Here is a 68,523-nt window from a genome sequence, read left to right as displayed (position 1 = left end):
TGAAGAAAGAAGGATTCTCTGTGAGAGGGATACAAGCTCTCTTGCAGGGTCATCTTCTGCACTAACTTGAAACAGCTGATGCTGGCCACTGGTGTGATGGCCCAATGGGGTATGGTAACTGTTGCCATCAATATTCATAATGAGTAATTAAGTCCTTTGAAGGGACAAGGGTCGGAAGCTGCTTTTCTCCCCCTCCTAGTGATTACACCTACATTTTAGAATATATAAGCCTTACTGTAACTCCTAGGTAGCTCTGCACCTTCATGCATATAGGGCATGATTTGACGGCTCTTCTAATTTTATTGCAAAGCAACTCAGCACATATGAAGGGCACATGCAAACACACCAAAGCCAGGTGATATCAAGATGCCTTCTTGTATGATAGTGCTTTATTAGTAAAACTATATGTTTTTCCTTGGTAACTCGTAGCATTAAACTAACATTAACATTAAATTAACTAATGCCGGGTAACTCGTGGCATTAAACTGGCGTCACTTCGAGTCTATAAGGAGGAACTGGGAAAAAGCAATCATTGATTTCAGACAGTGCATATTCTGGTCTACAAGAAATAGCAAATAAGGACTGAGAAAGTGAATAGTGTTGATTGGTGCATATGAATGTGGTCTTGAAGAACAAAAGGAAACTGGTGAAAGTCACAATGAGGCTTATGCTAATAATTAAGAGAGTACAATGGGCTAATATTCCATTAGCACTCTTATAGTCACGTTGCATAGTTGGCTCAGTTTTTGTTGAAACAAAATGTCCCAATTTCTGACTTCTGAGCTTACAAAGAATTCTAGCAAATGATAAAACCAAGTGAAAATGAAATTATGTGTAATGTAATGGAGAGATTAAGGTGAATATGGCAGGATCAGGAAGATTATATGAAAAATATAATGTATTTTTGCATTCTGTTCAGATAGTAGATTTGCATGATTCATGGAAGTTCAGCCAGCAAAAGGAAGGACTGCTTCTTAGGGGCTGCTAAGTTAAGTGGGGTGAAGAGCTCCAGGGTTTGCATATGCTTTGGAAAGTCAATGGAAGGAAGTTCAAAGAAAAAACAAACCTTTAAGTGACTGTCTTTGCTTATACTTTGCTTATCCTTTGTGAGCTGAAGTACATGAAGGTAAGTGAATGAATAAAATGTTTTTAAGGGTTCCTGATGGATCTCAATTTTTTTTTTTAAAGTCTCACATGACTAAAGATGGTCAGAACTGCAATCTGAGAAGAAAAGCAAGTAATCTTGAGACTGCTAGAGCTCTATATGAGAGAGGTAGGCGGTGATGATGACTATTATGAAACCAAACCATGTTTTTTTTTGCTTTCCTAGGTGTTTCAAATCTAAGGGAATATAACCTTGTAAGACCACCTGTGGTTTGTGCAGCTGTCATCAAAAGCTTTTACCATATTGTGGTAGACATATTGAATATATTTTCCTGTGGGGATTTCCTGGTACCAAATACACTGAGTTATTACACTTTTAAGGCAGCTTTTAGAATGATTCTGCAGAAATAACACCCTTGCCTTCTCCCTTACCATCTGCACAGTTTAATTATAATTTAACAGCTGTTAGCTGAACTGCTTTACAAAGGCAAGTAAGCCTGGCTTTTCTACCTTCTGTTTGCCATAATGCAGCTTTACTCTATTGAATGTAGTCAGTGGATTTGATAATTAAACTTCTAGTGCTTATCAAATAACTGGCAGGTTGTTCTTTTTGCTAGAAGATGTACAATACAGCAACATGTTATTTACATATTCTCTGGATTAGCCTAGAAAACACCTGCTCCACAGCCTGGGAGGACTTCCCAATACCATACAGCACATGCCTCTCTGATATAATCTGTACTAAGACATAATGCCAGTGGACTGAAAAAGCTGCATAGATCAAGGGTGTTGCCGGAATCATATAGCTCTGCACCAACCCACGCTTTGTTAAACTTCCTTCTTTATGATCTAAGAAAGCTACGGAGGAGAGAAGACAAAATTTCTCCCCAGTCTGTGTCAAATGACTGGGGAGTGGGGAGGAGTTCCTTTTCTCAGTTCAGAATCCAGTAAGTCAGTTTAACTGAATAGGATGCAGAAACCAGGCATCTGAAACTGATGGCACAAGGAACACTAGGTTTAATAGTGTTTGAGGAGCTGGGAAAATAAACCAGTTTTATATAGCTTTCTGAAAAGAGCCTTGAAATATGGGATTATTACAATGTACATATTGTACTGAAAAAGAATAAGGCCACGTCCTTTCAAACAACTGTGGAGACACCTACAAGTTCCAGTTGCAAAGGTCAATCTTTTTTATCACCAGGAACTGTCTGGATCAGTTTTGCCAACCTTCCACCTGCTTATCAGGCACCATTTGATAACCACATGTACTCATGGCCCCCGTTTGGTCCCCTAGAAAGCTCAATCTGAACTTAATTCCTGAACTGGCTATAAAACTCTTTCTAATGTCCTAGTTACTATCCAAGAAGATATCTAGCTCTTACTCTTTCGTTTGCTAATTTTCTTCATTTTGACTAACCCATATTCTCCGTAGTCATCCTGACAGTCCATCTCTGCACAATTGCCAGCTCCATCACTTATGATCAGAGCAGCAGTCAGTGCTCTGGTCCAAGTAAAAGCTCGTGAAATGCTGTATATGGTTGCACAAACATTTTGTTGTCTTTATGAAAGAAACCTGAATCATCCTCCTACAATATTAGTACTTCTCTCAGCTGATTTACCTTCCCACCCCCAAGGCACCCATCCTAATTATCCTGTGTTACACCTGTTGCTTTTTTCATATTTTAGGACCAACAAAATTATCATTGGTGAAACAATAGTAAGCAATATCCTCAAGGATTAACTTGATCCAAATTTTGCTGCCTCTTCCACCAAAACAAATCCTATTGATACATCCAGTGCTTAGCCAGATGATAGCAAGGTGGCCTGAGACATTGCCTATGGCAGGCAATCAACTAATAATTTCATTTCAGTCTTTTGTTTCACTCAAAAGTCTCAAAGTTTGAGTGACTTTCCCCCCCAACCGAGAGGTGCTAGTATACCAAAAGTAAAACCGTTGCTTGCTGCAACTACTAGCTTAATCAGTTCTTGACTACTTAGACGTCTCTGTTCCCTTTGAACTCGTATGCCAGTAAAAATGCTATTATTTTTGAGATGCCTAGGTTTGGCAGCTAGGTGGAAAAATACAGTAGCACTCTCTGAGGAGAAAAGGCATCTCTAAGCAAAAGCAGTATCCTCAAGGTCTGTCTTTAATCTAGATTAAGAGCCAGCCCACATGCTCTTCACAGCTGAGGCTAGAACTTGAAGCCCTATGAAGTGAGAAAGCCAAACTAGCTGTATAAGCAGCATTGTTGCATTTCAATGGTGCTGTGCCCATTATGAGTTTCCCTTGGCTGTACACAGACTTATTGGCTCCCGCATACGATATTGAAGTGTCTTCTGACACTATTAAGACAATGCCGTTTTACAAGTATTCCTGTGTCTAGATTTTATTAAAAAATGGTCTTTGGGAATTTAGATTATTAATACATGGTTAAGCGCAGTGTGAACTCTTCTTCAGCCTTGTATAGCTGTACAACACATCATACTTACATGATGTGTGTCTGAAAAAGAAGCAGCAAAAAGACACATAATCATTGAACGGGAGCCCGTCAGCACATAGCCTGTCTGCTCCTATTTGACTAAAACACAAGGGAGGAATCAAACTGCAACCCACCTAAACTGGCAGCTTCTATTACTGATTGTTTTCTCTTTGCAGACCATAGCAGAATCTGTGGGAGCTTCCAGTAGAGATTTGTGGAACTGCTCTCCCCCTTCTTAAAATGTGCTGACAAGAGGGCACATCTCTAAATACCTGCAATGCCAGAAAGCAGGTTGTCTTTTAAACTGTTTTTAATAAATAAATAAGTGTTTGAAAAGAAGTCTTGCTTGTAAAGCTGCCTTAATGGACAAAAAAAAAAAAAAAAAAAAAGAAAAAAAAGAAAAAAAGGAACAAAGAGGTTCAGGTTTTAGCTGGCCAAAAGTGCAGTTGCGGGCTTGCTGCAGTGCCTCAAGGGAGGTTATGCCAGGCTTGGGAGGCATCCAGCCAGCAGAGCTGTGACCAGATCACAACAGAAGCAGCCAGTGCAGGCAACATCACCCTGTGATGGCACAGGCACTGTTATTCTAGTGAATTTATTTCATGAATGGTGCCAACATAGACTAACAGTGTCAGGCTCAATCTTAAATGCAAAACAAGTTCACTCACAATTTCATAAGCATTCTCAAACTTAACAAAATTTTGCCTTTGTGGTTTTGGCATTGTCTCATTCTCCCTCTCTGCTTCATCCCACCTGTTCTCTGTTTCATGACATTGAATAAAATATTGTTCTCCCTCATGTCTACAAGTGCTATTACTCCTCAAATAATTTCATTTAACTCTTATGTTCACCACTTCCTCTATGGAAAAATTAAATTGGAAGATTTGTGTCTATCCAAAACAGTTGCACACTTCAACTAAGCCATCAAGGTCTTTGTATTCTCCTGATGCTTCTGAGGCTGCCTCCTTAAAAAACTCTTTCAATTCTTGTGTAAAAAACAAGTCTACAGTATAAATGTGCCTTTGCCTTAAAAGGAAAGGCTCTAAGTTTCTCATGCGTTTTAGGTCTTTCTTGTACTCTTGAAAGCACCAGAAAACACTGCATCAACGTGGAGAAGTACCTGTTGATCCCTTCATGAAACATCTTTTAAGTCAGGAGCCAATCTGAAGCATGTTGCCTGCAGTTGTCTGTACAAAGGCTCCCTGTGTCATGTGTTGCATGGGGGTGACATCACCAGTTGAATAGAGCTACTGAACCGGTTACAGATGTAGCCTGACAGTCATAGAACAAACATGACTCATTTAGGAACATTCCTTACCTTCCCTTTTAATGACTGTTTTCACAAAAGTCAGTAACTAGAACTGAGGGGAAAACAAAGAGTTCTTCAGTCAGCTCTACGCAGCGTTCTCAAATGCCACGTACTTCACTGCAGGAGTACATTTGACACATACTGTATGTTTCAAACAATTTTCCCTCCACAATTACATCTCCTCTGATGATGTCCAAGCTCTCATAATGTAATCATCTCTAGAAGCAGATACTAACATGCCAGTATCAACAATGCTAATGAATGAACAGATCTATGTCCTGAATTTAAAAGCAAAGAGCTTTAAAAATAGAAAAAATGTGAGTGTGTTGAGGAGAGGTCATCATCCTTGGTGATGATAATAATAATAGTGTTAAGATGAGAATAGGGTGCTGCAAATAAGGAGACTTGAGTCTATCTAGTCTGATCAAAGATGAAGGCTTGATCATGTGACTTAACACCCAAGAGTGCTCATCTTCCACACTCAGTTTTCTTAACAAGATGCTAAGAAATTAATTCCCACTAGGTCTTTGCTTCTCCACCTTGTGGTATATCAATAATCACTTTGGTAAAGCTCTTTTTGAGAAAGCAGATAATAGAAATTATGTCAGGGTAAACTTTGAAAATCTGAACTTTATTTGAGACATATTTTAGCAGTATGAAATCTCAACTCCACTAATGCCAAGAACACCACCACAAAAAAATCTTGATTATATAAGTGGAACTGAGGCTTCATCTCAGATTAAGCTATTACAGCATGCAAATAGCAGCATAGTTTTCTGAATGTGCAATACACTAGTCCACATACTAGGTCTTCTGTTGTTTTGATTTGATTGTAGTGGACTGATCCTACATAACTAACTGACAGTGGCATTCTAAGTTGGAAACAATGGAGTGCATTCACTTCACCAGTAACTGCTGTGTCTAGATGGGCACAGTGCAGTTTTCGAGTATATTTTTTAATGGTCTCCCTAAACAATTCTTTGGACTTTAATGCATCACATGGCTGGGGAAAGGGTTTGAAGAAATAAATTTGGCTGTCACTGATATTTGCCTTAACTCCGTGTGAATTACAAGGTGCACCATCTCAAGATTTGTGGCATGGTTAGTTGTAATGGCCTCATGGCATGTTGTGGACTGTCACATCTCTGGTCTCAAGCACTGATCTGTGTTTCTAAAGGACCTGAGTCCAACTCTAATGATCAAGTTTGCAGTGAGGTAATGGCTTTTAGATAGTGACACAATGCACTTTGATTGCATTTTAGAGCTTGAGAAGAGGAGGTGTTGTCTCAGTAGACAGTCAGTGTGCGACAAGAAAAGTTGATTCATTGGTTATTAGGTTGCAGTAAAGTATAAAATCTGTAATTTAAAAAACTCTCCCTTTCTTGGTTTGCTTTCTGAAGTGCCTTGAAGATTAGCACAGGCATCCTCTCTGACTATGCTGCAACACCTCAAATTTTGCTGGTGTTCAGACCTATTTTGTTACTTATGGAGGTAAAGACGGCTTAAATTGGCCTGACTGATTTAAAAATTCTTTGACTTGCAGATAAGAGCAAACTGACAACTTGGTTTTAAAGTTATTCCATTTTTAGTTTTGGTAAAGTTGCTTAAATGCCACAATAGATAACTTATTTTATATATATGCATATATATATATATAAGGAGGGGAAAAAATTCTGCTGAAACTCAAATTTGCCTGCCATGCTGCAAGAAGAGATGGTCTTGGACTAATTCAGGCTAGAAGAGCAGAGATAACAAAACTTAGCAACTCATTACAAGTCATTACATTTAGTCAAAACACATGTTGCTTTTATCGCTCTTCTTAAGATGAGATAGATCTTGCTAATAGACCCTAGAAAGGACCATATGCAGACTACCAAAGTGAAGGTATAAAGTTTTTCTGCAAAGAGAAATTATCCAATTTCTAGTAGTTGCAGGAGAACACATAAGGAAATAGTTCAGCAAACTTGTTAGGCACCAGTGCTCAGAAAGATACCAGTTGCAAGGACTGCAGCAGGGACCAGCTTGTCCCAGCCTGCTTTGTGCTATCCAGCTGGAGGAATGCTCCAGCAGAATGGGCTAAATGCCTTAGCACTGACTGAGGTCCTTGGGTGGGCTTTGCATCTACACTGAAGCTGGCTTGGATATGCCTTCATAGGCTGTCCTTACAGTGCAGATTTACTCTAAGGCTGTCCCAAGTCACTGTTTTCCCTGCACTGTATTAACTTTAAAAAGAACAAGAATGCTATTACTGCATGAGAGGAATCAGCCTTCCTAGCTAAGTGCTGCTTTCTTCAGTGTTAAATGAAGCCAGCAAAAGCTACCAGCATTATTAACAACAATAGCTGTTTGGTAATGCACTGTGAAAGAGAAGGGTTGGAAACACAAAACAATAATTCTAAATTACCCAGATCAATAAAAGGGCTGAAAGACAGCTGGATATGTTTTTCAGACCCACTGGAAAAAAAGAAAAAAAAAAAATCCTAGTGCTTACCCAGTTTGCTGCCCAGACACCAAGAAACCATGAACCCTACAGCGTTTTTGTGATTGCGTACAGGAGGTATACCTCATGTGTCTGGATTTTTGGCAAGGTAAGACTTCCTTCATTTTTTTTTTTTTTCCTCTAACTACACCTTTTTTTTCTGAAATATATTTCCTTAGCTTTCCTGTAGCACAGTGCTTTAAGATGACAGAAGCATTTCCTCTCACGAGCAACAATTAGCTGATATTACTTGGGATTACTAATTTCTGCTTCCCATTTATGACCTTTAACTTTTCTCCTTTAAGGAACATAAGGTGTGGGGGTTTTGTTGTTGGTTTGTTTTTTGTGGTTTTTTTTTTTCCTTTTGACTGAATTAAACTGCTTGTTTATTTTCTTTTATTGTTTAGTTACACAATAGAAGCATTGAATTTCAAAGTACTCCTACTGCTAATGGAGTATCACGTGTTACAAGTGGACAGAATGTGTCTTATTATGATAATGCATACTATATTTTAGTGTTTTTCCTATGTAAATAAGGCTCATGTGATCACTTTGATTCTGTTTGCTTGCTTGCCTCTCCCCATTTATCCAATAAATTTATTTTCTGGTGTCTACAAATGTCACAGATAGGAAGAAGTCCCAAAGATATTTGGGCCACATAATTTCCAAGAAATTATATACCTGGGAAACCAGGTAGATGAGGAAAGTATCCCTAGAGCTGCGCTGAGGAAAAGGGCTGTAGTTAAGCTCATACCAATTAAACACCAGATAATCCATGAAGATGGGAAATATTTCTGCTGCCTTTGTTTCTGTTACTGTCTTCTTTAGAGCAAGTTCTTGAAGCTATTTAAGTCAAAGGGATTTATAATAATAGAATTTGTATCAATCCTTCACTATGTGACTTTGTGGATCAATGACAGGGTGTAAAGTGAGCTCTCCTTTTTCTTTTAATTTATTAAAGTTAAAATAATTTCTGATTGCTTACCAGAAATTTCTGATTTATTTATGGACACAATCTGTAAAATTTTATTTACTGAAGTATCTCAAAGTGACTTTGTCTGGGAGGGGCTTCTGCAGTGCCTGAAAGGCTTATTAAAATCGCCACTTTGTTTTCCAATAGTGTGGCCAGGTATGTCAGGCTGCTTTTCAGGGCAGATGCTCTTGCTGAAGCAAACTCAGCCAGCCAGTATACACCCTCTCCTGAAAACAAAACCAAGCTTCCACTGACTTCAGTAGTTGCAATGTTCAGTTCAAAACAGCTCATGTCTGAATGAGAAGCTAGAAAACTGAGGCAAAAAAACAGTAATGGGAAACCCAATCTGAAAATGAAGTGGTTTTAATTAAGAGACAGTCTTTCAAATGATACAGAAAGAGGCTCGCTGTTATTTAAAATTTGGCTCTGCCTTCCTCACCAACTATAAATCACAGACCTCTAATTCGTATTCTTAGAAGGAATGTCTGATTGTCTGGCTTAAGTTATGCCTATGACTGGAATGAGGAGAGCTGTAGGTGTGTTGGAACAGATTCTAGCTGTTAGTTAGCTAGCTACTTAGTATCCAACTTCTTACAAATGTTTCTGTTATCTGCTAATGTTATAATCTGTTTCTTAAAATTGAGAACAACATAAGGAAGAAGTGTGGCTCTGGATTCATAGTAGCTAAAAACAGCAGCATGACTCAGTGGCTCATTTTTGGGAGTTTACCTGGGAACAGGAAAGAGTGTAGATCCAATCCTGTACCAAGACTTAGTTCAACATTTTACGTAATGATATTTAATAAAAATTGCATAAATGCTCATGGACGAGGAAGCCAGTACCCATATCTTGTCTCTCTGTCCTTATTCTATTTTTAAAGAAAGGTGTGTCTATCACTCCATTTTTGTAAGAGACTGATAATGCTTCACTCTACTTAAGTGAGACCAAAAGGTGATCATAAATGTCATGGAGGTCAGTAAACTGACTCAGGTCAGTAAATACAGAGTTTAAACCAATTCCAAGAGCGTGACAGAAATCAGTGGTTGCAGGGAGCCAAGAGTTAGGATACACTGTGTTACAGGCCTGGCAACAGGTCATAGACCCAGATGCTTAGGTTAATGTTGATGAATCCAGGTGTCTCAAGGACATCTGCTATATGTGGCCATGTTTAATCCAGAGAGAAGTGTGCCTCGGGTATCAAAAGTTGTGGAAATGTTATTCTGCTGTCTCATTGCCTTGAAAAGAGCTTTCCCATGCCCTGTCCGTGTCATGCATGGACTCGGAAATGTACTTGCTCACCAAGGGATCAGATTTAGCCGTTTAACAGGCAGAAAACTAAGAAAGCTTTCTGACAGGTCAACAAATTGAACTAGCTTGAGTACCACAGTGGGCAAAGGGAATGATCAAGACCATACCCCCATGAGTACATGGTTGGTAGTGGTGGCAGGGATGGGGTGAAGAGCAGCACTGTCCCACCTTGATGAAAGCAAAATGTTAGATCAGCTCAGAAACCTTGTGAAAGCTGTCTTTGGCATCCAAGTCTGGACGGATTTGAATGCTGAACCCCAGCCTGATGTAGTCTCTTTCAGGGCAGAAGAAGGTGTGTAAATCCAACACAGTATGCAGGAATGAGAAGACATTTTTGTTTGTTTGTTTGGCTTCTCTTACTAGTTCTCTTATGCTCGTCTAACAATATGATCATTTCATTTTAAGAGTCTAACTCTGTACTTCCATGTACAATAGGTCTTGGACCCTCTGTTCCAACCCAAAAGTGTTCTTCCATCCTGTTTTGTCTTGGCTTTTGTGCACGAGCAGCCATGATGTCATCCAACCAAAAACTTCTTCATGGGATGTTTTTGGTCAAATTAGTTTCCTAATCTGGTTGATGGTACAGCTGCATAATCTCTAACTCAGTGGAGGTAGTATGACTGACCCTTTTGATGGATGTGTCAGGTCTTTGGTCACCTTAGGTAGACTGTGAAATCACAAACTAGGTCTATGAGATCCACAGGAAACTTAAACCCCCCTTTCAACACTGTGGATTCAACTTCAGGCTCTCTTCAGCCTTCTGTGAGGCTGACTGCAAAAAATCAATTGCTCATACACACTAAACAGCAGGGTCACAGACTCGTAGTGCTCAGAGCAGTATTTTGCTTCTGAAATCACGTTAACAGACTTGGGGATCAGCACTTGTAGTTACAGTGATGAGATACATGCCTTCCATTTTGTATCCTTCTAGTAATTTTGAAACCAAACAATTCCAGGCTTCTTTACATGTCACTTTTCAAGATATTTGGAACTTCAAATTACACTGAAGTTACCAACAGAAACTGAATTTAATAACTAGAAAACAGAAGGAATGGGGACAGAATGGAAAACTGCATTCCCCAGAACTCTTTAGGAATATCTTTAGGAAGGGTTTTCTGACAGCCATACACCTTTGCAAAGGACTTCTGAGCTGCTGCACTTCTCAGGAACTTGCTGTTCAGTTGGGAGTTCTTTATCTTGGTTAAATTTCTTTAAAATTTTAATCAAAGACTTTCCAATACTGTATAGATATTGCTATCTTTCTGCTTGTTAAAGTTTTACAGTTTTCTCCTATGCTGTGTAGTGCTTTTAGAAAAACCTGTCCATATATTCACTGGCAATGAGGAAACTGGTTCTTTTCCTTCTCTCATCCTTTGTACAGACAGTAACAGTGATGCCTTTTGCTCATTAGCAAAAAAGCCTTTCCGGATCTTTGCAAGAATCAATGACTGTTAGCATCATTGTAAATGATGAGGAATTAGACTTAGGAAATGAAGAATTGAACGTGGGCTCCAGCTGCAAAATATTGATTTTTTTTTTTTTTTTTTGAACCATATACAGTTCCATCAGCGCTGTTGTACAACTTGTAACAGGTCACGTCTGCAAATGGACAAGTGGATAGCAAAACATAGTTACTTGAAAAAGATAAGCTTTATTTTTTAACAGTAAGCAAACCCAAGCAAGCAATCATCAGGCAGATTTTCAGGAAGTCTCAAATGATTTTTTTTTAAACATTGAAAGACTTTATTTCACCCCCCACCACTCATATGGATACTGTCAATATGTTGCTGCTTATCAGACCAATTAAAACACTTTATTTGAGCAAAAATTGTTTTTTTAAAGTATGCTGGGAAAAGATTCAGCATTCAGTGTGTGTGTCTGGCAGGAGAAGTTCTGCTGATTTGGAAAAGTGTGAGAGGCAGGGTGAGTTTCATTAAAAAACAAACAAACAAACAAACAAAACAAAAAACAACAAAACAACCAAAACCTTTTCTATATTACTTTTTTCAAATAAAATCCTTGCGGTAAAAAACAGACAAACAAACAAAACCACACAAAAGAGGGGGGCAAGAAAAGAAGGCCTAGCTCTACCAATCCATCTTTTGTGATTTCAGAAAAAAAGCTAGGCAGGAATGAGATTCAATAGCATGAGGAGGCTATGTATTAGCAGTGCAGTTTGAGAATACTATAATAGTTGTACAGTTCAAAGAAAACGGCAAGGCCCAAACCTGCCTGCTTATGAATGGACCCTGCTTAAGAAGACCTGCCATCTTCCATGCTCTTTCACACAGAACGGTATTTGCTTTGCAAAACCAAAGGGGAAAGCCAGGTAGAATTTAAAGCAGGACAGTGCCCCACCTCACCGACCAAAAACTCCTTTGGATGAATGTTACTGTGAGATGTGGTGTGTTACATGCTGAAACAGATGTACATCAAGAGTTTGCCTTAAACAGGAATGATCTTTTCTCACCATGTTCCAAGAGTTACAACTGAATACAAAAAAATAAACAAAGCTGGAAAAATCCAAAATAATTTTAATGTTTTTGTTATGATCTTTGTGTTCTTTAAAACTTTGTGTACACACACAAGCATATTTTACCCATGCTGTTATTAAAACTCTTATGCTATAGCTGCTTACTAGGTAGAGTGACCTTAAAATCCAAACAAACAATTTTTTCCAGTAGCATTTTGCAACCATTTTCTTTTGCTTTGTTTCTTAGCAGATGAGCCATTTTGTCAGTAGTAATATCCACTCCTCTAGAAGCCACGTGCCTGCCTTCTTGTTATCTCATACTGGTTGCCTGGAATAACTTGTACCTGTATACATGATTGTACCTCTCAGAAAATAAGCACAATAGAAAAATTTGGACTGAACTGGTTCAAGATGTTTTCCCCTGTTTTGGTAAGTGAAATGGAAAGCTACAAACACTAAAAAGTGGCAGGAATAGAACCTAAAAATTATTCCTCTAAGCTTCACCAAAGTAACTTTCAGTATCCTTTTAAAATAAGCAGAAGTCAAGTAATGCCTCTGGTAGTTACTGGGATGGTAAAGGTACTGGCTTTTTCTGGTGGTGGTGATTACTCTTTGCCTGCTAGAACTGGCATGCTCTGCTACAGTGATGAATGTGTCTCCTGTTCTGTTTGTTCTGGAAACTGATCCAGCCCTGGTGCAGAGCTACAGTTTGCCTCCAGCTCCTCATGCCTGCACTCTTATGGGGTGTGTTGGAGGGGAACCTCAAAGTTTTGCCTTGGTTGCAGTACCTTATTTAAAATCTGTGGTAAGAGAGCCCTTAGCACACAGCCAGAGATAAGTATTTTTTGGCACATGCCATGAAAACAACATCCCATGGGAGCCAACAATGTAATTCTACATCACTCCAACCCAACCAACCCTAAAGCAGAGAACTTAAACAGAAAAGAAGATGAAATTTTGCATATGGAGTCCTAACAGCAACAGTAAGTTGACTACATGGAGAATATCTAATTAGGATTAGTCTCTAAATTAGACTCCTCAGAGGACTGCAAACTAAGAATGGGATCCTGATAAGCTGACTTGAGCATCACAACAAATCCAGTTGCAGAACCTAGTCCTAATGCTTCCGCTGTCCACCCCCTCTCCTTTCCAGGAGTTATTCTACAGTACTTTACTCACAGGCTGTTTCTGTAACAGTCACAGCTTAAATATCTAGGTACCTAATGGACTTATCTGTAACACCGCAGTGAGGGAGGGAAGCAGCATTAACCTCATTTTGCAGATAAACAGTGGAAGCCCTGATGCCTCTCTACTGTGTTACATCCTATGGAGCAATTCCACGTATGCAGTGAGTGTAAACATGCTGTTGCACCAGAGTGCTGTATTCACACCAAGACTGACAGAGCTTTGGCATGTCCTCTATTTCTCCTTTGCATAGCCATGTATGACTATGAAGACGAAGCTCAGAATATGGAGACGTTATCGTTAATTTCTCAGCTACTGATTGGTCTGCACAGCCTTGGAACACACGGAGACTGGAGCAGTGCAGCTCAACATGCTGAACTATTTAAGAGGGGGTAATCTCACTGCTGAACCGTAGCAACTCAAATCTCAGGTTCTCTCTCACAGATCAGGATGGTGCAGGGGCCTGAACAATGTCACAAGCAAATTTTAAATTTTTTTTACCATATGATGAGAAATGTCAATACTCTCTGAATGTCTCACCTGAACAGAAGGGGAAAAGATATAATGTTTTGGAATAAACACGAAAAGTTGGTTCTTGTACAGGGTGTTTCAAAAAGATGTATCTAATTTCAAAGATGCATGGAATTCAAATTGGGTCCATTTTTTCAAATGCCCTGTACATTTTGAAGGGAAAATAGTCATATGGTAATTACTGTATGAGGAACTAGTTTTGCAGAGAGCAGCACTCACCTTTAATGTTTTGGAAACTCTTAGTTTAGCCATTTTTGTAGTAATTCAAACTGATGTGAACTGGATGGTGCTGGAGAAACGTGAAGCTTTATGTTCGCCTGTCCTGTGCTTTGGTTTGTAACCCAGCAACTTGTGAACACTACATGGGGTCAGTTTCGAAACTTGAGGGTGTGCACCCAGCACGGCTGGCAATACCAGGAAACGGGATACAGGCGCTTCTCCCTTATGTAAGCGCACCGGGGCCCCGGCAGGCCATTGGCTGGCCCGGCAGAGCAATCCCCGGAGGCTCCAGCTGCTGCTTCCACACCGCCAGCAGCGCGGCAACATCCCGCTGCCCGGGAGCGCGAGGCTCTGCAGCCTGGGCTGTTTTCCCTCTCCCACCAGGCCGTTAACGGCGACGGCGCTCGGGAACCTCTCCCAGAGCGGCCTTTTCCTGCCGACAGGGCGTGAGCGCTTCCTGACTGCCCTCGGATGGCACTCGGCGGGCGGCCCGGCCGCCCCTCTTCCACCTTTCCGCCGCCGAGGGGGCCGCGAGGCAGCCGGCCGCTGTGCGGGGACTGTGCGCGCCGCTCCCGGCCAACGCTTCTTCTCTCAGCGGGGCCGAGCGTGCGGCGCGACCGTTAACGGCCGGGCCGCGCGCTGCGCTCCGCCTCGGCTGCCGAGCGCGCGGCCGGCCGCCAACGGTCCCCCCCGCGCCGGCCCAGCGGGCAAGCGCGCGCTGACGTCACGGGTGGCTCTGAAGAGGCGGGGCGGAGCCACTTCCCCCGGCGTGATGTAACCTCTGCCCTCGTCGGCCCTTCGGTCCGGCAGCGGAGGAGCGGCGCAGGCGAAGGGGAGCGGCCGGGGGCTGCGGCGGGAGGCAGCGCAGCGCGGCACCGTGCCGTGCCGTGCCGGCGGTGAGTGCTCCGCTAGTCGCGCGGGGACGCGTCTGCGGCGGGGAAGGAGGTAGGGGGGAGGGGCGGGCTGGCGGGGCTAGCTCGGAGGCGATTGTGGCTGCCGGTGGAAACATGGTGCCACACGTGAGGCTTATGTAAAGTGAGCGGCGTGCGGCGCCGCCAATGGGAGAGGCGTGCGTTCCGCCCTCGCCCCTGTCCCCCGCTGGCGTCACATGCCCGCGGCCAATGGCCGTGCGGGCAGGGCGGGCTCTCCGGGCTCAGTCACGTTTCTGCCTGTATGAAGTCGGTGCCGGGCTGCGCCAGGCTGGCTGGACGCGGTGTGCGTGGTGAGTCGGGCTCCGCTGGGCGCTCTCCCACGACCGGTCGGGACTCGGGGGCCGCTGGTGGGGCGGGAGGGGGCGGTGCGCGGCAGCCGTAGGGGGCAAGAGGGGCTCCTCCGCCTTCCCCGCTCGCTGGGCCGAGGTTACGTAACCCCCGCGCCGGGGCTCTCCCGTTGCTGGGGAGACGGGATGGGGCCGCCGGTGGGGCGGGCAGCGCCCTAGGGGTCGGGCCCGTCGGGGAGGGGGCGGCTGGGGCTCCTTTCAAGCTGGGGAGGGGGCGGCCGTGACATTGCCCCTCCACCTCAGACCGTAGCGGGGGAAGAGGGCGCCGGCTTTGAATCCCTCCTCAGACCGGGCCCCGGGGTGGGTGCTCTGGAGGGGAGTGTGGCACGTCCCCCGCCCATCTCAGACCGGGACGGGGTGTCTGGGGGTGGGAGACACAGACCCCTCAACTCAAGCGGGGCAGGAGCCGAGTGCTCCGAGGGGCGGCTGTGCCACGCCAGCGCCGCCTCCCCTGCCCCTGTGGGGCTTGGCCGGGGTGCCGAGGGACGGTGGTGCCACCAACTTCAGAGCGGGAGCGGGGCGGCTGTGCCCCGCGTCCGGGACGGCGTGGTGCCGCGGCGAGGCGGCGGTCGGGCCGGTGTGGAGGAGGAGGAGTGCGGCGGGGTGGCTGTGGCTTCCCCGCCCCGCGGCCGGTGGGGGCCCGGTGGCGGCGGGGCCGGTCCCTCGGCGCTGCCGCGGGGCTCCGCTCTGGCGTCCCTGGCGGCCGCGGTTGCAGGGCGCGGGCTGCGGCCTCATCTGTGCGAAAGGTCAGCTCTGGGGTTGGGAAGGAGCGAAAATAGGCGCGGGGAGCACATGTGTCCCGGTCCGGTGAGCATGGACTGCGGCCCCGCACTCCGCCGTTCCCCCGAGGGGACAGTGCTGTACGCAGCTGTCTGAGTGGCTTTTTTCACATGAGGAACTGTGTGGCAGTGAGTAGTGGAATCTCAGTGTGCTGCTGAGATGGGTGAGCTACAGGTAGAGTAGGCAACAGGTGTGATGGATTTTTTTTTTTTTCTGTGTTGCCCGTGGTTGCAAGAACGCTTTAGTTTCTTAGATCTTGTGTTTGTGTTGCTGTTGTCATTAGTTGCATGCTATTACCTGCATGATTACAAAACAGTTTATGTAAGTACAGTTTCATGCAAATAGATGAGCAGTATGGTAACAATCAAGCTGATACTTTACAACTGACTTTTTGTAATAGGTTAGGATAGGGTGCAGCATTTCTCTGTGTAGTACAGGAGCTTAAAAAGCCCTCAGAGAGGTCAGTATGAGCTCTCTGGTACTTGGAAACTGAAGCACTTTGTAATTGTATTCTAATGAAACAGTAACTTGGCTGAGATAATGCACGTGAAGGATATTGGAGAAACATGTTGGCTTATGTTTTTAGGCTGTGAGGTGTCTTTTTCTTTTCCAGATGTAAGACTCTGAGGTTTTCTGTCTCGTACATCTGAGACTGAATACCCACTGCTTATATATTTACAAGTAAAGGGGGAAAGGTGGAAAGGTGCCTCATTCTGCGATGATTATAGTGGAAAGATTGGTCAAGTCAAAAGTAAAGAGCTGGTTTTGTATAGTGAGAAACTCTTTCAAGTTGTCAGTATCATTTTAACTATGGAGCTTGTTTACAGATCACAGTTAATCTTGGCTAGTTAAGGTTTGTCAAAACTGCAGCTGTCTTTTGGAGCTGGCTTTTGCTTATTGTCAAGGTGAAATTCCAATTAATCCCAATGATGGCAGTGAGGAATATCTATTTGAATGCAAATGATTAGTTTTAGCAATGTGGGGCTGTTGATAAAACTTGATGTCAAGCTGACGGTCTTGATGGTGTGGCCCTATTCCATAAACAGATCCCATTGTATATTAGATGATTTGAGGGGATTGCACTTGATGAAACTCAAACTTTCATACCTTCTAGAGTGCCTCAGTGTCCGTATGTGTCCTTGATCTTCTCAGCCTTGGGTACAGTGCTTTACACAGTGGCTGTTGAATACAAAATTTGTGAGCAGGGCCTAGAATTCAATTCACGTTAGAGAGAGTGCCCACATTGTTGCACTGTAACATCAAGTTCCTTCTTGCTTGTCTGTGTTTGCATGCTCTTGTGATTTTTCTTTTTGCCCTTTCTTACTGAAACTTGTATTATTTCTTCAAAGTGAGGAAGTTTCACTAGAGAACTGGACTGTGTTGTTGGTTCATCCAAGGCTTACTGTTAGCCTTCTGACTGGGGCACTGTCCTGAGGTGTGGAGCTCTTGTTCTGGACTGTGGAGGTTACTTACCTTGCTAGCAAGACATAATGGAAAAAAGAGGGCCTTTGGTCTAGAGTAGAAGAAAAAAGCTATTCCCTTCAGTTTGGGTGGGTTTTTGTCAGTTTCAGGTGTTTACTTCAAGGCAGAAAGGAGAATGCTTTAGTTGGGTAGTTGGCATAAGTGTCCAACACTGTGCAGTCCAAGAGCGTGGCCTGTCCTGCACTGCGAAGAAGTATAGTTCAGCTTGATATAGTCCAGAAGGTAAAGACATGGAAAGCAGGATTTTGGCTTTTGTGCGCTTTCTTCAGGTTCCGCAAGTTTTCTGGTTTCAGTTATGATCCAAAGACTACATGGTTTTGCTGGGCTTTTTTATTTGTCTGTTAGTGTGACTTGTTGTAGGCTTCCTATATTTATTCTAACACATCAATGCGGTCTGTGAAAATCTAAGTAATCTTCATTTTTATAGCTCACTCTTATTTCTTTTATTTTATTTTTATTCCTTATTCCATGGAGAGACATTAAAGAGATAGAATATTGTGGCAGCTTTTGGAATAATACCTTTTCCACTTTTTTCCCCACAGTCATGAGATTAAAGTATGTATCAACTCAGTTCATCAAATAAGCCTACTTGAGCCTGTCCCTGGACAATGCATTTTTATAGTAATAAATTTCCAATGTGAAGAATCACATTTTTTGAGTAAACTGAGATTTTGATGGTGTTCAGCCATAGTATGAGAATAGAATGAAATGGGGAAACTGATTGCAAGTAGAGTTCTGGATTTTTCCTCTACCTCAGGCTTTATTATGACCAGGAAGTGTTTGGTTTAGATATAGACTGATAAACCAATTTTCTTTTTCCTGGCTTCTTGCCACACCCTTATTTCTCTGACATCTTTACACTATTAAAATGTGCTTTATTGCAGATAAGCATTTTTTAACCCCTTAAAGTATAAGCACATGAATGAGTTACTGTGGGATGAGGTATACCTGGTGTGGTTTAAAAGCAAGTAGACTACAGCTAGCCAGTAGAACAAGTACGTTATCAGTAGTCTAGATCAACTGTACTGTTTTATATAGGATTGCTATAGCTGGCCTATCTTAAAAGGGAACATCATGTTCATAGCAGGGTGTTATGTAATACTTGGCGTGAATGTCCCATAGACACTGTATTATACTCATAACGTTACCACATCATAATTACTAGATAATCAGGTGTTTCAGAAAATGAATTTTTGTGTCCAGTTTTGGTTGCATGGCCTGGAATTCCTCTATGAGGATGGTAGGTTACAGAGATTTTTAACTGTCTTGCTGCATTCACACTTACCACATCCAGTTACGTCCCTATTGTGTGAGTTTTGAAATGCTTCAATATTTATTATGTTAACCCAGCTTGTCAGGCACTGAGCAGCAAATGGGTCAATTAATAGCTGTAGTATTCTTTGTGATGTGGTTTTATTACTCTGAAGGGCTTTGGATTGCTTTAGGGTACAGATGAGGTTTGATGCAGAAAATGGTGGTCTTGAACGTAATGCCACTGATGTTTTGTGTACTGTGTAAAAGGTATTTGTCACCTCTCTTGCTTTAACTGCTGCCTTAAACTTAACTACTGCTATGGTGGGGGCCAGGCTGTTAATGTTGCATGTGTCATTGGTAGTAAGACAAACCCTTTGGTTGTTAGTTGGTGGTTAGTAAATAGAACTCCACCTTCTGACACAGAGCTTTTCTGGGGATCATTTCTTTTTAGCTACACGTGGGATACTTCCTTCTCTGAAGTATGTTTAAAGAACATGGGAAAAGCGAAGGCATCTGTCAAAACCAACTTCATGGGCTAATGGTTTTTAACCCCAGCCTGTTTCTGGGATTTCGTGTGGCTTTGTGAAATAAGAGTGATAGAGAAGACCAAAATTAAGAAGGATCAGATGGTTTGGGTGTGTCTGCAAAGGCTGTGGAGGGGCTCTGAAGCTACTCTTTAGAGCTCGTTCTGTTCACACTGACAGTGAGCCAGCAACCATATGTAGTAGGAAAGCAGTCGAACACATGGGAATCCACATGCCAGAGCATACGCATGGTGATCTGGTACTCTATTAAGTGGCTTAGTAGATCACCAGGCATACTTGTGCAGCCTGCTTGTGCTCTGCCTGCCAGCAGTGCTGGAACATGGGTAGATAAGGCTTCTGTGATTCTGGTTTGTATTTCTAAGGTTTTCCTGATGAGGTCTTTATGTCTGAGTGCCTGTGCCAACTTCTGTCAGTCCAGTGCAGAGTCCTCCTGGTCTTCTCCTGTGTAGCTTCATCTAAGTGTTCCTGCTCTGGCAGGGGGATTGGACTAGATGATCTCTTGAGGTCCTTCCAATCCCTAACATTCTGTGATTCTCTCCTTCTTGAAGAGTCCCGAGGGACAGCAGCAGAATACTAAGTTTCATGCAAGTTGCACAGCCAGTGCATATTTTCCCTGCTTATCCACATAGACAAGTGTGGTTATGTGAGTTTTTGTGTGTGTGTGTGTTTGAAAGCTATTGTAAGGTCAACTAAAGTGTTTGTACAGATGTTTTCAGCTGCTGCTGACGTACTGCTGAAGTAGTGATAATTTTAGAGGAGATTTCTGATTTCTCTGACTTTTGGTGGTCTGATTTAGACAACTTTGTTTGTAGGGCACAATAAGAAGTTAGGCTAAATTTACCTTTCTCTAGATATATGATTATGGAGTATGGTTTTCCTTTTATCTTCATTTTCTCCCAGTAGAAAGCAAAACCTTATTGGGTGGTGCTGAAGGGGTAGCGACTCAGCATGCTCTTTACATGACAAGTGGACTGAAATACACAGAAGGCATGTTTCTTGGGGCAGGAGTACAAAGTTATTCTGCAGATTGTGTGAGTAGGCTGCAGAAGTTTGGTGCAAGCAGTACTGATGTACATCCTGAAAAGATGTGATGGTGGGGAAGAGAGCTCATTTGTATGTCAAAATGTCTGGAGAAGACTTTAAAATTTTGCTTCTGGCTGGTTTTGAGTGTGCCATGTTAATTCTTAATGCTTAATTTTTCATATAGATAGGAATTTCCTTGTGTAGATGGCTTTTAAAAGTAGAACTGGCTTTTTAAAAGAAGAACTAAAGCTATACTGCCTTTCAGACTTCCTGTCCTAAAACAGAAGCTGTTAATAACACCTGTAATTTTTCATAGTCAAAGCTTAGTGAGACAAGATGAAGTGGTGAGGATGTCCAGTACTTCTCTTTTTACTTCATTTTGCTTTCTATGTTCCTTATTATTTGCAGCTTTTGTATCTTTGTGTTTTTTGTGCTTGACCTTATGTCATGGTTTAACCCCAGCTGGCAACTAAGCATCACGCAGCCACTCGCTACCTCCCTCCTGGTGCAATGTGGTAAAGAATCGGAAAAGTGAGAAAACTCATGGGTTGAGGCAAGACAGTTTAACGGGTAAAGCAAAAGCCACGCAAGCAAAGCAAAACAAGGAATTCATTCACTCCTTCCATGGGCAGGCAGGTTCAGTCTCTCAGGGAAAGCCAGACTCCGTCATGTGCTTGTTGGAGATGCTGACAAATATTAAAGTTGAAATATGATGTTTTAGATACTTTAAATCTAGTTTCACCTGTGATAAGGGTGAAATATATGTCTACATGGGGGGGACATGATAATTTTTTTCTACTTTCTGTGACAAGACTGCCTCAAATGTATCCTTTTTGTTATTTTGTTTAAAAGGACAAGGATTGACACATGCAAATATCAAAGAGTTCTGACTACTCATCTGCTTATTTGCAGTTCCACTCAGGAATAGTGTTTTCTGTTTACAAAGACAACTATCTCTTTAAATTCACATCTAATACAAAGGATTTTAGTTCACCTTTAAGAAGGTATGTATGGAAGGAAGGATGTCTAGAAATTAGCAAGGGGCGGGTAAAGGAGACTGTGTTTAGCTTCTTCACAGGATGTCTTGGCACAGTCTGCAATAACCTTATCTGCCAGGGCTATATGTCTGTGCTTGCTTTTTTATTTTTTTCTCTTTATGGCAAATACCCAAGCTGTTGGCAATTAAATTTAGCTCTGGGGCATAGTTTATTATTCAAGGTGAAGGATTAGACTTGAGAAAGACAGTTTCCCTTGGCTCTTGGGGTGATCAGTCCAGATCCACTGTGGAGACTTGAGCACAGGTGGTGGGCTTAACAAAACAATAATTATCTGAAAGGGTAAAATAAGCTTTGCTTCTGGTCTGTCAGAAAAGAGAACAATTCTTGGTAGATGGTGGAGGAGTGGCTCTAACTGCTTTTTTTGGGGGGGAGTGAGGGAGGAAGTGGAGATTACTTTGGCACTTGGCTTCTTTGTTTGTTTGTTTGTTCTTGGCTGTTCACAGGAAAGCAAATGATGAATTGGGAGCTGGCCCAGGTTGGTCAGCACAGCATAGGTGAAATTGACCCGGCATGAGGTGAACTTGATAAGTTCAACAGCATACCGGTGCTGTGCTATTCACAGTAAAACTGAGTTGACTTTGTCCTGTTACCTCAGGCTAACTTTTTGCTATTAATTACTCCGTGGGGAGAATAGGCAGCTTTAAAAACAACAAAACCAATCTAAAAGTGGAAGGAAATTAAATTACAGTGGTACTGTGGGTGCTTCAGGAATAGAAGTGACTGGTGACGTTAGTTTAGGTCCTTTTAGGAATCATCACTTGAGGCCTGCAGGTTTATTTTTCCTGTTTGGCCCTCTGGGACATAGCTAGGGATGCTTCTTTTTCCCTTTTTACATTTTTTTATCTGCTAAGACTAACTGGGAATTTGTACTTCAGTGGTGAAATGTTTTAAGATTGTAATCTGTGGAAGAAGAAACATAACTTGAATTAAATATATGATCCCAAATTTTATTCTAGATAACGCTCATTTTTCTTAAACTTTCTCAGATGAGTGAATGGTTGATTTTGAGGAATGCTGTTTTGTTATCTGTATTATCTAAACAGTGTGCTAACAATAAATTAAGATAATGGAGATTGAATTTTTGGGATTTCTTACATTTAGAAAAGAAACGGAATTCAGTGAGTAGTTACTCTGTGCATTGCTCAAGGAACCAATTTAGAAGTTAGGTTACAATAATAGTAAATATATCAGTAAAACTTCTTACATTTGCTTTCATTTTGTATTTGTAGTCTTTATAGCCATTATTCATCTATGAAATATATATTTTACATGGTTGGACTTGTATTACATTATTATATGGATTTATGTTTCATAAGTAATTTTTTTAATCTTGCTTGTACAACTTCCCTGTTTTTTAATAGGAATATACTGATGACACTTTCAGATTTGGAAAGATCATGATTGGTACATTCCTCAAGGTGAGTGTCTTATGCTGTCATCAAGAAAGTGATTTATAATATCAGGTCTTGCTCAGTGAGTCCAAACTGATTTTTTTGTTGTTGTTGTTATTGCTGCTTTGGGTGTTTAGTTTGAGCTGTAATGTCTGAATGCTGAAACATAAAAAAATATTTGGGACATTTATAAATTGTGAAGTAAATGGAAACGGTGTGGCCTCTCTAAATCTTGAGGAAACTGAAATTTAGGTACCATCCAGTATCAAGTACTAAATCTGCATTGTTTGCTGGGCAGAAGTTTATTAATAAACTTTTGGTCTTCCAGTTGCTCTTGCAGGTGTTTTGAGAAATTTTAATGATGAGGAAAATTCTAGGGAACAGAAAACAAAGTTGCTAGTGCTGCTCAGATAATCAGGGTGATAGCTCAGGGGGAGAAAGGAAAATGTTATGCTTTGGTTTAGAAAGCAGGTCGTAGCTTCCAACAATATTTTTCAGTCGGTTGTGATCAGCTTTCTAACAGGTTGATACTACTCTAGTCTCTGAGAAGTTGACCAGATAGCATCATAGGTACTGACTTATATATGTTTATGTTCAATGTGTGAGAAGCCGATCACAACTCAGGTGCAATGTGTGATGGGTTAAGAAAGCAGAGTAGACAGTCAAAATTATTGTTATTGGAGCAAAAAAAGGAAGCAGCTGACACCTTCAATGAGAATGGTGGAGGCATGTCATCTGTGATGTAAAGAAATTTGTCCAGGTCGTCTTGTTACATGTGATCTGATGATGGGACAATATTGGCCCAAGACAGGAAAGGGAAGGGTAGCAGTTCTGGATAGTACTGTAATATTGCAATACAGATGAAATAGTAGCTAAGATTTTGAGGATTAATGCTGTAGTGTCTGATTTGTCTAAATGATTGAAAAAAAATACTGTTTCTATGGCTACAAAATGTAGCTGACAGTGTTCTCTTTTGTATGCTACAGGTGTGACTTCAGTTCTCCACAGCAAGTGAACTTGGTTGGGGTCTTGTAATACAGGTGTGTTCACTAAAGCAGGTTGTTCATTCTTTCCTAATATTTGAAGTCTTCTATGCTTGGAATAGATATGTCTCAGTGAAAAAGACCTTTTTGAAATTCCATACATAGATGAACTCTTTTAGTTCTTTGGGATTTGGACATGCTCAGTCACCTGCATGTTTCCTCTGATAAATAATAGAAGATCAGAAGATTTGATGGCCTCTAATTCTACTCAAACTGATAAAATTACTGTTTTGAATGACTTGTATTTAGTTTCAGATTAAAATCCTTTTGGCTTAGATTTATCTTAGCTTTCAGTTATATTGTATAAAGGCTTATCATGAGAATTTTAAGTAGTTTACAAGGACTGTTTTTTCTTAATGTCTTCCTAAATACATTAAGTAGATGAAGCAAATGTTACACCCAATTAAAATGGTGCATGCTGCTACTGTGAATACCCTCTTCAAACCTTTTTCATTTTTTTTAATCTATGAAAATGTCATGATGGAGGTCATCAAAGTAGAAAAGTGTTGTGTCACTTCATTAGTAGTCAGGCAGGATCTTATGGCCAATTTCTTGTAGATCTTGATTAGTGAAGACGCTTAACTCCATCAAGGAAATACAGATTACGGGGAGATAAATTAATGTTATTTAAGCCAGGATTTAAGTAGTGCTGAAAGAAATTCCACGTTTCTAGTGTCCAAGCTAAAATTGCAGAATCTGTAAGTAGCTCTAGATAAGGCAATTTCTAACACTTCTCATGGTCAGAGATACAGAGCTTATAATTTAAATCCTGTTTTATCAATTTATGATAGACAGCCATAAAACATTTAAAGAACCACTGTACACAGATTTGTATCATAATCTGAGACTTCTAGAACTCATATTGGCTTTGTGACACATTATGCGGAGTGGAATGTTATGAATAAGTTCTTCCTTAAGTCTGGCCAACACAAGTGTACTTTTAACAGTTGGTAGACATACAAAATCTTAAATTAAGGCATGTTAACATGGGCTGCCTTCCAAAATGGTTGGCTTGCGATCTGAACACTGTTCCAGACGTTCCTTCTGCATGTTCAAATGAAACACTTAAAGTGATGTAATTGTTTACCACACAAATGTCTATCATCTGAACTTCTAATTTTCATTCTACTGTTTTTATACTGTTTTATTGTGTTACATGGCAGTGGAATGTACCAATAGACTTAATTTCCTAGATTTAATAGTTTTCAGATTTTCTTTTTTCTGCTGAAATTCCCAGTGTCTTTTTTGGAAAACTGTTTTTCCTAGGAAGAATAATGGTGTGGATGGACTTTGTTAGTACTGAGTTCTGAATGTAAGGAAACCTTCATTTATTTATTTTTTTTCCTGTGGCGGTGAGTGGGCCCTGGAACAGATTGCCCAGAGAGGCTGTGCTATCTCCAGCCTTGGAGATATTCAGGTCATCGGGAAGTGGTTCTGGGTAGCCTGCTCTAGGTGACTGCCTGAACAGGGAGCTGGCCAAGATGACCTCCAGAGGTCCCTTTTGACCTCCACCAATTTTTGTAGCAGCCTAGTAAACTCTTTAATGCTCATACCAAGCCTATAGTGATGTAGGTAAGTTTAGATCAGGTGTTAAAGTTGTATTCTAACCAAATTCCTTAAGCACTTGAGGCTCCTGTTGACTACATCAGGCGTTTTGCTCTGGAGAGGTTGGCCATTTGTTCTTGGTGTCTGTGTCAGCCCCTGCAGACTGTGTACATACTATACACGTACACAGTATGATACAGTACCAATCGTGAACTGGAAGGGTTATTTTGTCTAGTTTAGAATAGTCTGTTATTTCAAAGCTCTATAAGACCTTACTTTAGACCGAAAGTATTTGAAATGCAAATTTTTATCTGGTTCCTCTGCTGGATGACAGTTTCATGTTTAACCAACATTTATTTGCATAGGCATGGCATATCTATGAGCATCTCTCTGCTATCTGTTTGAAGAGGACACTGTTGGGGGGCCCAGGTATTTCTTTTATATTTTATAGTTGTAGAGGTGTCCGGACTCTGTAATGGTCAAAGATTTCCAGTAGAAGAGGATGAGACAAGAATTAAATGCATGTGGGAGACTCTGGACCTAGGCACTTCATGCTTTTGATGCTAGCTGGGAGGGAGCTTGATAAACACTTATACCAACTTTTCACAGAAAAACAGGTAAGAAAAATGTGCAGTTGTTATGATTCACATTAGTAGATTCTTCTCCCCCACCCCCTGGGGTTTATGCAGAAAATATAATGTTCTGTGTTTGTTTTATCTTGGAACTGTGATTTCAGTCATATATATACTCACTCAGAACTATATTTTAGGTATAAGCTGGGAATTACCTTATTTGAAGCTAAGATGGTTTTAGTCTAAAACCATACTTATTCTTAAATTCAGGTTTTAGTTTCTTCACTGAGGAAACAATCTGGTTGGCAGCATCCTTGCCATGGCTGCAAGGACCCTGGCCTGGTGCTTATGGTGACCTCTTCCTGTATAGGTGCTGCTGTAAATTCACGATGGCACATGAATGGCTTTGGACCAAGGCTGTGTCTTGGTCAGTTCCTCTGTTGTAATCAGGATCCCCTTTGTAAAGATAATACTAACGTTTATTTAACTAACAGTCCTGTGTGCAGGATTCTCTTGAACTGAAAGATTAATCCTTATCGACAAAGTGTGAAATGAATGCTGTGCAATTCAAATTTCATGGAAGCACTTGTGATATTCTAGATGATGTCGGTTATTTCATTGGCGTAAAATTGACTTATACCTCATTCCTTGTTAAGAAAAAGAAGAAAATTTTTTTATGATGACTTGCAGTGAGATGATGAATCTATTAAAGAGTTTTAATTCAAGAAGTCTTACAGGAAATTTTTAAGCATCTTTTGTTGTTTTTTCTCATAGTGAAGTCTGAGAATACTGCCATATTTTTTTTTTTTCCTCCTTCATTCCTAGAAAGTGTCCTACTGAAGGTATTCTGTTAATTGTTCTGTGTCTTGCCACAAAAAAATGAAGCTCTTGGTATTGTTGGTGAAGTTGTACAGTCAGTCACTTCTTGAATTGTTGTTTGTTTTTCAACATTTTTTCCTAACATTTTGCTGCTATCAAGCATTTAATTACTGTCTAATTGCACAGGGAGAATGCACTCATTGTAGATGGTAATTTTCAATTTTCTCTGAAATAGCATGATGAGATTAAATCTCTGCTAGTTATCTGTCATACGCGAGACAACTTTTACCATTTTGCAGAGCAATCATCCAGAAGACATGTGGAAACTCTCCTTGTTGATAAGATCTTCGGTAAAATTGAATCGTGACTATTAGAAAGGTTTCTTATTGGTGTTAGTACAGTTAAGAGTCCCCAAATATTCACATCTGAAGGATAATCATAAACTCTGGTGGGCCTCTTGCTTCATTTGTGAATATTACTAAGTTCATATTAGTTGCAAATTTAGACTTAAGTCTTTAGTTGTTCTCCTCTAACTCAGTTATTGAATTAGATAATTTTGACTCTTGATTTTTAGCTTTTGTTCTTTAAATGTCAGTACTAGACATGATAGTTTTTGTGTGAAAAGAAATCTGGAAAAATCTGTTCTCTGAATGTAACCTGATTTCTGCTGAAGCAAGATTCAGTTTAAATGTCATAGTTTCAAAATCAATTTGCCTCCTTGATGTTCTACAGTCCTTATTAAGAAGGTTTTTCAAAAGCATCAAAGCCGTTATTTCTTCAAGGGTTTGTCCATACATATTTTGGCATGTTTTTCTGGGGACACTAAGGTCCAGCTTGTTTCCATTGTCTTACTGCAAGATAAAAGGGCTTCTGTAGCTGATGAATAACCAGAAGAGATTTTCTGTACATTTAACCTGGCATATTAATGTCTGCATTTGTCCTTAGTGCTCAGTGGAAGCATGTTGCCCTTTTCATACGCTGCATCAAGATCTTAGAGAGTTCTGGTCTTTGCCAGAGTGACTTTGGGAGGTTTGCTCTGTATAGAAGAGTGGTGAGTGAGGTGCCTTTTGTGAATGAGGTACCTTAAAATCAAGCTTAACTGGTGCCAATTTAAGATTAAAGATAAGTTTTTACTTAGAGTCAAAATAGATAACTTCCCTTAAAAGTTTAGAAAGATGTAGCAGAAAAAAATAAAAAAGCTTAATGTACTTCTCTCAAGATCAAACGTTAAAGAGCTCTTTTTCTGTATCCTTGTGACTGTCTGCACTTGCTTACCAATCTGGGTATGAGATGCACTTTCCTCCCTTTAACTGTAGTAACAGGACAGAACATGAGACTGGGAAAGCATGCTAGCTTTTACCTTTTCATTCTTGTTTGGTTATTGATTGGAAATTTATTCAAACATATAAGCAGGATGAATGTGTGCATTTATTATGGCACTTTAGCTGAGATTAGTTTCAACGTTAATTAATCTCGCTGGGATGACTGACCCTCTGTGCTCTTGAAGTGTTTGCATGGTGCTTGTGTATGCATGCAGATGTTCCACTTAAGGTCTTCCTCTGTTGGAAAGTAAAGTCTAGCCAGATGCATCAGTTCTTACATAAAATGACAGGCACGGAGCATGATGTAGGGTCCTTGCTAGTCTGTTCTTTTATTCACAGTAATTCCAATCTGTTTGTACAAAACATCTCCAAATTTATGGCATGTGTTACCATTACTGCTTTTGGGTATCTTGGTGGTTTTATTTATTACACAAGCTCTTATTTTAGAAACACTCCTCTTCTGTCTTTCCTTGGAAGCTCCTAAAAGTCTATCATAATCTTTTTCTTGTTCCTTCCTATTTGTTGTTCCTGTATTCCTTATCCTGGTATGTGCCTCTGGCACTGAGGCTTTTGAAATTTTGAAACAGAATAACTTTTGTGCAAGACTGACTTTCAGTGACATTAATCTTCCAGTCCTGCCTAAGAACAGTATTCCACCTCGAGGAGTTGAGCCAATTCTTTTTAGAGAGATACTTCTTAAAAGTTCAAACTTGTATCTTCTCCATTATTGGGATACTCTTTTGTTCCTGTCACTGTTGTCCTTGGGCTCCAAATTCTAGTCACTGTAATGTAGCTGTGTAGTAGGTTGGTGCAAAAAGAATTGCAGTTTTTGCATTGTTGAAATTTGATATTGGAATACATCCTTAAATAAATGTGGTTATGTTATAAATCATTTAAATGCACTCTTCTCACTGTATGTGGGGTTTTTTTTGCTATTGACTTATTACTTGCTGTTTATTTTATATTTATTTTAGACTATGGAAGTGATGTTAGACAAAAAGCAAATTTGAGAAATTGTCTTATTTGAGTTCAAAATGGGTCATAAAGCAGTGGAGACAACTTGCAGCATGAACAATGCATTTGGCTCAGGAGCTGCTAACAAACATATAGTGCAGTGGTGGTTCAAGAAGTTTCATAAATGAGATGAGAGCCTTGAAGATGAGGAGTGTAGTGGTGGCCGTTGGAAGTTGACAATGACCAATTGAGAGCAATCATCAAAGCTGATCCTTTTACAACTACACAAGAAGTTGCTGAACTCAATGTTGACCACTCTATGGTGGTTTGGCATTTGAGGCAAATTGGAAAGGTGAAAAAACACCATAAGTGGGTGCCTCATGAGGTGACTGAAAATAAAAAAAGAGCGTCACTTTCAAGTGTCGTCTTATTCTGTGCAACAACACCAAACCATTTCTCGATTGGATTGTGATGCGTGACGATATGTGGATTTTGTACGACAACCTGTGACAACCAGCTCAGAGGCTGGAGCAAGAAGAACCTCCAAAGCACTTCCCAAAGCCAAACTTGCACCAAAAAAGGTCACAGTCACTGGTGATCTGCTGCCAGTTTGATCCAGTCCAGCTCTCTAAGTCCCAGTGAAACCATTCCATCTGAGAAGTCTGCTCAGCAAATCAAGGAGATGCACTGAAAACTGCAATGCCTGCACCTGGCACTGGTCAACAGAAAGGGCCCCATTCTTCTCCACAACAATGCCCAACCACACGTCACACAGCCAGCACTTCAAAAGTGGAATGAATTGGGCTATGAAGTTTTGCCTCATCTGCCATATTCACCTGGCCTCTTGCCAACTGGCTACCACTTTTTCAAGCATCTTGACTTTTCAGAGGAATGATGCTTCTACAACCAGCAGGATGCAGAAAATGCTTTCCAAGAGTTTGCTTATTCCTGTAGCATAAAAATCCATGCTTCAGGATTCGACTAACTTATTTCTCTTTGTCGAAACTGTGTTGATTGTAATGGTTCCTATTTTGATTAATAAAGATGTGTTTGAACCTAGTTATAATGATTAAAAATTCACAGTCCAAAACTGCAATTACTTTTGTACCAACCCAATAAAGACTGCATAGATAGTTACTGTGGGAAAAGCTACAGAAGCTCTGGCATTTTGCTAGTTAGAGGCAGAAGTAACACAACTTGAGCAGTTCCTGACACAAGTTTCTGCTAGGTGTCAAGAGGAAGAAAATTCATGTGGTATCTCCTATAGACCAGTACCTGTTTCTTTTCTGTTGGTGGTTCTCTTAATTTGAATTAATTGCTTAAAGTAAAAAAACCCCTGAAATCTTGACTGCCATTGAATTACTCAGCTCTTGTTCAGGGAGGCACAGGAAATGCCTCAGAAGTTATTGGGCAGCTTATATATGTATGTGTATGTATATGTATGCATATTTATATATGTGTGTTTAGGGAATGATTCTCTCCCACCTAAGGAAGCACTGTTGACGTTTGCTACATATACCTGGCAGAAGCTAGTGTGTCAGGGAAAGAAGGGAGGAGACGAGACAATAGATGATATTTGGCAGTGGAAAAAATTACTCATCAGTGATTTAACAGCTCAGAATTTCAAACTGTAAGACTCTACATGCTAGCTATGGTGCAATTTCATTGAGTCTTTACTTCCGAAGATTACAGAAAAGACTTTGGGGAAATAATTTTCCAAGGAAAGGTTGTTAAAAAAATATTTGCAGACAGCTCTTGAGGCTGAAAATACTATGGCATATGTAATACTTCGGCTTCAGAATTCAAGAGAAGAGGTTTCTTGTGCTTAAAGACTGAAATACAAAATGTTTGCATTAAGACTTGGAAAGCTGTGATACAATCATTGCTCTTCCCATAGACAGCACAGTTTTCCTGATCTGTGTGTTACTGTAATATTGGGCTAATTATCCTTGGAGAACTTAGGGCTATGCTAAGAGCCTTGTCTGCTGGCAGTTCATGCTTATGAACCTATCAATAGTTGTTTATGTAGTTTTCTTTAAGGGATTTAAGTTTAGCAGTGCTAAGTGGGGTGTTTTGTTGTGGGTTTTTCTGAGAGTGGTTTGTTTTGGTGTTTTTTTCCCTTCTAAAGAAATCATGTAGCATAGTTTACTAGCAGATAATGTTGTTTGGTTATGGCAGTATGTTTTTCTTTTGTACCTAAAGCAATTTCAAAGTAGCATGTGGTCAGAAAAATAGGTGGAAACACTTACCTTAGGCACAGAATATAGTATGAGGAATGCTAGATTTCAGCTTAAATTCCTACATGTCAGACCTTCTATTCAGGTGATGCTGTCTTTTTCCAAAAGTTTCATTTTAATAATGATGGGGTTAATTTGTGCAATTCTTGTGTGTAAGGCATTTATATAAGTGGACAAAATGCTGTATATGATCTCCAAGGTTATCTTTAACCTTTACAGGGAAGGTAAAAAGCCATTGCATTGCTAGCTGAGTACTTTGCTGCAGTACCTTTACTCACTGAATTCTCTGTAGAATTTACAACTTCAGTTCCCTCTGAGAAATAATATTACAGTACAGGTGACACCTGAGAAGTGGCTTTGTGAGAGTGGGTTCACTTATTTAACCAGACAGATGCTCTTATTTCCGCAATACTTGAAGTAGTAGTAAGAGCATTCCCTGGGTGAGAATGGATTAACAGATTTATAAATCAGTCCTTACCTTTACAGTAACAGGAGGTTTGTCTAATGTGCTGTCCATATAGGTATTCTCAGTGCCACCATCTATATTCATTCTTGAGCCCTTTGACGTTTTCAGTCGCTCTCAAACAAAATGAGTCATGGTTAGCCCTGTGTTGGTAAGCATGGGCTGTGATGCTGCAGACGGGATTCATAGCATGGGTACTGCTAACCAGCTGGGCTCATTAGGAGCATGTGTGGTGATAGCGGGCTGTGTACAGGGACAGAACTTCATTAAAATGTCCAGCTAAGTTAGGCGAGTGAAAGTGTGAGCTCTGTCTACCAGAGAGTTTAAATCAGCGATGAACTGTCTGATCGAGTTAATCATTGGCCACCGGAATATGTGCCATTCTGTAATAATACTAGAGTTTCATTTAGGAGTAAATATTATTGTGTGTTCTAATTATAGATTATATATATATATATATATATTTTTTTTTTTTTTTTTAGACAAGTGGCTTACTTAGTCCAGAAAAAAACTGTTAGAGCTACTCAAATGTCATTTACTGCCTGTATCTGATGTTCAATGCAACAGCATGACAGTGTGCCTGTTTAGTCTGGGTTAGAGTACTTGAAGCGACTACATGCAGAAGTGAAATATCAGTATATTCTACTCTATCCAAAGGGGTTGTTGTATTGTTACCTATAATGAAGTACTAGTGAATAATCTTGTAAAGAAAAAAAAAATATATATTTGTATACCGTTATGATAGCTTAAATAAATGTCTTTAAACTACACTTCCTCTTTCAAATGAAAACAGATATCTTGCATATTACTTTGGCCAAACAAGGAGACAAGTAGTATTTCCTTCTGAAAAGCTCAAAATAAATGTAAAATGTGTGGAAAAACAGCAAATAGGAGGGTAAGAAAATAGTTTCAATATTTTTTTTGGGGGGGGGAGGGGAGTTAAATCATAGTGTGTTTGAAATTAATATTAAGTTAATGTTTTCTGTTACGGGCTTTCCTTAAAAAAAATACATATTTATTTGTGTTTAAAAGGAAGCTGCTGCAGTTAATATTAGCAAAACTTATTTGCAGACTTTATAATTGACTTTGTTATTCCAGTCAGAGGTTTATTAGTCAACAGTTGTAGTCTTGAGTATTTTAAAGGAACAAAAAGGAAGGAACAAACATGATTCTCTTGTTGTAAAAGCAACCTTTTTTTTTTCCTGATGATGAATTAGCCTGTTCAGGGTTTTGCAGTGCTGTTGTCTTTGGGTTGCTGAAATAGACGAGGAAATGAGTCAGATTAAATATCTTCATTTTATTCATAAATTTGAACTGCCTTCTAATACTACTTCTTTGGCTCTTCAGTATTAGACTGTTCTTAATTCACTTCTGTGTACGCTTTAAGTGTATACATGTACACTTTTGAGTCCAGTGCGTTAAAAATTGCATTAAAAGCAGGGATCTTACTTTTCTAAACAATGAAGAGTCTGTGTCTGGCCCCCCCTGGCTCCCCAACTGGTGGTGATCGGTAGATAAAATGATTTTCAGGCTCATTTGTCTCTCAGAATTTTTATTGTGGATAAACTGGTGGATTTGTGTACTTAGTTTCCTTGTCCCTACCATATGTTCAGTCTACCTATGTGGCTCCTATATGAAGAAAGAAATGAAAAATTGGTCAAAATGTCAGAACACACTATATTTTAAAAAAATACCTAAAATCCTAACAACCTCCAGACCAAGTGGGGAATCCTCTGATGCCTGAATGGAATCTTGGTTTTATCAGGGTAAACTGGAAGCCAGGGAAATGGTTTCACTGAAAATAATAATTGTTGTCCAGATACAGGCAATTAAATTGTCAAGTATTACGTAGGAGGATAAAAACCAGCTGAATATTTTCATGTTTGTTTCACTTTGTCTTTTTGTGGTGTGGTTTTCGTTGTTGTTGTTTGGTTGGTTTTTTAACTCAAAAATAAATACCTTTTCCACAATAAAACATTGATAGGTTTGCAGTTATTAATATATTAAACTTTCCACTGTTCAAATGCTGAATATAATAACCATTGAATATCACTTATTGCTTTTAGCTTCACCAGGCAATGAGAATCTAGCTTTTCAGCAAAGGCAAACAAGAATTTTTTTTCTTCCTTCCCTTCCTCCTCAGATCTGTGGGTCTGTACTTCCGAACAGAATTTGTACAGAGAGAAAATTCTGAATATGGCTTGATTTGCTCTTGATCTTGGCATTGTTTCTAATGCGTATCCCATGGACTCTATCAAGTTCAGAGGGTTCTACTCTAGCACTGAGGAGCAGGACCCTGAGCAGCAACCTGGTATCAGTGAAAAAGTTTCTTTGTCGTTCTCTTTAAAAGAGGAGCAGAAAATGAGTGATTATTCTGGACTTGCAAATAACCACAGCCAGATGATTGCTGAAGATTCAGGAATTCAGCAAAAGCCTGAACACTCTCATGGAGTTCTTCAGGAAGATATCGAAATGAGCAGTGGATCCAGTGGAAATGACTTCAGTGGAAATGACACAAATGAAAACTACTCTAGTGGGCATGATTCTCACGGCCACGAATCTGATGAAAATGGGAAAGATTCGGCAATGCTCATGGAATCTTCAGACTGTCATAAAAGGTAGTAGCTAATATTAAATAAATTTCATTTTTTTTGGTCACTGATTTTTCCATTTGAATCTAATTTCTGAAAAATAACTATGGTATAATGCATATCTTCAGACTGAACCTGAATGTTCTTTTCTGCTTAGTTAACTTGTACTCTCGTATGATGTAAATTGTGTAATATATTATAATTTATAAAGAGGTCTAGTGTTCTGTGAGGCCAACTTAATTTACATCTTTCTTCTCATCATTGTGTGTTTAATTTGCCTTATATACATAGTTTCTTGTAAACCCATGTCTATAATTGTATATCAAAAAGCGTCAGTCTGTTTTTATGCATAAGGATGCAACTGTGCTGTTTTCCTCTTTTAAATCACAGCTTAGTGTACAGAGCAAAGCTACAGTAAGAAAAACCTTCTTACACAAGTGTGTAAGAGCTATTATTCCATTTGTCGTACCAGGCAGAAGCTTTTCAAGTTGTGGGTTTATTTGTTTTGCTGGGTTCTGTTTGTGGTGTTTTGTTTTTCCTAGATAGTCATTAATAGGAAAATATAAAACTAAAATGAACTAAAAGTTGTCTGTTAGGTTTGCTAATATTAACCTCTTTATATCTTTTTTTATTCTAGTTCAAGCTCAAATGCATTTAGTCTGATGATTGCAAACTCTGAACACAATCAGTCTAGCAGTGGATGCAGGTAAATCAATGTGCATATATTTTCAGTAATTTGCATGTATGTAATGCTAGGTGCTGAAAACTAAATAGTGTTGTGGTTTGGTTTTTTTTTTCTCTTCTGGCTAAACCTGGAGGAATACATGAGAAATCCTATGTTTGATTGTCTTTCTGTCCTTGATCATTAGTATGTCCTATTAACCACTTGATTGAATTAGAGCTTTTTGTTGCTGTTCCATGCAAGTTGTGCGATAACCTTTCAAGTCATTCTACTTTGTTTTGATTTGGTAGTTTAAGTCTGTAATTTTACTTCAAATATTGCTTCAGCTCTAGCGTGGGTTTTTTTCTTTGTTTTGTTTTTTAAGCTCTGAGTTTTCTGCTCTCAGTTTAGTCTGAATCCCTTACCCGGGGACAACCTAGTAGTGTTTTAACATCAGAATTCATCCACTGAGTTGGATGTGTTCTAATGTCCAGCAGCCGTATAATCTGCCACTCCTGTGTTCCATTCACCAGGATTGAAGCCTCAAGTCTGTAAGGATAAACCAACATCAGCTGCAGGAATCCCTCTGTATAGACGCTGCTTCTGACCCTGCTGTACTTGTTGGGGGTTTCTAAGTCAGCTTCTGATCAGGAGAACAAAACCTGATCCTGAGTAGATCAATGATATCTAACTATAGCATCCTGATGTTAAAACCCCCATCTACTTTTACCGACCTGAAAGTGTTTCTACCTGATGCAGTTCATAGAGAAGTGGTAAATTAAGATTACCTCTTCGCACCATTTGTTGTTTGATGAACTCATTGTCTGTGTCTGCCTTGCAGACACCTGGAGTTCTCGTTCCATGCTGTATTTTCAAGTGTTGCTTAGTATTGAAGATGCAGTGAACCAAGGGCCTTTCTTAATCTTACTTTCCCGGTGATTCAGTTTTCACTGCAAGATTTTTTGGGGAGTTACTTATTAAATTTCATTAATAGCTCTGCTCGTAAATAGGAACTGGAGGGTGCAGTGTTTTCCCTAGTTGTCAGGCACAGTGCTGGGTGTTACAGAGTAGAATCTCATGATCTTTTGGGAATGGGAGACTGAGGAGATCTAGAAAATGATCTCTAAAGAAAACACTAAAATAGGCTGATAAAGCTATAAGATTAGCCTTTCATTCAGAGGCCCTGGATTCAATATTGATACCAACCATCTGCTTAGTCTGATATTTGTTGGTACCTTTCCAGTTTGCCGACCACATAAAGCAAAATGAAAAGCTCCTATCTTTATAAAAATTGCTTATTCTGTCTTCTGCAAATCAAGTCTTCCCTGTGGTTGGCTGCTCTGCCTGATGCTACTGATATTTGGAAAAACTTTTTCAAGTTGTATAACTTATTTTCCAAAGAGGCTTGTCTTCTATATTTGCTGCTGCTGTAAGCTAATTTGGAAAGGTTTCTTTTCTTGCAAGAGAGTCTGACTGCTCTCATGACGCATATTCAGAGAGTACAAAACCAGCAGCATGCCCAGTTGTTTCATAATAGTTTCCTTTGCTTTCCTCCTACTGCCAGCATAGAGGGTTCTTCTGTTAACAAGGCCCCGTCTTATTGCATAAGTCCAAACTGTCAAGCCATGTTATAGATGAGATTTTAATACACAGCATGAACAGAATGTTTCCCAGGGGAGTACTATACTTTTTTGTCTTATCCCTTGCCATTGTTTCTCAGTACAAAATGACCACTGATTAAGTGAATGCTACGTTTATCGCAGTACATTGAGGTGAGCAAGAACAATTCTCTAGCACAAGCCAGCTTTGTTGCTTTCCAAGTATTTTTGGTGAAATACACCCAACACCTGTCAGATGATTGATCTACCCAAAGAACTTTTCAAACTTCCCAGAAAAATGTTCTATGCTAACTTCTTAGATACTACCAGCCGTGACAATTGGCTGCTAAGAAAAGGCCATTCTTTTAATGGGAGAGAATTTATTTTCAGGAAGGTTTAAGAAAAGCTCTAGAATTCTCTTGATTGTTGTAACCAATTTCTATTCCAATGAGAAAGACATGGTGATTTTTCATTTTGACTGCTTCCTACTTACCTGCCACCCATCTTAGTCATCCTCCCCTCCCTCACCTCCTTACACATCCTTTTTGATTTTGTCAGCACCTCTCAATAATGGGGAGAGATACAGGAACTGCTAAGACAGGTGACAATTTCCTGATGTTGGCACTGATAATCTCTGAGTTTGACCTTCTGTGCTGAGACAGCACTTCTGAACATGCACCTGAGAAAAGTGAATGCAATTTCTGTCTCCAGCTTCCTCTGATTCTTTACCCTACATATTTAGTCAAGTTTCCTTATTTAATATATTGCCATGCTTAACTAGGATGCGTTGTTCCAAGGATTTCTCCATTTGTTTTAACTTGATGCTCTCCCACTGCCATTCCCTTTTCAGGGACCTTTCTTATGAGAACCTGCTCGAACAGGAGGTGAAGACTTGAATGGACCTCCTGCTTCTCTCCTTTGAAGTCCATGAACATTTCTATGAGTTTGAATTTGAAAGGAACTAAGGAAAATACCACTAAAAAGGGAGGAGGGAGACTGGCAAAAATAAAAAAGTTATCTGGTGCTTGGGTATATGTACTGTTGCATATACAGGGTATATTTTACGATAAGACTTCAGATGGTGGTAAATAATTTCATTTTAAATGATGCTAGCTAATTCAAGAATTATTGTAAGTTCTGAATGTTGATAGTAAGTACTGGAAAAGTTAATGTGGCTAGTTGTACAAATTTAGGTATGCGACAAGTTTCAGAGTGTATTTGGGCTTCTGTGTGGATGATGTGTCACTTCAGGCATTCAAATGACATTTTATTTTTTGTTTTTAATCTTACAGTAGCGAGCAGTCCACTAAAGCCAAAACACAAAAGGAATTGCTGAAAACATTACAAGAGCTGAAAGCTCACCTTCCTCCTGAAAAGAGAATTAAAGGCAAATCTAGTGTCCTAACGACATTGAAATACGCCCTTAAAAGCATTAAACAAGTTAAAGGTAATAAAGTATGATACTACCAAGATAATGCCGACCTGGATGAAATTAAACATTTAAAATAAGAATTTAAATGTGGTTGTCTGTGTAAGGCTAAGTTTATTATGTTTGAAAACCTCTCTAAACACGTTTGCATGATGTTTCCATTTGTTGGCTCTGTTAACTTGTGGGACACAAAGGAACTCCTTTGGGAGCTATAGCAGCTTTCTAGATGCTTGATATTTTACTGATATTTGTTGTAGTTAGAAAATTAATTTGAAAACGATTTACAGTTTTATACTATTTGAACTGTCAAACAGATAAAAAAACGTGATCACACAGATGTGAGTATATGAAGATGGGTAAATTTGTGTTGCTGATGAGGAAGCTCTACTGAGGAAAAACTAATTCAGAGTATTACCTATATTTCCCAATGACTGCCCGTTTTGTGCTTATGCCAGAAAAAGATTTTGTCCCTTAACCACTCCAGGCTGGATGTTTATTGATGAGATTTTAAATTCTGAATGTAAGTTGTTTACTGTTTTCATGTAGCCAATGAGGAGTACTACCAACTATTGATGATTAATGAATCCCAGCCTGCTGGACTCAATGTGTCATCTTACACAGTGGAAGAAGTTGAGACTATAACCTCGGAATACATCATGAAAAATGCGGTGAGTATGGTGACCAAAGTCTACACTGTGTATTGAAAATGTTTTCTAGAACTGGAATTCTCAGGCATACTTTCTTTTTACAAGGTAGGAGGTGGTACTAAGCCAATAACCTGAAGCTTTTACCTTCCAGAGAATATTGAGTAGAAACTCTGAGCCTTTGTGAACTTTGCCAACAGCACCTTGATCTGAGGTTTTTTTTCTGCAGTTAGGTGGGAAATAAGGAGTCTAAACTCTTTGGCCCTGTGAATTGTACCTTGTGCTTAGAGATGATGGTGTGACATATCTCAGCATCCATGTGATATAATGCACTGTGAGACATCATTAATTTTCATTTTAGAACACCTTCTAAATTTAGAGAGTAACTCTTTCCAGATTTTAGTCAAGGCACATTGCGAATTGTTTTAGCTTACCTTTATCAGTAAGGGTTACTTGATGTTTCACCAGTTCTTTGTGTTAATGAGGCTGAAAAGTGATGCAAGTGTTGGAATCACTGTGTGGTGTGTCCTCTCTGGTATTTGTCTGGTCTTTGCAACTGGGAAGGCTTATGGTGTGATCCAGTGATGCTGTGTCTTCTCCTCTAGATAAGAACAGCTATGATGTTCAGCGTAGTTTTTAGCAGTAAAATGATAGTCTGAACGATTTTTAAAATTATTACTATTTATTTTCCACATTCCCAGTGTTTTGAGGATATTTTAAGGAGTTTTCCATAAAAATATTACATATAAACTTCTTAGACTGCCTTCCACTACTTTTTTTCCTGAATCCTCTGCCTGAATGTATGAAGTTCTGAAATCAATAAAATGATGGTCTGATGGGAGATGTTCCCTAGTTTGAAGTAGGTGGTTTCGTTTTTTTTCTATCTATGAATAGTAAAGGTTGCCCAAAAGGTTAAATAAATAGGAAGTCTAAAGTACAACTGCGGACTTTAGCCAAATATCATAAACATTGTTAAATTCATCTGAAGCATCTGGGTTTGTGAAACTGGTGTTCTGACGACAGCTCTTAAGTTTGTATATAGTGTTAATGGATAGAGCACTACATATTATGACGCAGGAAGCCCCTCTGTGTCAAGAAGAAAACCCACGTGAAATGACATGAGTGAAGTGTGTTTATGGTTGTTTAGGACATTTTTTCAACCTGTCTACTCATTATTTTACCAGGTGGTTTAGAGCACTTTTTTCATTTTACGGTGGATGGACACGATAACTATTTTTGGAAAAATAGTTGAATTTGTAAATGTAAAATACACCTGTAACAAGCACAAGGAAAACGGCAGTTTTATAGCTGGAAGCTCTTTTAATTTGTAAATTCATTCTGCATTGTAAAATTCTAGGCAATGATATTTAGAGCTTGTAATCCGGTAAGATGCTAGCGTGTCATTATGTAGTTCAGTATGTGTACTGTCTGTGTCTACTTCATAAACAGATTAACTTCATTGCTCCCTAAACACATGTGGTTTAACACTGCTTCCTTAACTTTTATTTTGAACTTATTAGTGATTTATAACTTAAGTGGTTTTCTAAGAAATAGTTACTAGATTGAAGAATGTTTTTAACTGTCTAAATAATGTGAGTTTTTTGGTTTTAGGATATGTTTGCTGTAGCTGTTTCTTTGATTACTGGGAAAATTTTGTACATCTCCGATCAAGCTGCTTCTATTCTCCGCTGTAAGAGGGGCTATTTCAAAAATGCCAAGTTTGTGGAGTTCTTGGCACCTCAGGATGTCAGTGTGTTCTATACTTCTACTACCCCATATAGATTACCATCATGGAATATTTGCAATAGAGCTGGTGAGTAGTCTCAACAGCAGATATTTTTCTGACTTTCAGTCATGCACATGCAAATACTTGAACTGATTTTCTGGATATCCTTTCATCCTTTTCCATCACTCTCTGAGGTTATAACACAGATGCACTGTTAGAACATCTCTGAGCAGTACTAGATGTCAGTCACATTTCTACAAGTCAGCAAGGCTTGTCTGTTGGCTAAAAGTCTTCTGAATGTTTAACACTGTTTATTGGTTCTCATGTCCCTTTTGTCCAAATGAATGAAAACAAAGTAGGTATTCATGCTGAATAGTGGGTTTGCTTTCCACTCTTACTAGCACTCAAATGACCACAGTTTCTTTAAAATTTATTTTCTTCAGATATAAGGGGGATAACATCCTACCTCCCTCTTTTTAAAATGATTGATTTTAATAATGGACACCTTGATTACAATGTAGAAATATGTATTTCAGCTACCATCACTGTGCATTCACCAGGTGGAGTCATCTCTCTCTTCTTTTAGCCTTAAAAGCCACTTTAGGTATGCTAATTTTGAAGGATGATGTCTTGAGGCACTTGATATTTGTTTGTAGGAGGGTTGTTTTACTAGTGTAGCTACAGCTGTTAGGAATTGAGCAATAGCTGTCAACTGTGTTAACCAGACACTTGAAATTCAAGGTCTGCTCTAAATGGTTGCAATTCCAATCCATTGTAAACTAAGTCTGTTCATCTAAGTCAGAGTATGAAACATATTTAATCTGAAAAAATCTTTGGCAATAAATATATCCTAAGTAATGCATACACAAAGCAGGTCTGAAGGGACCTTGTGAGGTCTGTAATCAAACCTCTGGCTCAAAACAGGGTCAATGGTGAATTCTGACCATGTGATCCTAATTATAGATATTATTCTGTTATCCCTTCTTTTTTTTTAACATTTTCTGTAGTTTAATTATGTTTGTGTATAGCTTCACATTTCAAAATTCAGTAAGTGGAACTATGCACACTATGCTGTGTATCAGCTGTCATAGAATATAATATCCAAAAGTGTTGTGCACTGACTGAGGTCTTTGAAAGACCAGAGCTTGCCTTGAAAATTAGTCTGTGGTCACTCTGGAAAAGGAAGGAAATAGGAAATAGGAAAAATACTGTTCTTTTGGAGGGGGGTTCAGTAAGTGGATCTGGTGATCTAACTGTCCCAATGCCTTTCTAGGTAAAAGGTCAAACTTTGGGGTCCCAGATAATCAAACATTTTTGGTCAACATTATAAAGTACAGCAGAAAATCTGATAAGAGTAAACAGCTCGAACTGGAGAACTGTTTAGAGATATGTTTTCGGGAAAAGGCTTAATAAGCAAGCAGCTGTGATTCACACACCAGCCTCGGAATCTGAGCGGTATTCAGATTTAGTTGCTTATGAAATACAGTGTTTAGCAAATACATATGGAGAATTTAGGAAACCAACTTTTTAAAGAATTCAGCCTTTATCACTTAAGGAAAAAAACTCTTGTTTTTAATATAATCTTGAAATTTTAAACTTGTTATGAAATATGTTTACTATTTCTAGAGTCTTCCACCCAGGATTGCATGGAGGAGAAGTCGTTTTTCTGTCGCATCAGGTAAGACAGAATTATAAACCTTAATGTTGTATTATGAAACCATGCATTACAAGAGTGTTTGACTTTTCTAAGAACCATATGGTGTGTAGGTCTCTTACTTTTCCATAATGTGAACATAAGGCAAAACATATGCATGTCCTCTAGTTGATTAATTCCTAGAAGCTACACAGAAAACTGCTAAGTGATTTCAGGAAGCTGCATCTTAGAAGTTGATCGGTGTTAATATTGACCTTTGCACCATGAAGGAAGCTGATAAGGAATCTCCTACTGCTATGGAAAGTCTCATGTTAATTGAACTGTTGTGTTCAGCACCTGCTACAGAGTCTCTGTCATTCTAGAACACTAATGTCAAATCTTCCATGGAGAAAGATATGTGAGGGTAACTTGATTTGTCTCTTTTACAGTTACTAGATGACACTAGTAATTTGGTTTTGATTTTCTTCCTTCTTTTCCTGCCCCCACTCCCTTTCGTTGCTTTTATTTAGGAAATGCTGGCAACTTACTCAATGTTCTTTCTTGTGCAATTTGATTTCTTGCTGCTCATTGCCTCTGGTAGCATTTCTGAAAACAAAAATTGTGGATCCTATTACTTAATTGCTTCTGGAGCAAATAAGTACTTATCATTAAGGTACCAGTAAACTTTAAACATGTTGTAGACAATGCACCACTCCAGGGTGTTGGATTGTATGTACTGCAAAGGTACTGCTGGTATTATTGTAGACTCTTTTGTCCAACTAACATTGGTTCCAAAAGCTTTAGCTTTATAAACTTGCGCTCTTGTAAACTTATTACAACTGAAATATTTGTGTGTGTCACTGGGTAAATGGCTGTTGTTTTCTTTACTATGCTTTGGATTTTATTAAGTAAACAACTGTTATTATAGGTAAGAATTTCTGAGTCTTTGTTCTTTTTAAATCAGAATAAATATTGAGGAAAAGAAGGTCTGTTAACTGAGGGGATATAGCTATCTTCATAAAATAAATTCATCCCTCTAAAGGGCGTAGTGTCACATATGAAGATTATTGGATCAACAAGATAACTTAATCTATTGTAGGAGGTTGGTTTTTCTTTTTCTGTCAAATCACCATTTAAAGCAATTGTGGATGATCTTATTTCAGGCAGTAGAGAGGACAACGTGTTCTTACTGCAATTGGTGTACAAAGGGTGTTGTTAGAATTAGGTTCTCTTCTACCAAAAAAAAAATTCAGAAAGTTAAATTCTTGGGTGCTATTTTAGGAGCTATCATGCAGTCCTTGTGTCGTGAGGAAGTTACAATAGATAAATTAAAACTTTGTTTAGCGTAAAATGAAACTGTTGAAATAATTAACTCTGTTTAATTATTAGTGCGGGAAAGGAGCGTGAAAATGAGATTTGCTATCACCCATTTCGGATGACTCCTTACCTTATCAAAGTGCAAGATCCCGAAATAGCAGAGGACCAGCTTTGCTGTGTGCTGCTTGCAGAAAAAGTACATTCTGGTTATGAAGGTAATCCGTTGAATACATAAAGACTAATTTGGTTTCCTTAAAGTAAGAACTATTGTATGTTCTGCTGCAGGAATTTCCATGTGGTGTAGCATGACTGAATTTCAGCCTAGGATAGCCAACTTATGAGTACTGTCGGTGTTCTCAAGTTTTATTACAGTGAAAGGTAGTTGTTTCTGTTCTCTGCCCTTGCTGAGAGGCTGCAGGCTAGCAAGCTGCTTTCCTATATGCTCTTAGACTTTTACACTTTACTTGGTGTTTAATAGAAGCATGTAGCTTGAAGTATTTTACATATGCAAAAAACCACACTTGTTAATCTGCTTTTCTTTTTCTCTCAGCACCCAGAATTCCTCCCGACAAAAGAATTTTTACAACTACGCACACACCAACCTGTTTGTTCCAGGATGTAGATGAAAGGTAATTTACAAAAAATATTCTTTTTCAATTTACTGAGAAGCAAGCTATCCGGTATCTTTATAAGTATTTTTAGGATTTAATTAAGATGTCTGTGTAGAGTTAAAGATCATATGACTACTGAAAAGCATTTAACCCAAGAAAAGTACATCCCCCCAATTTTCACTAAGCAGGAAAACACATTATACTGTGGCATTTAAGTGGAAGTTAATTTGCCTACTAATAACTTGTTTGTCCATTTTTCTTTCATCTGGGGCAGATCTAGACATAAATTCAAGGAATGAACCCCAAGGTTAGGAAAATTCCTGTGCTAGCCATTGTCACCTGTATGAGGATTTTAGTTTGAAGTTTGATCCAATTAATAACAAACACTGTACTGCTGTCAGTTTCTGCTGGCTCAGCTATAACTAGAGATGTGTCCTTTAAACAATGTTAGATGTTAAAGAAAAAAAAAAATCTGTGTTCTTAGTTAAAACTACAGTCTTCACATTTCTTGATGTTGTCTGTACACAAAACTGCTCAGATTGTACTGTGTGAAAACTTCACATTGCTTTGGCAATTGTGAAAGATGACTAGAGCAAGTATTCACATTCCAAAGTAGAACCAGATCCACTGCCTGTGATCTGGAGACATACACAGAGGCTCAGGAACTAAGGTGTAAACCCAGCTTTCCTTTAGTATTTTGGGTTGTGTCTGTCTGGGGCCTTTCAAAGGGTGTTAGGTGGTGGAAACATGAGGTCTATAAAAGAACAGGAGATACTCCTGCAGTTAGGAGCATACTTGGCTGAGGAGAAGATAGCAATCTCGATAAGCTTTTAAGGGCAGGGATGCACTTTGAAATATCCTGGTGCTTTGAAGACTTGACTTGACAGAGAATTCACTTGTTCCTGAGTTTAAAACACAGGGTTCCTTTTTCCTTTCTTTCTCTTCCTTTCCCTTGTTTTACTTTACATTGCTTTAATGATGATTTCTGATGGGCTATATGTGGGATTTTAATTTGGTGTGTTGTGGTGTTTTTTTTTTCTCCTTAGTGAAAACTAAGTTGGCTACAATAGTAGCATCTGTCTTCTGAGATTCTCCCCTCCCCTTGTTTTTAAGCATTCTAAGAATGCTAAAGTTGTCTTTGTAGGTCTAGATGAGGAGGATGTCTGGAGACAAAGTAGCAGTCTAATGGATAATTTTGGATTCCTATGGTATCTTTTAGGTGGGAATCTTCATTTTTCTGAAGAAATATGCTGTTCTTGGCAAAATCATTAGCTGCGGCAGAAGAGAGGGGGGTTAGGGGAAAGGTGGTTATTGCAAAGTTTGGCTAAGCTGGAGTCAGTAAGGTAAAAATTAGTTTGACTTCTGAGGCAATTTATCTGCAGAGAGGTCAGGCACATCAGTAATACTGCAGTGCGCACGTTCTTTATTAAATGAGAATTGGAAAAGGTACCTATTGGAGATTACTGTACAAGATCACAATGGCTATTCAGTGAAGATAAGCTTGAACTTTAGGGTACAGCTGGTTTTGGCTAACTTGTGGACACTTTGTGGATTAGCATGGAAAGTTCTTGCAGGATAGAAGACAGTGTCATGCTGACAAACTGTTTTTCCATGGTATTATTTATACAGTCTCTAAACAAAAGAACTAGTTAGTCCAGGATAGTTCTGTCCTCTTCATGGATTTTCCTCTCTCCCTCATTCCCACACATGCTGCAAGCAAACTCCAACAGGGTGGATTTACCTTTTCAGATAGGTTGATGGGAACAAGGTAAAGCTTCCCTTCCTCCATGCACCCCCAATTCATTAATTTCCAGTGGTTGCTTAACAGGAATGGCAAGATTACTGAATGGAGAGTTTTGCCCTTATTCTCGGGCTTGGGTGGAGTGAGTACAGTAAATCCCTTTCTATGGAAGCTTCTTTCCTGTTAGTCTGTTGTTATAATTTATTCTCAAATACCATTTCTGAACACTCTGAGGGTTGATTACATCTTGGTCTGGTATCAGGACTTTGCTTCTTTTATTTTCTGTTCTTGCAATCTGTGTGGTTCATTTTTACTTTTAATTATTTAGCTCCTGAGAGCATGGGCAGCCAGATAAACATTTACCAAGGTATGCATATGCAGTTTATTACTCCAAAGCTCTCCAATGTTAGGAAGAGTACACAAAACATACATTCTTAAAGAAAGTAGAGTCTGATTTTGAACACCTGCTGTTGAATGAGAATTGTTCATAATACAAAGCTGAAACCGTTGCCTGACTTGCATAAAATAAAGTTAATTCTGTAATCAGTATGTGTTCATGGGTTGGAAAAATGCTTATTTGTCCTAACTCTGCAGGTGGATCACTGCACAGAATATATTAAGTAAATATAACTATTCTCCTGAAATTAAATGGATCATTCCTGTATATATTTGTCTTTAAAATGTATTTGATACTTGATGTGTGTGATGGGTGCAAGGAGTTCTGTATAGTTCACAGTAGAGTTATCTTAGTAAATGAATTTAAAGCAGTTTTCCTATTTAACTTGCAATAAGAATGTAAAGAGACTTCTTATTCCATGTTGTTGTGACACTTCAAATGCCATTCTATAAAACACAAACTAAATTTGCTGCCTCTCCTCATCAGCCATTCTTATGCCATATGCGCATTTGTGTTCATAAAATGAGTTTATTAACTTAAACTCTGAATTATTTGGAGTTATTCATTATGAGGAAGCATAATGATGCTGGGGTACTGCCTGTAGTAGATAGTGAATCAAGTATTCTCAAATATAGCATTATATGATCACAGAAATGCTGGTTGGAAGGGACTGCTGGAGGTCTCTGTTCCATCCTTTTGCTTGAAATGAGTCCTTGCCCAGTTCTAGATTAGGTCATCTGTGACCTTGTGTCAATAATGCCTGAAAACCTCCAAGGACAGAGATTACACAATCTGTATGGGAAACTCTTACTGTGTTGCAGTACTAACTTTGTTAACAAACTTTTCCTAACATGCAGCATAAGATTTCCAGACAGTGCTCTGGGGCCATTGCCCATAGTTTTATGGTCTGACACCATGAAGAAAATTTAACTCTGTCTTTGTAAATCCTTTTTCCAGTAGTTGTGGAAAGCTCCTGGATAATCCCTTAGTCTCCTCTTCACCAAAACAGGCAAGCCCAGATCAGTCTCTACTCACTGGTCCTATATTTTAGATCCCTGACTCTTCAGTGTTCTTCATATCAATATAAAAATGTGTAGGAGTAGTTTTTGTAGCTTTTTTGTGTGTGTGTGTTTTTTTTTTTTTTAATAGAAGTGACTGAATTTACACTTTTATTTATAACTAGATTAATAAATAACAGTTTAAAATTTTATCCCTTTTAGGGTAGGTGTTGTGTCACAGCATAAATGTGGAGTTTGCCAGGCTTTCCTTAAAACAGCTGGCAAAGAATAGGAACAGCACTGAACAAAACCTCTTGTTTTCTTTTACTACTTACAACATTAATTGATGTAATCCTGACTGAAGTAGTTCAGAGTTGACTAGTATTTTAAAATCCCAGTGACATAACTTTTCTTACCTGCTTTGAACTTGGCAGCATTTTTAAATGTTAATGCGTCAAAATGATATGATTTGGTATGAGTTTCATGCCAGTTTCAGCTTTGTAAATTTTTTGCTCTAGATCATCCGCAAGCTTTTAATCCTCATTATTTAACTAATTGCTTCAATAATAAGGCGTTGGTTGCTATCCTCATTTTCCCCTGAATGCTTGGTGTTTTGGAGAACTGATCTAGTTCCAGTGGGTTACTGCAAGTGCAGTGTTGAAGGCATTTGCCCCATAATGCTTTTGAGGTTCAACACAACACAGATCCTGTGTCCGTGGTGCACTGTGGCTGAGTTCTTCATTAGAGCTGCTCAAATACCTGAGTATCTTTCTGCTCCTGGGCCTTCCTCAGTGAAGGGGGCTGGGGCGAAGGTGTACAGTGCCAGGTGTACAGGTCCAAAGCGTATTTTTGGCAATTAGCTTTCAGGGTAAGGTGCGAAGTGGTATTTGTGAACTTTCACTCTTTCTCCTTAATATGAATGCTTTAAGGATCAATGAAAATTATTTCGTCACAAAAAATGAGTTGCTCACGTCATTACAAGTGGTCATTGATGTGCCAGAATTTGGTAACATTACTTTTGTTTCTCTGTTTTAATTAATAAGTTTGCTTCCTTGCAGCTCCTTTATGAGTCAAACTGTTAACCTGCCTGTGAGAAAGTTTTCTTGAGTCCTTGTCAACTGCCCTGTTGTTAGTTCAGCTACAGGAATCCTGTGATCCTTAGCCTTGGCTTGCAGCCTGTAGGTTGGGGTACTATTTACCTTCATCAGTGTTTTGCAAGACTAAACTTCATTAATGCTCTTTTGAAATTAGGGTGTTTATCCTCTAGAAATAGGCAGCACAGAAAGGACAGAACTGCTGTAGTAGACTCCTTGATTTGGTCTGATCGTGTTTTGTAAAGTTACCAAAAAAAACCCAGCCATCTCACAAACAAATGAAAACCCTCTTGTTCAAGGAGTGCTACTGCTATTAATTTGGCACTGCTATTTGCATAAATTTAAACTTAACATTTTTTGTTCTCTTTACAGGAAAAAGAGCAAAGAAAATGTAAAATGGAAACATTGTAAAGGTTACATATGCATTTATTCTACCTTTTTTTTCTTGTTTTTCTTTCCCCAGGGCAGTACCTCTGTTGGGTTACCTACCTCAGGACTTAATAGGAACACCAGTGTTGGTGCATCTTCACCCAAATGACAGGCCCTTAATGCTAGCAATTCACAAAAAAAGTATGTAATTTCTTACTGTGGCAGAAACATTTTGTTTTTCTAAAAGTTACTATAATAATAATAATAATGACTAAAAGACATCAGCAAGTAGGAGGTGAAAATTAATTGTGACTATGAATTTTTCTGCAAGTAAATAGTGAGTCCTTTACGACTTTATTCTTCATGCATGTAGATGAAACTGAGAAATCACTCTATTTCATGTTTGATATGAAGCATGTGTGTCTGCTGTAAACAAACTGACTGTAAATGAATATTTCATACATAAATTTTTCTGAGACTGGAGTGATGGAAGTTGTCATACTTTAAATGGTAGTGTGTCTTACTCATGGAGAAGAAAATGAGATCCATTCTGGAAATGCTAATTTGTTAAACTTTGAAAACTTGAAGCTATTTCTTCAGTCATCTTAAGCTTGTCATGTTCTGAAGCTGATTTTCTTGACATAGTTCAGTAAATTATTAAGGTCTGCTTATTCTAGTAGCCCAGCATTTCTGAACATATAGACATACCAGGTATTTTTCCAAATACCATTTTCCTCCTCTGCAATTCATTGTAAAATCCTGAATCTTTAAGTAGAATTGTGCAAATATTAATCTGATTTTTTTTTTTTTAATCCTTTATTACAGTACTTCAGTATGGAGGGCAGCCTTTTGACTATTCACCCATCAGGTTTTGCACTAGAAATGGAGATTATATAACCATGGACACTAGCTGGTCCAGTTTCATCAACCCTTGGAGTCGAAAAGTTTCATTTATTATTGGAAGACACAAAGTTAGGACGTAAGTCAAACTTTTGGGACTTAAAGATATTTATTTATTTTTATTTTCCTCAGATTTACATAGTGATCATTAAGAAAGATACAAGAGATGTTCAGGGGTAAAAAAATCACTCAGACATATTGCTTCCTTTTTAAATTTGGGGTTTGTGATGTAGTAACTGCTTCAAAAAGAAATATGAAGTCCTTAAATTTCTGCCAGCAATGTCAAGAGTTGCTTCAGAAGAGGGAAGTCATGCTCAAAGCAAGTAAGGGTGTGTATTAGATTCAGAGGTTGTAGATGAAATAGAATAAGCATCAGTTTCTGTTTACTGTATGTAAGTGGTAAATTGGACTTGTGGTCTCTCTGTGATTGAAGTACTTGCACTTGTAATGAGCTGGGATATGTTTGGTTTATACAGAGGTCCCTTAAATGAAGATGTCTTTGCTGCCCCCAACTATACAGAGGATAGAATCCTTCATCCCAGTGTTCAGGAAATCACAGAACAAATATATCGGCTATTACTGCAGGTACAGCATGGGCTTTAATGTTACCATTTTAATTTCCCACTGAAAAAAGGGCATTTATCTTTGTGTGATGTTTTGTTTAGCTGTCTACTACTGTATGGGAATTTCTGGCCACAATCCTGGAAATTACTTACACTCATCATTACCAGACAAGTCTTACTGAAGTACATTAAAGGTCCAGTTGGTATTTTAAGGAGCTATGGAGTCCTCACCAAAAAAAAAAAAAAGTCAAAACAAACCACCACCCAAAATAAATCCTTTTTTCCTCACATGGAATTATTAGTAACAATTTCTGTTTTGTTTAAAGCTGGCATGCTGGGATATGTACATATATATTTTTGTTGTTGTTAACAGCCTGTACACAACAGTGGATCCAGTGGCTACGGGAGTCTGGGTAGCAACGGTTCACATGAGCACTTAATGAGTGTGGCATCCTCCAGTGACAGCACAGGAAATAATAATGAAGACACTCATAAGGATAAACCAGTAGGTTTTATTTTTCTTATTCAAGTATGTGGCACAAAACAAACTAGTAAAAGAGGAGTTTTTTACTTTTAGCATAACTCTTTGAAATTAGGAATGGAATAAAGTAAAAATTGTCTTTCTTTTTTGTTTAACATGGAAAAAACCTTTCTGTGTAGGGGACTAAACTCTTCTGGTGTAGATGAACTCTCAGGGTACTGAAGCACAGTTATAGGTGTGAGAGCTGGTGTGTATAAAGAATGTAAAGCTGTACAGTGTGTTAACTTATTTTAGTGTCTGTTATACGTTACGTCTTGTGTTTCTGGGAAAACCCTTTCGATACTTGAAAGCAGTTTCTTTTTGAAAGAGAAAGTCTATAATTACTGTTTCTCAAATAAAGCCAAGAAGATAAAATGCAGTAATACCTGCATAACCAAGTGATAGTTTGACCTTGATCACTTTTTATGTTGCAAAGATAGACTATATAACATGTAATGAAATAAAATAAACTCTTTTTTTTGAGCTTAAAACTTAACTGTAGATTGGGCCGTTGCTACATCTAGTTGATAATGAGATATAACTCTTGTAATTCCGTTAGCCTGAACAAAACAGCAGCATTAAACTTGTATCTATGCTTAACAGAACTATTCCATATGCAAAGTAAATCTGACAGACAGTAACGTACTGAATGGGGATGCAGTCAAAGGAGCTGCACCTTTTAATATCTCTAGTCATTTTGGCTTTCATGTTGTTCTTCCCAAATTTGTTGTAACTCCCCAAGCTGTGTTTAATTCTGAAAGCCAAATTTTTCTTTTTCTTAGTTACATTGCTAACAGGCTAATTCTCCCAAATCTGATACCTGCATCTGACCAGACTTGCCAAAATTCTGCTGTTGCACAATAAAATTGTGTACATCAGGATTTCACCAGTGATCAGACTAATTTTAAGGTAGAGATTAACTAAGATTAGGTTTACTCTACTGAGGAATCTCTCTGCATGGTATTTGATGTCAGAATTTAATAACAACTCTTTTCAATGGTCTGCTTTCAGGAGGTTTGTCAAGATGCCCGTAAGGTAAAAAATAAAGGACAGCGTGTTTTCAGTGACAATAAAGGAAAACTGGGATATAAGAGAGAGCCTTTTGCAGGTAAGACATTAGCAAGTTAAGTATTAGTCTATTGCACTGGTGCCTCATATAGTATGATGGTAGGATTTTTTCTAGTTTAGTTCTAATGAGTGCAGCATTTTTACAAAATAAAATTATATTATGCTGTGTATCTCCACTGTGTTCAGGCAAATATTGTGTTCAGCTATATCTCGATTTATAATAGTGTAACACACAATGAAAGCATGTTCTAGAGCTGTTGTTTTGAGGTACTTTAATTGTAGCTCAGTTTTTCATACAAGTCAAACTTCTTTTGTGTGAGGTGGATGAAAGTGTTATGGTGGTTGTCTTTCCTGTTTGTGCAGTAACCTCAGGAATTTTTAAGTTGGTAAAAGAAAATCTTGCTAATTGAAATTCTGCATATGTTAATAGGTTATTCTTCTAATAATTGGTTATAACTTATGAGCTTTTAGAGGAATTTTCAAGAATTTAATGCTGTAATTGCATAATAGTGGTATCTCTCTTCACAGAAAAACAAAATGGTCCTGGTGGTCAGGTGAAAGATGTAGTGGGAAAGGATACTGCAGTAACAGCTGCTCCCAAAAATGTGACTACTGAAGAGCTGGCTTGGAAAGAACAACCTGTATATTCTTATCAACAAATTAGCTGTCTGGACAGTGTCATCAGGTAACCAGCCAGTTTGTAAATTACTCTTGACTTCTAGATTTAAGTCTTGCATATCTAATATTATTAAATCATTGTATTTTAGGTACTTGGAGAGTTGTAATGTGCCTGGTACAGCAAAAAGGAAATGTGAACCTTCATCAACTGTTGCATCACTGAATTCTGGAGTTCATGAACAAAAAACAGCTGATAATGCTATACGGCCCTTGGAAGGTATCTCTACATCACAGCTGCTTCTTTGATTGACTTCTGCTAGCAGCCAGTTGGATGTTACCTCTTTGCAGAATAATGATGAGTGTAGCTTAAGCACGACCTCATAGCTGTTTTCTCAGTGTTACATGTTGGTGATCTAACTTGTGGCATGAAAATCTTCCTTACAACCAAAACACCGAGTAGTTGATTGAATATCTGGACTGTAGATGCAATAAGCTTGTTTATACTGTACAAAATACTGCAGGATTTTGAGGTTTAGATTTTGAATCATTATCAAATGTACAAAGCGTGTTTCAGAGTTGTAACTTTTAAGAATAACCAGCTGAAGAACCTAGCAGCTAATTAATTGCAACAAAAATATGCACTTCCATTTCTTCGTTGTGCACGTTAAAAGAAACAAAACAAACAAAAAACCAAGAGAAGGTAAAATGCTGCCATCAGCCTGCTCGCAGTGTTGTGTGTGGCACAAGAAGCAATTTGAAGGCAATGTCCAGCCATTAAAAGAAAATATGGGAATTATTCAGGATTGCTATCTAACATGCCGGCTATAGGCAAAAACTTAGGATGTAAGTCTAACACTTGATATGGTCCCTGTCTGGATGGGGAGCTAAAGTGAAGAACATAACTGTTTGGTTAGTACAAAATTTGCAAGAATGGTGAAGAACTATGCGTAAGTTAAGATACTTGCTGATTCAACCCTATTGTTATGAGGCTGAAGGGGGAGTTTCTGGTGGAATATCTCAGAAATTGGTCTTGAGAATGATCTTGTCTGTATTTCCTTTGGACAAGCTTCAAAAAGAAGATCTAATGCAGCTTTTAGAATCAAATTAGAAAGTGTCAGTATACATGGGAACATAGTGTCCTGTAGAAGGAATTGAAATACCTTGAGAACTAGAGAGGAAGAAATTATGGAACTGGTATCATGCAATTAAGAACACAATTTCTGCTGTCATTTGGAGTCTATGCAGTTCTTGTTGACAGGAGATGATGTGGGTTCAGTAGCTCTTTGGTGCACTGATGGCTCGGAACAATGAAGCCACCAATGTACTGTAGTCAGAAAAAAGGCAAACTTCAGGTCTTGTGTTATGTCAAGCATGCTTACTAGAGAAGGAATGTTTAAATGCTGTTTTATGAGGCACTGGTATGATTTCTGCTGGATTATTGTGTATAGCTTTCAGGTGTGAAAATTTAAATAGGTGGATGCTCGGAACAAAGCTCTAAGGATAACCAGCTAATGACAGTGATGAGTGTGCAACAATATGGGAGCTGGGTGAGACTTTATCTTAGGCTGGAAGAGGCCAGAGTGTTTCTTCCAAAATTGTGCCATGAAGGAAGAGGTAAGACCAGGAAAGAGCAGAAAGTCCTTCATTGAAAAGATCTGTCATGGCTCTGTGTGAAAGCAGAGGATTGGTTTTGGTTGCTCAGAAATTGTTCTGTTCCTAAAATCTTCTTGGTGGAATGCATAAAGTAAACAGCTCATTTTGTGTCTTGTCAACCACAGTTTAGCCTCTACTGTTTTGCAACCGTAGCAGCATAAAGCTTGTATTTGCTTTTGTTTATGTTCAGTAAAGTATAAATCTTTATTTTTTTTTTGATAGATCCTGCTATGTTGAAGGCATCTGGTAAATCAAACGGTCCCCCAGTGGTTGGTGCACACTTAACATCTTTGGCTTTACCTGGCAAGCCTGAAAGTGTTGTTTCTCTGACAAGTCAGTGCAGCTACAGTAGCACCATTGTTCATGTTGGAGACAAAAAACCGCAACCTGAATTAGGTATGACTTTTCTAATAAATTTTCTCCAAAATGGCAATCCTTAGAATCCTCAGATATGTGAACAGCTCATATCTATTTGTGACTTGATATTTTTTCACAGCTATAAAGTTCCTATGGAATAAATAAGAACATAATTTCTATCTTAAACTTACAGCAAAATTATTACAGAACCGTAATAGTTTAAAATGCACATACAGAGGTGTGGTTTTTTTTTTACTTCCTCTTGATTTATATTTTTCCTCCTGTTTCTGTAGAAATGATAGAAGATGGTCCAAGTGGAGCAGAACTGTTAGATGGCCAACTTCTTGCTCCTCCATCCAGCTCTGCACACGTAAATCAAGAAAAGGAGCCATTTAAAAAACTGGGACTTACAAAGGAAGTCCTTGCAGTGCATACGCAAAAAGAGGAGCAGAGTTTTTTGAATAAGTTTAAAGAAATCAAGAGATTTAATATCTTTCAGTCCCACTGCAATCACTACTTACAAGATAAACCAAAAGGACGGCCTGGCGAACGTGGTATGGGAATGATTTTCATGATAAAATTTGTATTTATATAGAAAGTAAATCCTGTTGCGAGGACACTTCCATTTTTAGCTGTGTTTTGGGGCCACTGTGAATAGTGACAGTTGCATGCTATTTTTAAAGTCCCACAGAAAAATTCCTTCTGGTAAGTCTTGGTTGAAAATTGAGAATGGAATATAGCTTTTAATGTTATAAGCAACATTTTAGTAACTAATATTTTCATTTGTATCAGTTCACTGTAATATTACTGTCATGCAGCTACTTTCAAGGGACAAAAAATATGCTTTAGCATGTTTGCTTTACTGTATCTGTGCCTGTATTCCCTTTTCTTTCTGTCTTTCCATCTATTTCTTTTTCATGTTTGTGATTTTGGTTTTTTTTTCCAGCCCCTTTTGCTTTACATCCAGTTTCCACCACTCCACTATTGTGTAATCAGTGAAACAGTCTGATAATTGCTTGGTTATCTTTAAGCTAATAATATGATCAGTGAGGTGGAACTGGCACAGACTAGCTCTAATAGTGAGATTGTTTTGTTTATTAAGACTGGGAACTCCGGATGGCATTTTCAGAAGTGCTTGATACTGATCTGACTTTGTTCCTGTTTCTTTCCTAACTTGAGTTGGAACAGAAGTCAGACACTGCAAAGCATTTTTTTGCAGATTCTTATCTTTCATATTTTATTTAAATGGTTGTGCAGGTCCTTGATTTAGGAAACCTGTTCTGGAACTCTTTAGTCCCCTTGTGACCTTAGTACTCTAAGTTTTCACCTATCTAAATAAGCTTTAGACAAACTGAAGGTTTGAGCAGCTTTTAGTGCCAGAAGATTATTTTTTTATGGATTTCCTTGTGTCTGTAATCAGATGAACCTGACAGCCTTTACCTAGGGAAGAGTCACTTGGTGCAGATTTCTCCTAAAATAAGGTTATAAAGGTAGCATGCTTTTTCCCCCTCCCTCAGGAAATTATTTTTATGTCTACTTCCTCTCCTGATGTGTTTAGTTTTTTTGTTTGGTTTTGGTTTTTTGTTTTTGTGTTGTTGTTGGTTTTTTTGCTTCTTTCCTTTTCAATTAGTGATCTGCATGACCTTAACTCTCTAGAAATGCTTTCAGTCATGTCCCATATTGCTTTAATTGTAATTACTGGAGTAATTAGAAGTCAGCTCCTCTGGGAGCCACTGTTTCACAGTTTTGTGCTGTTTGGGTGATACACATTTGAGCCTGAACTGATCTACTGCTGCTCTCTTTATGGTGTGTCAGTATGGTTTTTATTACCCAGTTAGCTCTTGTGCTAGAGGTAAAAGTCAACCTGACCCATTACAAAATGCTTCCATGTGGGTAGACAAAGTCCAGAACTGGGTTTTGAGTGACCTGTAGGGATGACAAGGTGAAAGGGATCCATCACATTGCAAATAGGATCCTTCTTGACTCTTTTTATTTTTTTGCAGGTGGCCGTGGACAAAGAAATGGCACTTCTGGAATGGATCAAGCTTGGAAGAAAAATGGAAAGAACAGGAAATCAAAGCGCATGAAACCACAGGAGTCTTCGGACAGTACAACTTCTGGAACTAAATTCCCCCATCGGTTCCCTCTTCAGGGTTTAAATACTACCGCTTGGTCACCATCAGACACTTCACAAGCAAGCTATTCAGCAATGTCTTTTCCTGCTGTTATGCCTGCATATCCTCTTCCTGTTTTTCCAGCAGCAGGGACTGTGCCACCAGCTCCTGAGACTTCACTCTCTGGTTTTAATCAGTTGCCAGACTCTGGAAGCAGTTGCCCTATGCAGCCGTCCCAGTTCTCCACATCCCTCATGACACCTGTCGTAGCTCTTGTGCTCCCCAACTATGTCTACCCGGAGATGAACAATAATGTACCTCAAACACTTTACCACAGCCAACCCAACTTCCCTGCCCATTCCACTTTCCCTTCGCAGACAGTATTTCCCACACAGCCACCATTCACTACACCCAGCCCTTTCCCACAACAGGCGTTTTTTCCAACGCAGCCATTCCATTACAATCCACCAACAGAGAGTGAAAAGGTTCCTGTCACAGAACCACGAAATGAGCCGTCCCGCTCCTGCACTCCGCAGTCAGTGGGTCCTCAAGACCAGGCGTCCCCACCTCTGTTCCAGTCAAGGTGCAGTTCTCCTCTGAATCTTCTACAGCTGGAAGAAACCACAAAAACTGCTGAAACTGGAGCTCCTGCAGGTTTACATGGAGGTTTAAGTGAAGAAGGAGCCATAGGCCAAATCATGACAACTGATAACTGTAGTAGAAAGGGATCCTTACCAGTAAGTATGCTGATGTTGGTTACTTTTAAGTCTTTGCATTCTTGAACGTATCTGAAGCCGTTAATATGTAGAGATACCTAAAATGCTTGGTTTTTTTCCCTCTTTCTGTTTTCCCATCTTCGCTACATCGTTTTCAGTCCTTTCACTTGTGGAACCTATTTTTTAGTGATAGAGAGTGATCAATCAATAAAATACCAGGAGATGGACTCACAATTGTACTTAGTAAAATCAAACTTCAGCAGACTGAATAAAAGATGAAGTCCTATCATTAGAATAGTCTTAACTTCTAACAATTAAAACCACCTTGTTGTTCTTCTAAATTTACACTGGGAAGCTTGGAAATACATCCTGGAACAGTTTTGTTCCATTTTTTTTTTTTAATATGAATATGGCTGGTTTCCAGATGATTTATTTTACCTAATATTCTTGATACTGATCCTTAAGAGGGACGAGTGGAAGGAGACCACAGAAAATGGTATTTTATCTCTGTTTTTCTAGAGAAACTTGCAACATTGATTTGATACAAGTGCAAAAACTTGTCACATTCTGTTGTTACATGCTCGTTAATTCATGATCTTGAGGACAAATACATTTGGTTTTCATGAAAAGATTCTCTATCATATTTGTTGTGGGAATGCCACTTATGGATACGTTTTCAGGGATGTATGCATCCAATGCCAAATTTTGACTAGCATATTCTGTGCACTGTATAATATCTCTGAAATCTTCCAAGTACTTCTGGCTGCTGTGGTATAACAGTGCATCTGTGACAGTCTGTAACCTACCGTGTGCTCTGAGATGCCTCTGCCGAATTAAAAGAAGCTCGATTTTGCTGGCAAATTCTTTTGAATTTCCCTGAACTGTTAACCTACTGTTATTTAGAAACCTGCAAAATGTAATTTTCTGTAACTTCCTCCTCACTTACTGGAAAATGAGGACAATAGAGGCATTTGTGCAGGAATGTGTTAAGGATAGAGCTATTTCTTTCCACTCTTATATATTTTGCTAAGTTCCATCAACCATAATTTCTAATATTTAATCTTCAAGATGACTTGCAGTGAGGTTTTGCTAATGTTAGATATAAGCGTAGTCAGTGCACTTTCCTTAAAAACATACAAATAAATGATCTTGCCTAGCAAGCTTGCTTCTGGGAACACCTTCTTCCTTCTCATGGTGCAGAGAGTAGTAACAGTGATGGACTGTTGATACAAATCTTTCTGAAGTAGATTATAGTAGGAGCAACTGCTAGTGTGTCCTAGGTGACGTGGGTAAATTTGGACTTGCCCAGAACAGCAGGGGCAGTCAAAAGTGAATAGCAAATGCCTTCCTTTACTTCCTTACTAAAGTATATATGATTTTAAAGAGAAGCTGAGTTAAAATCTGTATTACTGATGGACCACTTGTCTGCCTATCAGGCCACTTCATTATTCTTCATTTGGCCTTGGCATATGTTATTGTTGGTTGTCTCTCTTTGAATAACTGTTTAAATGTATTAGAATATAAAGTGAGATCGATTAATATTAAATGTAAATGATTAGTAGTGAAATAGCCTTGTTGTTTGGGTTTGGCTTTGTTAATTTTATATTTTCCCCTCCCCTTCTTATCGCTAGGCTGAATCTCTGATGGATGCTCAAAATAGTGATGCACTCTCCATGTCTAGTGTCCTGCTTGACATTTTGCTTCAAGAAGATGCATGTTCAGGCACTGGTTCAGCTTCTTCAGGGAGTGGCGTATCTGCAGCTGCTGAGTCCCTGGGGTCTGGATCCAATGGCTGCGGCATGTCGGGGAGCAGAACAGGTAACACTGGCAGCAAGTGCTCTCTGAGCATTTCAGAGGAGTGGGAGTGGGAGGGATTGCAGACACCACTTGAACATCACCTGCTTTATGAAAAAAATCTTTGTCTTCAATACTCATCACGTTGTTTATTCTTTATTTCTTTCTTTATTACATAACGTGAAAGTTTCTATTGTGCTTGATTTACAGTATAGAACCTTTTTTAAGTGTGTGTAAAATAGCAGTTTAAGATATTATATAGGTATGATGGAATAATGAAGAGAAAATAGCATACCCTTTGTGTTTAATTTCAGGGGTTTTAATTTAAGCAAGCTAATTATTCTGTTGGAATTGAAGTTTTTTAAATGTTAATGCAATTACCTGAGGGTGGAAGTTCCCTCTCTTTAGGGAATGAAATAAGATAGTGGTTGTATTTATACTTCCAGTTCTCCTTAATTTTTTCTGTTTTAAAAAGCATTCAGATAACCTCTATATTTGACAATTGCTAATGAAACTTTGAATTTCTTTTTAAAGGTAGTAGTGAAACTAGTCATACCAGCAAATACTTCGGGAGTATTGATTCCTCAGAAAACCATCATAAAACCAAAATGAAGGCAGAAATAGAAGAAAGTGAGCACTTCATTAAATATGTCCTTCAGGATCCTATTTGGCTGTTGATGGCAAACACAGATGACACTGTCATGATGACTTACCAGATACCTTCACGGTAATTCCAATGTCATAGTCTTTCGTGAACTGTGTCTGTATGTTGGGAGAGAAAGGAAAGATAGGAGGGAAAGATATATATGGATCTCTGTCTCAATAGAAGTAAATTGGTTTTAATGTTTAGCTCAGTGTCAAGAGGAGTTGTTGCTTCCTTTATGTCTTTTGTATACTACACAAGAAGTTCTCAAAAAGTAAAAATCATTTTATTAGGTTTACCTGTATTTTTAGATCATTTACGTAAGTTGAAATTAACTGTGTTTATTTTTTGAAGGTGTTTTATAGTTAGCGACTTGTAACTATTTACCTAGAAATCTTTGTAGTCTGATTAATAGATACTTGCAAGTATTCTTAAATCTCTTGATGGTCGGTAGCATGGAAAAATCTGTAGTCCCTGGCTGTTGTCCCTGTGATGACATGTTCTGTGGCACACTGCTTTCTGTCTTGGGTTTTTTTTTTTCCTGGGTTGTTAACTTCCACGTGTTTGCTACTCTCCATAAATTCCCATTCAAATAGGAGAAGGAAGTAGAAGGTAAAAATAATAAGGTTTCTAATAGAAAAATCTTTACCAAAAAAAAATCAAATGCTTCCCTGCTTCACTAGCAAAAAGCAGATACAGGGGGATAGAGGGTGACAAGTTTCCAGATTATTTTTTTTTTTTTATCATCTTGTTTTTATTTCTTGGGAGCAGTGGATGATATTTTGAAAGGCATGGGAAGTTTCAGTGAAGACAAGTCCTTTGAAAGGAAGAAGACAAGCTTTCAAAATAGAGAAGTGCAGGGATGATGGGCATGGGAATAGAGAACACATCCGAAGAACTTCAGAATTTTCGCCTAGATTTAAAAATACCTTGGTATTTCTTGGTTTTTTTAGCCTGAAGGCTGATAACTATAGCTGAGAATTCCAGTAGACTGTAAGAGTAGCAAAGCCTGCCAGAGAGAACATAGTATGAAACAGGATACTGTGATGAGAAGAGTTAAGCTCACTGTGAGAGTGTGATGCCCAGGAAGAGACGTGTAAAGCCAACCTGTTCTTAGATAATGCTGTAAGGAACAGAAATAGTACTGGGTTTCTTAGAACTTGCTTTCTATTGTCATCTTTCATAGAGGTATATAGCTTGTTAATGTTTCCTGTGGTGCAGGGTTTTTATAACAAGTTTCTGAATCAAGTTGAGGCATTGAGGGGAGAGAGAACTTTGGCTGCTGAAATAGGGCAGTGTTTTCTAAGTCTCTCCCTCTCAGTCCTGAAGTTTAATCCATTCTTGATAACCTTCTTAAACACGTCTTACTTCTTCTGCTTTAGTAACTCATATGTGAATCTAGTGTCTGTTTTGAGTTGTATCCCAGTAAAGGGGAACTTGGAACTTCCCGCAACAGTGGGAAACTGGAGATCTTGGTGGTTTCACTGTTGGTGCTGCCTGAATAGCTTTAAGAAAACAGTTTTCACTGTGATGAGATTTGAAAAGACAATGAGCTGGCAGAGATATACGAAGGTTGTCTGCAAATGTAGAAAGCTGCTGAAATAACCACACTTAGTTTTCTTCTAATATAAGATTTGTAAGCTTAACATTCCAGAACAAAAATAGTCTTTAAAAATGTTAGTATTTGTCTGCATAACCTTATATAGGCATGAAGCCCAGAAACTGTTGAAGCTCAGTTTCTTAAATATATTTTATTTTAGAGATTTGGAAACAGTGTTAAAAGAAGATAAGCAGAAATTAAAGCAAATGCAGAAACTACAGCCAAAATTTACAGAAGAACAAAAAAAAGAGCTTATTGAAGTTCATCCGTGGATCCAGCAAGGTGGACTGCCAAAAACTGTTGCTAATTCTGTAAGTTTAAATGAGTTAGTTACTTTTGCGTGTATAACAATGCTTAAATTACTAGCTGCCTATGTTACTTTCCCATTGCTGTTCCTAGGAAAGCTTGGCCTGTTACACACAGAAAAATGTTAATTCAAACTTCCATGCAGTGGTTTCCAGCTTGATTTAATTTATCATAAGTCATCTTTCCAATGGGAAAGTCAAAGTGCTGGTGAATACAGTAGAAGAAATTTCCTTCCTATTTCTAAATTTCTGTGTATCTGCTTGAAATCCTTTATCAACACAGCTGGAAACTTCACTACATAAAAATCTCCATTTTGTGTGCAGAAATTTATGCTCATTGCTTTCTGGGAAGTACAAAATTAATGGGACTACACTGTTCCTTTTTTCTACCAGACTTCTCAGAGAGGACCCTCTTTCTTGCATTGATTCCATGAGTGGATTAGTGGCTTAAAAAAAGAAAAACCACAGCAATAACAAACACAAAACAGAGCATCCTTGCAGTCTGTTTTGCTTTTGCACACACAAATACCTGATGGCATTCTCTTTTCCCTAAGCTTTCTATCATCTGTAGCTTATTTGCACATAAGTTATCAAATGCAGAGGAACTTTGCAGGTGAGTTTCAAAAGTCAGTGTAACAGCACTGCAATGAAATCCTAATCCTGAAGTTAATGTTAGTGCAACATTAACACTACAGCATCCAACTTGTATAAGCATATGTTGCTTCAGTTTCTTAAGCACTGCAGCTGACATCAATATATTACTGCAGGGTTAGCAATCAGATGGAGGAAAAGGTGATTGGAAGTGTGTGTAAAATGTCAGCATTATAAATGATCTCTGACATAACGGCTTCCAGTAGTGTAGTAAATCAATGCAAGTATTTGAAAACTCATTATAAAATGATTATGTGGGGGAAAGTTGGAGAGTGGAATATTTCTGATATTTGCAGCACAGATGTAAAGGTTCCCTTGAAATCAGGGATCACATGCAAACGGACTGTTTAGAAAAGCATGTGTGTGGTTTTTTTTTTCCTTATGAGTGTTTCTATAATTTCATTTCTTTTTTTCTTTTTAGGAATGTATTTTTTGTGAGGACAATATGCAGAGCAATTTTTATACATCATATGGTGAAGAAATCCATGAAATGGACCTTAATGAAATGATTGAAGACAGTGGGGAAAACAACTTGGTTTCCCTGAGCCAAGTCAGTGAAGAACAAACATAGCCTTTGAGCCTGTTGTTTTCAAAGCTGCTTCAAAACTACAGTGATGATCCATGAAGGTTTTAATCTTGTATCAGCAAGATGAATGCAGTTCAAAAAAACAAATGTGTTTTTCTTGCTCTAGAAGAGTCATTTGTGAATGAATCTCTTTTTAAATGGTGGCAATCTCTTCCCAATAAGGACATTGTTGAAGATGGTATAGCTTTTCTTTAAAAAAGACTCATTTTGCACTTATATGCCTCAAGTATTTCTTTATAAACTATAGAAAACTTCATTGATGCCTACTGCTTTTTGTAGAGTGGGTTAATGAGTACTGAAAATCCCCTTATGTACATATGGTCCTTGAAATCTCCTTTTGGTAATGATTCAGCATTATAAATTGTTTTAAAATTTTGCTTAAAGGCTCTTTATCATTGTTCTAGTATTCTGGACCACTTCAAATACTAAGAAGATAAAACCTTCAAGCAAATCAGTTCACACTTGCCCTTCTCATACCAGTTGATCTCATCCTCTTTGTTTCTTGTAGTTTTGAATGTAGGAGCCTTTTTTGTCTAAGAGAAATGTTGAACTAATTTTGTAAGATGGTCTTGGGTTAAAATATTTCTGTGAATGTGTAAGAACGTATAGATGAGTGCTGACAAGTTTGTAGCCTTTTATTTAAATGGACACTACAATACTTTGGACTGTTTATTACCTTGAAACATAATTTCTGAGAATTTATACACAAGAAACCTTTATGCTTAAAGCTTTTAAACACTAAGACCACAGAGGATGACTGCGTGTGCTCCAGTGACTGTTAGACAAAGCTTGGTATAAATTTAACCTTTATTTCTGATTCGTTCTGTCAGGAGGTTGGCCATCAGTTTTTCTGGTGTGGCTAAACCAACATCAAACGTGTATGTGGCAAGAGGGGATTAGACGTTTCTTGTCATTTGAAGATAGTTCTTATAACAAGAGTGATTTCGAGAATAGCATTGACACTCACTATATTTGAATTGCATTATCTAAAATTTAACGTGGCTGGAATCCTTTGTCAAGGATTTAATTTTAATGCCTCTGAGATTGTATGGACTTGAATATGTGTACTTTATGTTCTTGTGCTGTTTATACCTGTTGGATGTTGGAAGAGATCACAAAAGAGCAACTTTAATATATTGGTTAGTTAAAGGACATTTAGTTGTATTGCTAGGTGTCAGCTGCCGGTCTTTGGGTGAAAAACATGGAGAAATTCCATTTACTTTGATATGTTTGTCTCAAAATATTTTTCATGGAACGCATTTTCTTTTTTATTCAGATAACATTTCTGTTCACCAAAACGTTAAGGTTATGCTCATTCTATAAAAATCTTTATCTTCACATATGAAGAGGATGTGAAGTTAGATCTGACACCACCGAAACATGCGGAAGTGACTGGTATTTGTGTCAAGTAATTTGTTATTGATTGGACAGTGTCATGAGGAAACTTGCCCTGGCGACAGGTTCTACGGATAGCAGAGTGTGTGAACTTGTGAAACAAGTAGAATCACAATTTAAAAAATATCTTAAATGTAGTGCAAAGCACTGCCCAGCAAGATCTGGTTCCTGTCTTTAATAGTTTAGTAAGGTCAAACTTAAATATGTGTAAATATAAACTGAATGAGAAATTTTTAAATGTTGGTGTTTGAGTCTGATGTATTAAATGTTTTAACCATAAATGGAACAGTGCAGCTATACCAACATGTTAAATATATTCCATTTTTACATGTGAACTCAAATAGTTTCAATTGGACCAGGGTTTTGGAAAAAAAAGCTTTATGTAAAAGGAGTGCATCATAATTATACAAATTATTTTCAGGGACTTCTAAACCACTTTGAAATTTGCTTTAGCATGCTTTTTTTTTTGCTTTTTTTCTTTATTTTTTTCTTTTTTTTTTTTTCCAATTACCATCTTGTAACCATAACTTAGTGAAAGGAAGAGAAAAGTATATTTAGAGCATTTTGTGGATGTGCTTTCTTATGGACTTAATCTTGCATCCTTAAAGTGTTTGCATTTACAGGGTGGTATATAAATACTCCCCTATAACTTTAAATCTACATGCCTCCATTTATAGATAAGATTCTGAAGCTGTAGTTTTTCCAAACTGTTGTAAGATGATTTATTTGTGATGACACTTTGTCAACATGTCAACGATGTTTTCTGTACACCGTGCAATATATTTTGGTTTTGCCACTTGTGACTAATTTTTATGACTTCGCTTTTTAGAAAACTGGTAAATAAAACAGATATATTTTTAGTTGCCTTTTTGTTCCTTGAGCCTTCTACTCCATGTGAAAAGCAAAAATATATACATTTCTGATAGTGTGTGAACTGATACTCAAACTGAGGAACTTATAAGCTGAAGTTAGTTGTGGCTTACTGTCCTGAAGTAAAATTGTTGCCAGCTTGTCTGACCTGTAAGTTCACTGGACAAATGGAAGACTGAATCTTTATATTGACTAGTCATTCTGAACGTGTACGAATTTACTGTCTGGAAGAGTGTGTGCAGCCGGGTTCTGTGTGTTTGTTCCAAGTCCTTGTTGTCCTTTTTGTTTGTTTAATGCCAGCTGTGGATACCTTTTTTCCTGCAGCCCTCTATGGTGTTATGCTGGTAGCTTAGAGGTAGAGAACTCCAGTTATGCCCCTTCAATTTGCTTTGTACAGTGATGATATCTTCTGTCATGAAGTGTTGTGCCTTCTGCAGATTGCCAAAACTTGCCAAGCTAGCGTACTTTCCTGTTGATGTTCTTGTTTTATACTCTGAGAGGAGAAGGTAGTGGAGGTGTGAAGATTTCTGTTTTCTCTCTTTGAGCAGTGATCTACTGTAGTGGGTGTGGGATGCTGCTTTGGACCACTGTTTTGAGAGGTTTGGTTTTTTTAAAACACAACAATCTACTGTAAGCCCAAGTTTGGTCAGGACAGACCCGGATATGTCTGTGAGCTGCAAAGTCAAGGTGTCTCTGTATCACAAAACCCTTCACCACACAGGTGAATTGCCTTCACACCAACAGTAGAATTTGTAGTGTTGTGCACTTTATTCCCAGACACGCTTGTGAAAGTGCGATTGTTCAACACATCACCCGAGTGCCTTTGAAGTCTTATGTATTTAGGGTCAATTCAGGAGCAGATCTGTGTATGTGAAGTCTGAAAACACTTTTGTCTTAATAGCACCTTGGTTCCTTGCTCAGCTGAATATGCAGAGGAGAGATGTATTGATGAAGCCTTCTACAGAACTGCAAATGTGAGTAGTGTGCACATGTACGGAGTATCTGTGCAACTCAGTAGATGTGTCGTGCTAGCCTTTGGGTGCAAGTTTTGACAACTGATATATAATGTTGGGAGAACTTTAAGCGATAAATTGCCAGATAATATTTCACAGTTATCTCTGCTTCTGTTAAATTTTTGGAATTGGAATAAGAGTATAAGATAAACGTGGCTTCAGGTATTCCTGCGCTCCACCTTGGTGATGTGCCTTCTGTCAGCACTTGTAGATAGTGGCTGGCGTTACACTGCAGAACTGTGGGGAACAGCCTTTGTCAGAGAGCTTCTCCCAGCCCGGTAGCCCCTAGGCGTCACTGCTGCCCTGTGATTATGTCTGGCAGTTTTGCCACTCCTGTCTTGCCTCTCTATTCAGCTGTTTGTATATTAGGGCTATTGAGTTTGCTGTGACATTGTGTGATGTAAAGGGAAAGATCCGTGGCTTGAATTTCAAATAAGATGGTGAAAAAACTCATAATGATGAGCTGTTGGCACATGGTGGATGCAAATACAAACTTCATGCTTGGAAAATAGAAACATACTATGGGAAAACATCAGATTTTTAGTCTACTTAACAGCCATCATGAATTTGGAGGGGAAAAAAGTGCTTTACTTACTGAGAATTAAGATCCTTGATTGTTCTTTTGTCTTTCTAACAAGAGTGGAAAGAACTTATTGCATTGGTAAACCTCTGACTCAAAGAACATGATGAAATGAGTTGTGTGCTTCTGGCAAAGTGACAAACGGATGACTTGAACATAGAATGATGTTGATAGGTGTAATTTCTGGAAATTCCAGTGTTTACTTGCTCATGAGTGCTTAGGAGCTTGAGAAATATATTCAATCTGTTGAACAAGGTAACGAATAGTTCATCAGCTCCTTTTTCTTAGGGGCTGGGGACGAAGGCAGCATTGTTAGGGGTGGTACATGAGGTGTTCAGTAAATTCAGGCTTCACTGGTGCAACTTGGGGCTGGGAGGGAATCAACAAGAAAATCAACCGAAACCAGTTTCTGCCAGGTTTCCTAAGTGGAAAAGAAGTATAAAACTGGGTAGAAACTGAGACAACTGAACTCTTAATCGTGCATATTTCTGTTGGCATCTGCTGAAAAAAATGTGAGGTAGGTCAGGCTGCCACGTGCAATAGCAGCGTGTGTGATGGGGTTTCATTCTACAGTGTTTCTGGCTCTGGATTATATCTAGTAGTTGTAGACAAAAAGAAGCTGCTGTTGCAGCACACAATTGCTGTTTAACTTTAGTGAACAATACGAAAGTATGAAAACATTTGCTATTCACTAATAAAGAGAATGCTTTTTAGCTGAAGAACACATCATGAAAGAGGTCAAATGTCCCAAGGCACCATGAATGTGCTGTTCAGGTGGCTGCCCTTTGCTTCTGGTGTTACTTGTGTAACTCACAGGGCGTGTGTTTACACCTGTTGAAGAAAAGGGGAATAAAACCCCAACCAAACAAACCCCGAGCCTGTTGTCAGCACTGGATTAACCAAGGTGAGCAGGTGCTCTGGTGTGGCTGTGATGCATTTTCAGTGGTGGGTACAATGATTTCTGTGTAATACAAGTGCAAATAGCAGTGAGATGGTTCTCAAGCACCTGCTGCAGCTGGGTAGGTGGCTTGGTGGGGGAGGTGCCACACCATCAGCCGTAGGGGCCGTACTGCTTTGCACTTAATTTGTTTTAACTAGGTAAAAGGAGACACATGTAAGGATGGATTAAAATTTCCTTGTAGTCCAGGATATGTCAAGGTGTACTTCTCTGTCTATAGCTTGTGCATTGATACAGTAAGACACAATATAGTTTATTTATTAGACTCTTTAAATTGTTATAATGATCTGAAAGTAAACTGCTTGTATTGCTGTTGTATTGTCAAATTCAAATCTCTACTTTTCTCCAAGAAAGTATTTGCTGTATTTTTTCTCAATGTATTTTAGCCATTGCTTGTCTAGGGAGGGCAGTAGACCTTACCTTTCTGTTGTCACCAGCTGGACTCCCTTTGAAATCTCCTGTGGCCTTTTTGCATAGGGGAAACAAAAGAAAACCAAACCTGCAAACCAGAAAACCCAGCAACCCAATCACAGAAGTTCTGGGTAAATTTATCAAACGCAAATGTTCAGTTTTCTTAGCTGCAGGAACCAGAAGGGTTGGATGCTCCGAGTCAGCCGGGCGCTGGGACTGATGTGGCTGAGTTCTGCGGAGTCCTGCCGAGACAGACTTGGTCTTACCTTCAGCTTCCCAGGTAAGAGCTGCATCCGCGGTGTGGTTGCACACAGGCATTTGTACTGATGACTTCCTCTGAACCGTCAGGCTGTTCTCTATGCTGTGATTTGGGTTCCTGCTGACCACATCTGTCCGGCCTTTAGGTGTTTGCACTTTTTTTGGGAGCCATGTACAAAATTACTGGAGCATGTAAAGACTTAAGCCAGTATATAAACTGAGCTCAGTGCTTGTCCTGTTCCTGTGTTAATAAATTCCTGCCTCCCTTTCAGTTTGAATTTTGTATACTGACAAATCTATTTTCCCATATTTTGGA

General features: G+C 38.9%; 1 protein-coding gene across 26 annotated transcripts; it reads left to right on the top strand.

Annotated features, from left to right (window-relative positions):
- The first annotated feature begins 14,442 nt into the window (after positions 1-14,442).
- PER2 (period circadian regulator 2) lies at positions 14,443-64,977 on the top strand. 26 transcript variants are annotated; one of them, XM_065074362.1, is made up of 27 exons: positions 14,443-14,954; positions 22,841-22,897; positions 23,857-23,910; positions 25,916-26,075; positions 32,619-32,720; positions 33,892-34,443; positions 35,054-35,122; positions 37,968-38,122; positions 38,651-38,772; positions 40,360-40,561; positions 42,101-42,152; positions 43,497-43,639; positions 43,975-44,053; positions 48,729-48,835; positions 49,460-49,613; positions 50,011-50,119; positions 50,471-50,602; positions 51,629-51,725; positions 52,214-52,370; positions 52,453-52,580; positions 54,179-54,352; positions 54,607-54,867; positions 56,317-57,164; positions 58,775-58,961; positions 59,472-59,664; positions 61,341-61,491; positions 62,558-64,977. In XM_065074362.1, exons 6-27 carry the CDS (start codon positions 34,070-34,072, stop codon positions 62,705-62,707), a joined length of 4,044 nt encoding a protein of 1,347 aa, XP_064930434.1. In that variant the 5' UTR covers positions 14,443-14,954; positions 22,841-22,897; positions 23,857-23,910; positions 25,916-26,075; positions 32,619-32,720; positions 33,892-34,069; the 3' UTR covers positions 62,708-64,977. The 26 variants fall into 26 exon arrangements, with proteins under 26 accessions (XP_064930434.1, XP_064930443.1, XP_064930428.1 ...); XM_065074356.1 differs by having other exon boundaries at positions 14,652-14,954; positions 33,969-34,443; XM_065074360.1 differs by having other exon boundaries at positions 14,652-14,954; positions 25,910-26,075; positions 33,969-34,443.
- Positions 64,978-68,523: the final 3,546 nt, after the last annotated feature.

Source organism: Columba livia, chromosome 9 (assembly GCF_036013475.1).
Source record: "Columba livia isolate bColLiv1 breed racing homer chromosome 9, bColLiv1.pat.W.v2, whole genome shotgun sequence".
NCBI lineage: Eukaryota > Metazoa > Chordata > Aves > Columbiformes > Columbidae > Columba > Columba livia.
The sequence above is the reverse complement of the archived record's forward strand: the minus strand, read 5'-3'. Positions and strand labels throughout refer to the sequence as shown.

Coding starts and splice junctions, on each gene's coding strand:
- PER2 (XM_065074371.1), top strand. CDS start 34,070: ATGGACTCTATCAAGTTCAGAGGGTTCTACTCTAGCACTGAGGAGCAG. Junction 52,581..54,178: donor TGCTATACGGCCCTTGGAAG/GTATCTCTACAT, acceptor TTTTTTTGATAG/ATCCTGCTATGTTGAAGGCA. Junction 54,868..56,316: donor AGGACGGCCTGGCGAACGTG/GTATGGGAATGA, acceptor ATTTTTTTGCAG/GTGGCCGTGGACAAAGAAAT.